Source organism: Pinus tabuliformis, chromosome 2_2 (genome assembly GCF_031772625.1).
Source record: "Pinus tabuliformis cultivar Carrire ecotype Pingquan chromosome 2_2, CPIR1, whole genome shotgun sequence".
NCBI classification, from domain to species: domain Eukaryota; kingdom Viridiplantae; phylum Streptophyta; class Pinopsida; order Pinales; family Pinaceae; genus Pinus; species Pinus tabuliformis.
Window position 1 is genome coordinate 1138907790 of NC_142300.1, and position 72089 is coordinate 1138979878.

Below are 72089 nucleotides of genomic sequence, written 5' to 3' on the forward strand. Positions count from 1 at the left end.
TCCTATGAGGAAATGCCAGGAATTGATCCCGCAATTTTTGTTCATGAGATCAAGACTTACCCGGATGCTAAACCCGTCCGGCAACGTTTGCGCCAGATTCACCCAAGAAAAGTTGCTGCAATTAAAGCAGAAGTTGAAAAATTACTCAAAGCAGGTTTCATTTATCCGATCCCGTTAACGGATTGGGTATCGAATATTGTTCCGGTTAACAAAAATCAGGGAACAATAAGATTATGCATCGATTATAGGGACATTAATCGAGCCTGTCCAAAGGACAATTACCCAACTCCCTATATCGAACAAATTATTGATGATTGTGCTGGCAGCGAAATATTCTCCTTTATGGATGGTTTTCCGGATACAATCAAATCAAAAAACAGCTTTCATTTGTCCATGGGGGACATTTGCTTATTGCAAGTTACCTTTTGGACTCAAGAATTGTAGAAATTTTGAATAATTTAACACATATTCAACAGAGATTATCCCGATCATGTACTATTGCGGAATACATACACAATACATAAGCTCCTCTACATTGATCATCAATATAGCAACATCAATAACAATAAAACATCAAGAGCATTCACACATTAACATAGTATGTAACTCGGGGAAAGCATCTCGCTAAAAACCCCAACTATCTGTATATTAATGATTGAGACCATGTAACATTACAAAGTACAATGCTTATCACAAGCAATCTAGTACCAGATTCACCTGTTACACACAATACAACTCAGATCTGATCTCCAAATCTATTCCACTGCTTGCCTACCTCCGTTGCTCAATACCTGCTCAAGAACTGATGAGAATGGCTTACCAAACTCGTATTTCACCTGCAAATAGTCACTCACACTATGTTGGACGTGAGCACAAGCTACAATACTGGGCAAATACATGAGAAAACTCATTGGCATATTCAATCCCTTGATTGTGCAAGATCTGATGCACAACTATAGTCACAACTGATAGCAATCTGATTCTCTAACACCTGTCCCTGCTGAACTGAACATGCAACTGAGTTAACTGATGTATTCATTAGTTGTATTATGAGTTAATAACTTGTGAATTAATTAATAACTAATTCACCCAACTCATCTCTAGTCTATTTGCCAGTTAGACTAAATACAACCAGTTTAACAAAGCTAAACTGAACACAACTCCATCAACTGCACCTCCAGTCCACTAAACTCAACTCACTTGAGTTCTAACTGAAGTCATGCATGCAACAACTCAACTGACTCATAAGAAAAGTGTACTTCCTTCTGACAGCTGCATGGGCCACATCCGTAGCTAAAACTGAAGTGCTCCAAGAGAATAAGATCAAGTTTATAGTCCAAATATTATTATGAGACAATAATATTTGACTTTTCTATTTTTTACAGCCAGTCTAAAAATAGACTTTGATCACTCACACTGTGATCACTCACTTTGATCAAAAATAGAAGTCCATCTATTTTTTCCCAACTTGACCAATCATCCATAAACCGCAACCTGCAATCCATAGACATGATCCATATGTCTAAAAATAGACATAGTCTAAAAATAGACTTGCGCCATAATTTGCCTGCGGGCCCACTTAGTGAAGGCGACTCTTTTCACTAATCTCCATCATCTTGTTGCAATATCAACAAGAATGCCGACGCAACTTTTCAAAGGGCCATGTCTTATGCGTTTCATGACATCAAGCACATTGTGCAACCGTATCTCGATGACTTGCTTGCTCATTCATTACATCGAGTTGATCACCTCATCCATTTACGAGCAATATTTATGAGGTGTAGGCATTACCGAATTTGGTTGAATCCACACAAATGTGTTTTCTATATAGAAACGGGTCGATTGCTGGGGTTTGTAGTTCGAAAGCCGGCATTCGCGTCAATCCCTTGAAGGTCGAAGCTATTGTCAAATTTCCTCCTCCTTCGAGTCTTTGCCAACTCCAAAGTTTGCAAGGGAAAGCAAACTTTTTATGACGATTCATTCCTAACTACGCCGAGGTTACAAAGGGTTTCACCCGGTTGTTGAAACAGAATACTCCATTCTATTGGGATGAGATAGCTCAGAAATCTTTTGATGCACTTAAACACGTGTTGACCCATGCACCATTATTGCATCCTCCCAACTACAACCAGGATTACTTCTTGTATCTCGCCGCCTCTCATTCCACTTGGAATGGTCTTAGTTCAGGAAGATGAATTTAGAAATGAACATGTGATATATTACCTTAGTCGAACTTTAAATCCCACTGAGCTAAAATACTCACATGTGGAGAAATTGGCATTGGCAGCTGTTCAAGCTGTCCAACGTTTTCGTCTCTACATTTTACTACGTAAAACTACAGTAATTTCGGATTGCAACCCTATGATCTACATTTTGACCAAGCAATTGCTAGGGGGCAAGTACTCTAAATGGATTGTTATCCTGCAGGAGTTCGACTTGGAATTTGAGAAATCTAAGTCTAAGAAATCTTTAGTCTTTGCGGAGTTAATGTGTGATTTCCCGCGTGCTGACATGGAAACTATGGTGGAGGAGCCCATTGTGGACGAATCCTTGTTTCTAATCAATACTTTAGATCCGTGGTATGGAGATATCATCGTTTATCTCTAGACCCAATCCTTTCAGCCAGAAATTTCAAGGTCAGAACGTCAGAAAATACATTTCCAGTCCCAACAATTCAGGATTATTGGAGATACTCTTTATCGCCGTGGGGCAGACTCTATTTTTCAACGTTGTTTAACTCACGAGGAAGCTGAAAGGGTTCTAAATGATTGTCACTCTGGAGCATGTGGCAGTCATATGTCTGGGTATGCCACAGCCCAAAATATATTGCGCGCTAGCTACTTCTGGCCGTCTTTATTTAAAGATTGTATCATTGCGGTCCGAAAATGCCACAACTGCCAAATATTTGATCGAAAGATGCGCGTTCCACCTGCTCCTCTCCACCCTATAATTGCCGTTGGTCCTTTTGCCAAATGGGGTATCGATTTTATTACATGTAACCCTCACTCGGTCGGGGGCATGCGTATATCATCCTTGCGGTAGATTATTTTACCAAGTGGGCTGAGGCGATGCCTACATTTGAGGCAGACAGCAAGACAGCTGCAATTTTTGTGTTCAATCATATAATTGCTAGGTTTGGTGTCCCGCAAGAGATAATCACTGATCATGGGCGTCATTTTCGAAACGTTATGATGACCAAACTTATAGGCCAGCTTGGTTTACGTCACGATAGTTCAACCCCTTATTTTCCACAAGCTAATGGTCTGGTTGAATCCATCAACAAAGTTTTAGTCATCATGATCCGCCGAATCATTGGGATTCATCGATCGAATTGGCATAACATGCTATTTTCAGCGCTTTGGGCATACCAAACTTCAGTAAAAACATCAACAGGGTTCACTCCTTTACAACTAGTCTATGGTTTGGAAGCTGTGTTACCCATTGAATGCGAAATCCCGTCATTGCAAATGGCCATCGAGTTACTTCCAGCCACTTCCGAAGAGGAAAAGCGTTTTTTATACTTGGCTCAATTAGATGAGAATCGACATGACGCCCTCGAAATTTTTCGGAAGGAGATATAGTCTTAGTTTACGATCAAGCTAATGATAAATTAGGCGCTGGAAAATTCGTTCCTATGTGGCATGGTCCCTATGTTGTCAAGTGAAAGTTAGCAAAAGGGTCCTATGAATTGGTAGACTTTGACGGGGACTCTTTGGGTAAACCCAGAAATGGTCTTTACTTAAAGAGGTATTATGCTTAAAGAATGGGTATGGAGAATTTTAGTTAGGATAGTTTTTCTTTCTAGCTGGTGTGTTTTAGTTTAAACAGTTTGCTTAGCTTAGAGAGTGTTTTTTCGTCATTATTCCTGCTTATCTTGGTGTTACTCTTGATATTGCAGATGTAGATGCCTCTCCAAACATACATTGGTTTCGTTGATGGTGCTTGTCGTAATACACGGAACATTTCTTCCGCAGCTTGGGTTATCTATTCACCCTCTAACGAGTTAGTATCTATACATGGGGTGAGCCTCGGTCAAACAACGAACAACATTGCCGAGTATAGTGCAGTGATTGAGTTATTATCTGAATCTATTTCATTTTGGATTCGGAGTTTGATAGTGAGGTTAGATTCTGAACTTGTTGTATTACAGCTTAATAGAGTGTATGCCATTAGAAATCCAGTCTTATTAAGATTATTTTTGAGAGTGCGTCTCTTGGAACATGAATTTGATTATATTGAGTATCAACATATTCCAAGATCTTTAAATACATTAGCAGATGCAATTGCTTCTCGAATGTTAAATAGACATTTGCAAGAATCATACATGTAAATTTAAAACCATTCCATAACATGATTTACAAGATAAGCCGGTAATAATGATATATATATAGAGGAGTGTGCCAAAAAATTACATCGTCCTCGATCATAGGTTGAAAAACACCTTATGATCGACAAAAAATGATAAGTACAAAAAACAAAAATGTCATATGTGCCCACAATAGGCGATCATCCTATCACTAGTGATGATCTCGATAAGAAATCACTGCACAAGCCACCTTACAAAGGAACCTCCTAAAAGGTCCTGGGACTCCATTCACAAAGCGTTGAAGTCGAAGAGGAATGTCATCTATAGTAGTCTCCGGCATATCTCCTGTCAAGCGCTCAAGATGACCCTCCAACTCGGCCAAAACCTCTATTGATTCATCTTGTGGGGCTGGCCTGGCCGTAACTAGTTGTTTCCTCTCGTAAGGCCGGAGAGCGGCTGGTCGTTGTGGACCCATATCTGCATTTGAAAATTTTGCTATCAGTTTTGGGATGATGAAGAATAAAAAAAAAAAATAGGAAAAATATTGAAAATTATTTTACCTGAGTCATCCCACTGCTCTCCTGGTGGAAGAGCCATGTCTGGGTCACCACGGAAATCTACCCCAGCGTAAGGGAAGTCCTGAATAGAAAAGACCTGGTTTTCCAACCATTGGAAATACTCAGGTTTGAATCGAGCAATCTCTGTCCTCTCGTCCGGGTGACGAGCCATAACTGCAACCCATCGCATCAGTCTAGGCTCTCGAGGAAGCCCAACTCCAATAGTAAGGTGCTGCGGGATCAACATGGGAACCCTCTCCAGGCCAAAACTCACAACCAAAGCCCCATAACCAAAGGTCTTTAGTTGTCCGTTCTTGGCCCTGGTCAGTTGGCCTTTCAGATTGGCCAACACAGCACCGCACCAGTTGAAGATGGTGCCTCGAAAGCAATCAACTGCCATACGCATCTGGGATCCGGTGGCAATATGTAATGCGGCAGCTCCGCAAATTCTGGTGACAGTAAACACAATCACCATGAGTTCAGGACGGGATATGGTTTTTATGTCTATCCCTTTGTCTCTAGCCTGGCTGTTGCAGAACTCTAGTCGGAGGCTATCGACAGACTGGCCACCTGGCCTAACCCCAAACAGAGTCAAGTCTTTGCCTCTCTTAGGCAAACCAGTCAAGAAATATATGTCCTCCAGCTCGATTTCGAGCTGGTGGCCACCAATGAAGAAGCATTGGTCCTGTATGCTCCATCTGTCAACCAGCCACTGTAAGAAATCCACCTGAGCCCTCATGCCAGGAATGGCCCAGAATTTGTACAAATCGCACGCCCTCAAAGCATCAAGTGAAGGTTGATGGTTCCATGTGGCAACATCCACGTCCTCATGTGCTCGTTCATGCCAATCTAGTATGATGTACTCTCTGCATCAAGCATAAAGACAAATTAAAATGTTAAAAATTATTTTGTTTGGTCCATTTTTGAGAATTTTTGGGTTAAAAACCCTTGCGCCGGGGACCGCACCCTCCGGGTTAGACACAGTGCGTGGGACCGCACCTTGTCTACGTGGAAGGTATGGACCCCTGGCTTTTTCCCAATGGAGAAAAAGTCGGGGTCCGCAGGCCAGCAGTGGTAAACCTGCGGGCCCCCGCGCACAGATTTTAAGCCTAAAAACCCTCCAAAAATAAAATTAAAGACTAAAACAAGAAATGAAACGGTTAAAAATGAAGAATAGGATGATGTGGATTACCTAGAGAAGACGGCGTTCGATTCTGACGATTGGATTTTCTGCAATCTTCACAGGAAGTTTTCTGAACAAAAGCACTATTTTCTCACCCAAAACTCAAACGGTAAAAATGAATTGACAAAGTCCCTTTTTATAAGTTTTTTGAGTAAATAAATTGCAAATTTGTTTATGTTTCACTTTGAAAAGGTATTTTTGTGACATTTTTATCCATTTCAAACAGGTATGAGTAATGTTTGCGTTTTGTTCAGGATAACGGATTATTCAGGCAAAATCTATGATTTTCAACGAAAAAACATTTAGAGTCACCTTTAAGCTCTTTTCTGACTCCTAAAACATGAAAAGATGGCCGAGTTTTTCTTTTAAACTCGTTAAAATAGAATTAAAAGACGGTCCACTTACATCTCTTTTCTGACTGTAAAAACATGAAAAGATTGCCGGATTTTTGACGTTTCAAATTCGATATTGGTTATAAAACGACGTGTCGTTGATCGCTTTTTTACTTTTTCGGATCAAGGGCACTAATGACGAAAATTACTCCTTGATCGTAAAGATCAAGCGGTTCTCTCAAGCATTATTTTATACTTTTTCGGGCTTGGGAGATGCAAATTTACGAAAAAGGTCAACCCTGGAGTCTTCTTAAGTTTTTCAGACTCTCTAAAATTGAAAAACACCGAGTTTCTCCTATACTAGACTCGTTAAAATTTCACAGTAAAGGACTTGTTCAATTACAAACAGGAACGAACCACTCCTTCTTAGGGTTCGAATTTAAACTAAGTTGGACTCATCCAAAGGATGAGCTTATAATCAAGCAAATGTTATCCTCCTCAAGCTTGTCAAAAATAAAGAGGTACTTGCCAGAAATGGTGGGGGAAAAGAGAGAAAAATGAGCTGTTTGTCATACTTTGTAACCACTCTTGAACACGACACTTTTATTCACCTGGGTTGGGAAATCCTTTGCCTAACAGTTGATCAAACCACATTGAAAGTCTTCAGCCGGTTTCTGGGTATTAACTTTGGGTCAATTCTCACCAATCCATCTGTTGTGTCGTCATGTGTTCAAGAAATCACTGCCAATAAGCCATTCATCTGAAAAATATCTGTCCTCCATCTTGACCATCCCTGAGTCAGTCCTTGCAACTAAAATTCTTCGACTTGATATATGATTTCGTGTTGTAGGCTTGCATACGACAGATCGCTTTCTATCAACTTCAACTCATTATCTAGGAAGATGATCTAGAAATCGTCAGTACCTTGAGATCTACATGCCCCAATGGCAGGTTTCTCACCTTTGACGATAGGATGGATCATTGACCTTTGATCAAAGGATTCCGTGACATGTTCGACATCAACACATTTATTCGCACCTCATGGATTGTACTGGGTACTTTGAGAGCCATTGACATCACTGGTGGTTTCTCTCGCACTTGTTAACAATTTACATCATTGATTGGTAATCAAGTGGTTTCTACCATGTTCGACATCAACACATTCATTCACATGGATAGAATCGTACTATTTCGGGAAGTAGAAATAAAGACCCTGGATCTAGTTTCCACAATCCACGCTGCAAGGAATTTTGTATTCATTATATAATGGACTATTCATAAACAGATGGTTGCGTCCATACCGTGTCCACATAAGTCTATACTTGTGATGTTTTAAAAGATCATTCATGTATCAGAACAGTAGTTAGTTTTCTAGTCAGTTTTGATCTGAGCATGGGAATGCCTACCTCAGCGATGATATGATCTCATATATGTATCTTGCATTGAGTGTTTTTTACAGGTTCCGACCGAGCTCTCCACAAGATGATCCTCGAAATGATAAAGTACTTCACTCTTCCTAAATGATAAATGAAATCCTCATCTACTACAGACTTCGCACTTTAGGGGTCAATCTGTTACACAAAAATATCGTCACCATGATTATTTGTGGTCAGTATGGGTCCATAATCACTTGTACTGTCCTCCTAAGAAAGTCTCAGACATCAGCTCTTCAAGTCAAGTTTTGAAAATGAGAGAAAGACATTGAAAATCAATGAAACTCTGGTTCCGCACTTTCTCTCATTGTTACCTGCGGTCCCGCACTTTCTATTTACAAAAGCTGCGGACCTGCCCGCTCTGTCCCTAAAGGTGTGGGTGCGGACCCCTGTGAAAGTCAAAAGGCGCAAGTTTTATCTTAAAAAACTCACTTTGGGTTAATTCTAGAGGATTCTAGAAGGAATTTTGATGTGGATTTGCCACTCTTAGGTGGTTCATGCATCCCAAAAGAGAAGGAGCTAATCCCTTGATGAGATGAGTTATCCCTTTGAAGGAGGGCTTTATCCCTTTGAAGGAGGACCTAGTAACTTCCCTCCATTGCACTATAAATTGAGGCATTGGGGTGAGGACTAGGGAGGTTAGAAGCTGAACATTTTGAGGGTAAATGTTGGTGAAATTAGGACTTCTTAGTTGAGCTTGAGAGGAGAGATCACATACCTCTTGGTTCCATTGGGAAGTGAGTGAAGCTTGTCAAAGTAGAGGAGACTTCTTGTTGGACCCTGGGAGGAGCTTGTACAACGTCAAGGCACAAGTTGTAAAGTTCTTCTTCTTTTGAATTAATACAATCAAACTCATTTTTCTCAACAAGTATCTCATGTTATTTGTTTCATGAACCCCTTGACTTTCGTGTTAAATATGTTTTATGATATCGGCTTTTCAGGTGCTATTTAATTTGTTTGCCTTGTTTGTGTTTGCAGATTCGCGACAAAGGATCTCATTTGGATCGAAGGAGCGAGGGCAAACACAAACTTGCGTTGGACCAAAGGTAGGCCCTAAAAACACTTGTTTTCCTTTATTTATTAAAGCATATTTAGAGAAAGATAGTGTCTGATTGGTTTGCTTGTCATTAGGTCTTCTTTAGATTCTAGGAAGTTCTATCTTGTCCACAAGATCGACTTATTCCGTGTGACAAATAGATTCAATATCGAGCTCCTACAAAGAGAAAAAAAAGACATGTAGTCTTTTTAAAAATTTGCATAAGTTTTGCTTGAAAAAGTAAATTGAAGTGATTCAAAGGGCATAGTGAATCATAATTATCAGTAACTTATGCCCCTAAGAGAGAAAATGGAAACACCTTGTAAGTAACCTGAAATATCTACTATGACTCATGAAGTAGGGGAAGAAATTAAACATGATATATCAAAATTATGAGACCAAGTGCAACAAAATTCACTCTCACAAAACGTAACAGAAGCTAAGATGGATGGTTTGAAGAATTTCATGGAAGCTAATATGGATGGTCTAGAAGAAAGAGTGAAAGGAAACATTGAATATTTGAAGGAAGACGCAGAAGGTTTGAAGGGAGGTTTCGCACAGTTGCTACAAGAAATGCTTCCTAATGGAAAAAAGGTAATAAAGGAAACTTATGATGAGAAAAAAAGAAATGTTAATCATGATTTCATAAACTCTATCATGTGATTAAAGAACCACCACATTCCAAAGATCGATATGAGGGGAATTGTTATGGCAAGAATCCCGTAACATCCATACTATAGATGGAGCAATATTTCGATATCCATAATGTGCAAAACACACAAAAGGTACGCATTGCAACTTTATATTTGGAACCCAATCAGTTTGTATGTTATTGATTCCTTTTCTCTCGTAAATAAATTTTCACTTGGTCAATTTTTATGGAGGAAAATAGCACATTATTAGGATACAAAGAGAAACATCTTCTTTAGCCAATTGATAAATCTCAAACAAAAGGGTTCAATGGTGGAGCACACTGAGGACTTCCACAAATTGAATATAAGGGTAAATGATATTCCAAAAGAGCATAGGATTGATGTATTCATAGGGACTTTAAAGGATAACATCCAACATGAGATTTGTCTTTGGGAACTTGATTCATTAGAGAAGGCATTCAGGTTGGCAAGAAAAATTATGGCAATAAGAAATCACACTAGTCACAACTATAAAGATGGAAGTGTTGTTGCTCCTAGCTGTCCACAACCTAAAAGGTTGACACCACAACAATTGAAAGAAAAAAGAGCAAAAGGGCTTTGTTACCATTGTGATAGAAAATACAATAAAGGTCATAAGTGTGTTGAGAAGAAATTATTTTACATCGATTGTGAAGAGGAGGAAGAAAAGAAACAAGAAACGTCAAAAGAAGAAGATATACACCAAGAACCAACTCCAGAGAAAGAAGAAATGAATCTGGCCATATCTTGTAATACATTGGTAGGAATTACCACTCATACTCTCAAAATATATGGACATATCAAGAAGAAAAAGTTGATAGTGTTGATTAATTTGGATAGTACCCATAATTTTATTCATTGTAAAATAGCCAAGGAATTGAATTTATTCCTATATCCAACACCAGATGTCAAGTAATGGTTTCTAATGGAGGAATGATCAATTTCTCTGGAAAGTGCCATAATATCAAGCTATCCATGGGAGAATATGTCTTGAATAGTCCAATTCTTTCCATTCCAATGGGTGGTGCTGATGTTGTACTAGGAGTCCAATTGTTATAGTCTTTTGGGATGATAACTTTCAATTTTCAAGATATTTTCAAGAATTTTTTTTTGGGAAGGAAAGGAAGTTGAATTAAGGGGTATCGCAGGGAAACTAGGAAAGGTAATCATCTCTAATGGCATGAAAAATATTCCAAAGAAAGAAAAATGGGGTGTAATGTCACAATCATGTTCACTAGATGTTCAAACAACGAAATCATCTATTTCTCTAGATCTCCAAAAAGTCTTGGACAATCATTCTAAGCTTAAAAAAGTGGAATATCACATTGAGCATCAACAACAAGTTCTCCAACTCTTAAATGATAGCCTCACTTTGGCGCAAAATCAAATGAAACAATAGGAAGATCAACATCACAACGAAACAAGTTTTGATGTAGGTGACTGGGTATTTTTACGAATACAACCATACAAAGAAATGTCCCTCAAGCAAGCTAAGAAGGATAATAAATTATCACCAAAGTACTATGGTCCTTACAAGGTGTTGCAAAATATTGGTTCTATGGCATACAAATTGGAGCTTCCTGCGTCTTCCCGAGTGCACCCTATTCTCCATGTTTCATGCTTAAAGAAGGTTATAGGTGACAAGCTCCTAGTTCAAACAATATTGCCAGAACTTGATGAGGAAGGAAAAATCATACTGGAACCTGAAGTAATCATGGAAAAAAGAACCTAACAACTACGAAATCGATCAATTTCAGAGTATCTCATCAAGTGGAAGAACTTACCCGCTGAAGATTCCACATGGGAGGACGAGCATTTTATACAGAAGCATCAAGAACTCTCAAGTGTTGAGGACAACACTTGTTTGGAGGAGAGGGGTATGTTCAGTCTCTATACTACTAGTGTAGCCCCTTATTGTTATTAGTGCAACCCCCTTATTGTATTGATGTGCCCATATAGTCCCCATATAGTTAATATTGTGCCCCATAGAAGCCCACTATTGTTATTGTTGTTCCCTTACAATATTATTGTTATGTAGGCTTTGATTATATAGTGACCCCTTAGATTACTATATATAGAAAGGAGGTCTTGTCATTTGTATCATCCAAGAATTGTTCATTTGTGTAATGTAAAGGAGGTTTTCCCCTCAAAGAAGCTAACTATGAAGTTGTTGATCTATCTCTTCTTCTATTTTGTGCATTGGTTTCATAACATCAACAATCTTGAAAGGACCATACCTTATTGGTGTCGTATTTTTACCTTCTCCTTTAAGCATGTCTTTGCTAATGTAAAGCCATACTTCATCTCCAACTTGGAAATTGTGATCAACGCGATGCTTATCATGCCTTGTCTTGTACTTGGCTTGGATCTTTTCCAACTATTCTTGAACCATTTGATGCACCAATTGAACTTGTTAATGAATTGATTGGCCTTATCAATGTCACCATGACCATCAATAGAAACATCCTTCCCAAAGAGAAAATCTAAAGGAGATTTCGGTAAGTAACCAAAACATGATTCAAATGGAGATGTTTGAGTCAATGAATTCTTTGCCTAGTTAAAATCATGTTCAATGTAGTGTAAATGTTCATCCCAAAGCTTGGGATGTTTGCTGCAATAACCACGAAGAAGATGTACTACCGTTATTTTCACCACTTCTATCTGACCATTGGTTTGTGGATGGAATGTTGTGCTATTTCTCAACTTGGTGTTCATGACTGCCCATAAGCTTGACCAAAATTTCTTGACAAATCGAGAATCTTGATTAGAAATAATGGATTTGGGCAATCCAAAATGTACCCATACATGTTGAAAGAACATTTGTGTAGTTTGTTTAGTTGTAACCTGCTTCTTGCAAGGCATCAAAATACACATCTTGCTTAAACAATCCACCACAACATAAAGATAATCATGATTTCTTTTAGACATAGGTAGTCCTCCTACAAAGTCCATATAAACACTTTTCCAAGGACGAGAAGGAACTGGAAGTGGAGTATACAATCCTAACTTTCTATTTCTAGGCTTATTTGTAGCACATAAAGAACATCCTCTTACATATCGCAATACACTTTTATTCATTCTAGGCCAATAACAATACCTTTGTAATTCTACCACCATCTTTCCTACATTGAAATGGCCAACAATAAGAGAAGTATGTGCCTCCCTTATGATGTTGAATCTTTCACCCTATGGAATGCATAGCTTTCCAAGATGATACAAAAGTTTATCATGAACATGATAATCCAATTCCTCTACTTTATTTCCTTGACACAAAGTTGCATATACATATTTAGAGTCTTTATCAAAAGCATATTGTTCAATATAGCTCTCATGCATGATAGAATCATGTTTAAGAATAACTGAAGCACTAACAATTGTTCTAGAAAGCATGGCAGCAACCTTGTTATAGATACCTTTCTTATACATTATGACCAAGTGGAATTTCTACAAGAAACCCATCCATCTAAAGTTCCTTGCTTATTGTAGCTTAGTTTGTGATTGTAAGTATTTGAATGGTTGATGATCAATGTGAATGATAATTTTATTTCCCATTAAATAGTTTTTCCACTTTTTCACACTTTTCACCAATGCATATAGTTTATTTTCATAAGTAGTATAGTTAACTACTACACCATTAAAAGTTTCATAATGGAAACATATGGGCTTACCATGTTGCATCAAGACCGCTCCCATGGCATAGTCACTTGCATTTGTTTGTATCTCAAATGGTTGTCTCAAATCAAGAAGTGCAAGAACTGGAGTTGTATTGATTCTCTCCTTAAATTCATCAAAAGATTTTTGTTTCTTTCGTCCCCATTGAAAAGCCTGCTTAATGCTTGTCAATGCATGTAATGGAGTTGCAATTGAAGAAAAGTTAGAAATAAACTTTCTCCATTATGGGTCTCCTGCCAAAAAGATTTTCACCTCAATTACATTAATGGGCTTAGGGAAATCAACAATGACTTTGACCTTTGGGGGATATATCTTTAATTCACCCCCTCCAACAATATTTCCCAAATAAACTAATGAGGTCTTTCCAAACTCACATTTAGACATATTTAAAAACAAATTCTCTTTTTTCAAGAGATCTAAGACTTGTTTCACATGCATGACATTCTCTTCATGAGACTTGATGAATATCAATATGTCATCTAAGTAGACAATTATAAAATCATCAATAAAAGACCTTAAGACATCATTCATAACTCGCATGAATGTTGCATGAGAATTACAAAACCCAAATGGCATAACCAACCATTCAAACAAACCTTGTTTTGTTTTGAAGGTTGTCTTCCATGTGTCTCCTTCGACAATCCTAATCTAATGATAACCATTTTTCAAGTCCAACTTAGTGAAATAAACAACATATTTCAATTCATCAAGCAAATCATCAATTCGAGGAAGAGGGTGGAAATTCTTTACTGTTATCTTGTTCAAGGCTCCAAAATCTACAAACACACGCTATGTACCATCTTTCTTTGGTACTAACACAATTGGTGAACCACATGGTGATGTGCTTGGTTTGATGACCCCTTTGTCACACAAATCTTGTATTTGTTTTTTAATCTCTACATTCTCCATAACTGATATCCTGTACATGTCAATATTTGGAAGAGGACAATCTTCCTGCGATTGGATCTCATGTGTGGATACCTCTTTTAGGAGGCAATCCTTTAGGATCCTGAAACATCTCATCATATGTGTTAACAACATCATACGAATCAAATTTTAACTTTGCATCACATCCTTGGAAAGCTTCATTTTCAACATTCTCTTTAGGTTTGATCATCAAGAGTACAAAGTTCTTACTAGAATTAACTAACCTCTTCATTTGTCTGGCATTTACAAGTGGCAAATTCAACTTCTTGTTATGTGCTCTAACAATGTACTCAACTCCATTTTTAAATAAGTGATATTTTTTCTCATGTAGATGAAATATGGCTCTCCTATCATATAGATATGGGCTTCCCAAAACAATACCACAAATATCAAGTGGAATGACATCAAGTTCTACCTCATCTATAAATTTTGCAGTGATGGAAAATATTAATTTACATCTTTTTGTCACATGCAATTTTGCATTGTCACATATCCAACCTAAAGGATATCATTTAGGATGAGGAGTTATTTCCAAATTCAATTTCTTGACAATGTCTTCAGAAATGAGGTTTGCTTGTGAACCACTATCGAATAGTGTGTCTATCTTGGTATGTTGTGAAATGACTCTAATGTGGAAAAGCTCTATTCTTTCCTTTTCATGTTAAGTTTCATTAGGGTTATTACTTGAAGAACTAGTACTTGCAATATATTCCTTACCTTTGAATCCCATGGTTGTGATCTTTGTTTCATCCCCAGAGTCAGATCCTAAATCATGTTGTGTAGTTGCAACAGTCTTTTGTTTCCCTTTGTTGTTAAAATTTTTGGGTCTCATTTAAGGATGAATTTTCCAACAATGGTCTTCATCATGTCCTTTTAAACAATGTTTACACGTGATATTTTCTCCCTCTTTATTGACTGAGGCATTTTCCTTTGTCACCATTATTGAATGGCTTTTTGTTGCCCTCTTGAGGAACATTCTTCCCCCTTGCTTCTAAATGAGTTTCATGTACACAAACTTCATATATTTTCGTAGGGTTAACCATGAGAATTATGTGTATAAAATAACTATGCAATCCTCCAATGTATTTGAGCGAGGTATCTTGTGACGACAAATCTATACCCAAAATCAAAGCCCTTTTTATAAATTCTTGAGTATAAGATTGCACATTTTTCCCCTTAGCTTGTATAAAGTTTTGCAAATCCATAATAGCTTTCTACATGTATGCTAATGGATAAATTTTCCTTCTTATTGTAACAAAAAAATCATTCCAAAAGGATAAAACCTTACCATGTTTCTTCATGTCCTCTTGAGTCTTGGCTTGCGACGAAACTATTGATGCAACTTCCAATCTAAGAGACGTCGGTTTAATCTTGGTTTCATAATCTATGATTCTTTGTATCCTGCAATACACTTCAATCTGATGAATCTAATTGTCTAATATTTTTGCATTTACCTCTCCATTATAGATAGGCAATTCAAACTTAATATCAAGCTTAAGCAAAGGAGTTTTACCATGACCCCTTGGGGAATTTGGAGGTGTTTTTGAAAGGGTAGTAACAGTGGAAGAAGATGAGGTTGAAGATGAAGATGAGGATGATGATAGAGGTGAAGGTGGTGGTTTATCATCATTCCCTCCATTCCCTTTTGGAGGCTTGTCTCATTTTCCTCGGTGATATTTTGAGCTCTCTTCATGCAGTCTGGATTCCTCTCCTCATATAGAACCTTAACCATCTTCGACATCTCAAAGAATGTTTTTTTCTGTAAATCTTCTCATCTTCAGACATCCCTTTAGGACCCTCTTCATGTGCCATGACTATTGAATCTTGAGGTGTGTTTATTCTCCTTGAAAACATTTGAGATCTTGGCTCCACAAGTTCTCATTCTCCTCTTTTGAGCTTTAACCTTATAAGCATCAGAAAAACACTTGCAAACAAATCAAATATTCATAATAACCTATTCTATGATACCAAAATGATCTGAATGTAATACTTGAAGGATTTGTGGTGCAATTTGCAAGTAAAATGATTATAGTTTCTAAACACTTATTTCAATTTCATTAACACATTAACATGCTTTAAAAACTCAGTTTTGAAGAAAATAAAGAATACATCAGTACCATAACATCAATCACAAAACAGGAAATGATAAAGGAGTTCACCCCTCCTGGGAAACATCTCCTGGGCTAGCTTCCAATGTTGGGCATCTTCCATTATGATAAAAAATATGTGTTTACATTAAGTTACAGTTCTCAAAATGCTAAAACAATGTCTCCAATGGCTCCAAAATAGTTGAAAACTCCCATTTTGGTTCTTTCTGCACCTCATTTGCCCAAAACTAAGAAATTTATGCTTGTTTCCTCATTTTCCTAAATTCTACAGCTAACCATCCTCCAATTCAGCCTCAACCTGGCTTGAGCGCCACAAACGCATAACTGACACACTAAACCTGGTACAATTCCCACTCGACAGATGAATTTTTAGGATTGTTAAGGACATCATTAAGCCCCTAGTTTCAAAAATTTAGGCCACATGGGGGCCACGTGCCTAGGGGTTAGCTCTAACTGCCTGCCCCTATCGGTCGAGCCCCCAACCACTTGACATGCAGCCTTATCGTTCCATGGAACTTGGTTTTAGCACTAAATTTATGCACTTCTACTGTGGCCATATGGGATCCCATATGGCTTGGGGTTGGCCCCCTTTTCATCTGCCCACGGTTCTGATGTATGAGTTGAGGTGGGTGTCGTCACCATGGGGTTGGGGCTAAGCTCTAGTCCACAGTCTTGCCCTTGGTCCTCTTGGGTGCGATGATCAGGGCTAGGGCTTAGTCCCGGACCTACCTCCAACCATGCAAACATTGTAATTTAAATATAATTCGCATATGTCAGATAACAAGTGGCATGGAGGTGGCACGACGGTGAAGCTATTAGTTGCTTGGCACTTAGTCTCACATTCAACTCCTGAGGGTGTTATTCGACCTCCAAACAAATTTTGGTCGGCCATGAGGAGGCCACATGGCAGCCATTGGTTGGCCATGTGGCACTCCGTCATTGGGCCACCACAACAACGTTCAACCAATAAACTAAACCAAGTCAACCAATCACCTGTTGCCAAGTGTCGACCAACAATTGGCCAATGAAGAACCTAATCACCTACCAAGTCATGGTCCAGTCAACGTACGGACTACTAACTAAGCATCCCTGCAACCTAAATTTCAATTTGTTTAGTTTTTTCCCAAAATGAACAGAATGTGATTTTGGGAGCATCTGATGTTGGATTTGAGTGAAACGAGTTGCATTGGATTCAAGTTGCTGAGATATATCCAATTGTACATGTTTCGATCTCTATCGCACACTTTCAATTTTTGGAATTTTTTTCATCCCTTGGATCAAGCTTATAAATTACTGACCATCAATGATGCAAACACCATTAGAGATAAGTAAGATAGCTAATATTCCAATGTTGTCATTCAATTTGTGCACAAAAAAGTTTCGTGTGAAAGTTTTAATATCATCCAAATGACTCAGCTAAAAGAGAGTCTATTGTCCATGTAGCACCATTGAATACCTTAAACTCAATAACTCATGTTCCTACACTAATACAGGCAGTGATACATTCCTCTAGGGTATCATGCTTTTGACTATATGTGTGCTTTCTATAACTTCATGGTGATATCTTTACAATCGTTTTCACATAGGTGATTGGCATGGGATGAAGATGTCATGTCAACTGTCGATGCACTTTAGGGGGGGGCTCTCTTGGTGCTATGGTGAGAAAAATGCAGACTTCGTTGCCACATTTTTCAATCTTCCCTATGATTCGAACCTCCGTCAACTGAGATACTTTTCTGTGACAATATTAATCTCTGTGTGCTCGGCACAATAGAGCTCCACCACTACGGCATCAAGTTGATTGGTATCATAAGATGGAGCAGTGCATCCTTTCAGTTACCTCACAAAACTCCTTTCATCTCCTACAATAAGAGTTCTCTCAAACTTCCCTAGGCATATCAATTATGCAGAGTGAAATACTTAATCTCTGTGCCCTTGGCACAATAGAGCTCCAATCATGATTTTTTTCAGTGAAATAAATTATAAATTATATACTATTGCATAAAATATGACATACAACCCGTGTGATCGATGTTCTTTTCAAATAATGAATATTTTTTATGGTAAATAAGGTAACATGATAGGACCAACTCCCCATGTTAAAATAAGAATCAACAAAAGTGAAACACACTGTGTAGTTTGATAATTACATAATTTTCTTCAAACGCATCAAAGGATGCTCTATTTTGTATCAATCATGTTAATGCAAACTTGATTCAAAATTTTCAAGATCTAAAGATGTTCTGCTGGTAGTTGAACAACTCAAGCAACATGGTGTTATTCTTCAACAGAAGAGAATTATTTCGATATCCAAAATATTTTTTACTTCCAATCTTAGTAAAACGAGTAGAACACATTGAAGCTATCAATATGTGAACCAAAGTGTTTATATCAAATATTTTTATGGATAAAGACACTTCCTCTATTTCATCAATCATGTCCTCGTTGTCTGAGTTACCTATGCTACTCCAAACATTATGGCTCAAAAGCCTAATCCATTGTTGTCAGTACTTACACATTGGATGTTGTCATGGTGGGTGCATGTTCAAAAAAAAATAACGCTCTCCAACCCATGTTAAGAAATTTATGGTAGAGAAATAAATTATTACTGAGATTTACTAATATCTACAAAGAGGAATAATAAAATAACCGACAACAATACACATAATATTTATCCAAGAAAACCCCAAATCCGGGGAAAAACCCAACCCAATAATATCCCATTAGCATTGGCCAATACGGTGAAGTGAACCTTCACCACTCACCTCCAGGCCTACATTAAAATGAAGTATTCACAGCCTTTTATAGGCTCCATTACATGCAATACCACGGACCATAATACCATGGATACACTATACCATGTGCTCAAAACCACTACTATATAACCAGGTCAATCTTGACTCAAACCCAGAGTCAATTTTACCTAACAATTCCCCCCTAAATTTGACTTGGGGTTCGTTGACTAAACCAACCAAAACCTGCTAAGTGAGGCAATCTCGCTCACTCTAGCCCTTACCCCCTTCAAATTTTTTACCTGCGATTTGTTAACCCAAAATCCTCCTATTAATTAGGTCTAACCCAGACTTTACCAATAATTACCCATGTGTACACATGCCTTACCAAGTCTTACAAAATTATGCCCATTTACATGCAAATTAAAAAATTTCACTCCATTATAATATTTTTTTTTTATTACCCTTTTTGTTGTCTTTGTACATATGACATCAATGTCCATATTAAAATAACACATCTACCAAATTACATGGGTCACTAGCTGTTGTAACCACCAATTATCTAGGCACTCTTTTAAGATACATGGTTCATCAATTATTTAATCCACGTGCACATATCCTCCTCATCCACTGAATCTCTCATGACCCAATAGTGTGCAGGTTTGCTTCACAATCTATGGCTTTTGATCCATATCTGCAAGAAAAACTCAATTATCTCTCTATATACGAGGCCAATACAAACCCTTGGCAACAAAAAATGCATTTCTGAAGCCAACTTAGCTCTGATACCAATTGTTAAGAAATTTACCGCAGAGAGATAAATTATTACTAAGATTTACCGAGATTTACATAGAGGAATAATAAAATAACCAACAACAATACACATAATAATTATCCAGGAAAAACACAGCCCAATAATATCTCATTAGCATTGGCCAAAACCCTGGCCAATCCGGCCAGGTGAACCTTCACCACTCACCTCTAGACCTACATTAAAATGAAGTATTCAAAACGTTTTATAGGCTCCATTACATGTAATACTATGAACCATAATACCATGGGTACACTATACCATGTGCTCAAAACCACTACTATTTAACCAGGTCAACCTTGACTCAATCTCGAAGTCAATTTTACCTAAGAATGCATTTTCCAACACTGATAATATTGCCACGCTGATAACACATGCCTACATTGATAATGCTTCCACATTGCAATATAGTCATATCATCACTGTGTATTAACCATGGTTGCAAGGAATTCATTGTAGGAATGCTTTAATGTTGGAGCCAGCACATCGTGGTGAAGTGTGACCTATACTGCATCAAACTAATGTGTTAAAACAATGAAGGACCCAATAATTATAACACATTCAGAATAATGTATATATTTAGGTCTGACCAGATTTAAAAAATAAACCAGTCAATATCTATTGGAAATAATACTGAGAGGAGGGGGGTTGAATCAGTATTATCATGTCAATTATTTTTCATTGCACAATTAGATTTGTATACGCTACTTCAGTTAGTAAATACTGTGCATGTACACAACTTCAAGAAACAAGCGTATATGAGCAGATTTTTAATTTAAATTATTCTTCAGATGTTGATCATTAATCTGTGCATTAAACCATATGAATAGTAACCAGGAACAGTAAAACAGAACAGGCAATCACACATAAGAACACAAGATATAAGGTGGAAACCCAATGTGAGTGAAAACCACCTACTACAATTCGTCTCTATCTTCTTTCAATTAGAAACTTATTTTTACAATGTTTCTGTACTGGTGCAGTCTTATAGCAGTACGCAGGCTGCTACCTACAGAAGGCTACAACCTTCTCTCGTTCTCCAGCTTCTTTTGGAAGGGAGCTATGACCCCCTTAGCTCTTATACTAGCTGAGGTACTAGTACGTAGGTGCAGACCTACAGAAGGTTACAACCTTCTCTTTTCTTCTAGGGGCCTCGTTTCATAAATTTTCAGACTGGATCCATGTATATCAATCAAACATCAAGTATATCTGCATTAACCAACCTCCTTTGTACAAACAAATACTGAATCAACCAATAACTTCTCAGAATGTTGTAACCAATAACCAAACACCAATCCTGAACCCAGAATACTGCAACAATAAACAAAAGCAGCTAAAACATATTTCATGAGATATACGCTACTTCAATATATGGAACTTGCGTGCATACGCTTTTGTATCAAGGCCATCCAGCGTATATGTTGTTTTAAGCTAGCGAACCAGCGTGTATACACGCCTCTGTTGCGTTGAACCTACGTACAGATCTATAAAAGATAATTTATCTTTTTACTTATTCAGACATTAGTTATACCTAGATTATCATATTTATAGATCACGTCATGCGTAAGATTTCACAAAGATACTTCTCTTTAAACCGCCTTATCTTGACCCATCAATAGAACTTATCCTTCTCCTTGCGCTCAAGTTCCTCCTTGATTCAGATCTAGTTATGCACCATAACCCAATGACAGTATTCTCGATCTTGTTCTTCATAAGATATTCAATGCTTCAGTTGATCACTTGCCAAATGATCTCCTTCCCTTTTTATAGACTTAGGCCTTACTCACACCATGGTCCAAAACCATAGAGATCCAATACTAGGGACTTAATACCTGGATTCAACACTTTGGATGCAATACCAACGATCAAAACCATAGGTTCAAATATGACAGACTAAGTACCATGGACCAACCATAATTTTTTCCACATCTACACGCTTTTCTTTGCATGAAAGTGCATGCATACATATACGCGCCTTTTGGTTGGTACACCCACATGTATATGCGATTTTGTTAAGATTAACCTGCGCATATCTCATTTTCTTTCATTCTGAGAGCCTGAACTGTGATCTGCCCTTTGAGTGAGTTGCCATCAAGGACAACACCTGTGCCATAGTGCCAAACCTGTGCCATAATGCCAACAATATCATGCTTATGCACTACATTCAAATATCCATTCTGACTAGTTCTGACAAATTTGTCCTTCTAGTATCCATTTAACCCAAATATCCTTGTCCTCATTTTACCATTGTGACCTTCATGGCTGTCATTATTGCCACCTCTGTTCCATAGTCATTTCATTTTCATGTGTTCACCATTTGAACTGATCTGTGCATTTTCTCATTCATACAGGTATGAAGTCTCTTCCTACTATGAAAATATCACTAAAGTTTCCTTCATAAATTTCATATATATTTCGACAGATTTTCGGTAAAATTGACTAAGTGTGAAAGCAAGTGTACTTGTGCATACATGACAATGTGATCACACACTTAGCAGAACTTGACAACAAAACACCTCAAACCAACAAGACAACATGTGCTCAGTGAGACTGACTTAAAGGTTAAGAGCCACAAGTGCAACAGTTGAAATATGTCTTCGAATGACTAGGACGACACTTGCGCGACAATTTTTACAACTTTGTGCGTGAGTGTGACCGATGAAAGACAAACCTTCGGAATGCAAAAACAAACTCGTAAGCATGACATAGCGATCAACATGCCAAAAGACGACCAGTGGTTGATCCAGCAAAAAGAGTGTGAAGACTCAACAAGAGCTCATGGGATGAGACTAAGTGTTTGTGACCATCAAGGGGAAAAACCAAGAAAGGCTCTGAAATTTGGATGCAGGCCAAAATTTTGGAGGCTGTTGCAACTGCTACAACAGAACCCAAGATGTTTATAAGACTTTTTCAAAAGAAAACTCAAAATCCCATAATGGCATAGTCATATCAATATTTGCTATTAATCAGTGATAATGTAATTAACAGCAATTTAACAACCAGAAATATGACGAACCAAAAGTAGAACATCCAATTGGTCAGAGAAACCATTTAGATTCTAGAATTGTAAGGCAAGAGCTGTTGGACGTAAGTACCTCAACGAGCTATGTAGCCATGTAGTATACATGTTGAATTTATTTGTTTGGGGAGTTTTTTTCGTTTATCATATTGTTTTAAATATATGAACAAAATATTATTAGTTTTTATATCCTTAAAGACATTATATAAAATAAACAAATATGTTCATGTTCAAACATGAAAAGCCTTCATCTTTTAATTTCCTATTAAGAGATAAAGAATTCATAAATTTTTGGTGGGTAGTAACCACTATTAAGTTGCATATTTACACTTTTACTTCTACATGTTAAATGTTTGAAAAAAACATAAATAAGGGAGGCAATAACTCTAGGCATGTATATTTATTTTCATCTTGTAGGTATATTTATTTCCATCTTGTCCCTATTTGTTTTTTATGCAAATACTTACTTAAATTATAGTGGTTGGGGAGTAAATTATGGTAAATAAGTTCTTTACATGTTATTTTCAAGGATTTTAATTTTAGGTGCTTTTCCTATGAAGCTTAACCATGAAAAATCATTGCACAAATATATAAAAATCATGGCTATTGCAAAAAAAATTGAAGCAACTATCTACATGGTACAAAGGCTGCAATAAGACCTTCAAAATTATGATCCAATCAGACATTTTTTTTTTCAATAATATTAAAAATAAATATATTTTTTTAAAATTAAACATTATAACTTATTTGATAAATACTAAACTAATAATAATCAACAACAAAACCAATTAAAAATCTAATAACCAATTTAGGAAATAATCACTTTATAATTATACAACCATTTTTATATCAATAAATTCTCAATAATAACTAAATAATCATTTCAATTAAATAATAATAACCCATAACCCATGAATAAACCCATGCTCAAAATATCTCATTTAGAAAATATATCGCTTATAAGTTCCCTACAATTTTTTTTGGTCTATAGGTTAATTATAAGATCTGTGCGCAATAAAGTAACCCATGATTTTTTTTTTTAAAACAGCCTTTTACGTCCTGTCATAATTATTCTATTATTAATTTTCGGAATATTTTTGTGATATATATTCTTCTCCACTTATTTTAAATTGTTCGTTTAAATCTATCAACAAAACTACAGAGGACTTGATTAAGAAAAACTGGTTTGAGTAGTGCAATTTTTTTGAACAAAGTACGGAAGACTGGTTTAAGAAAAACTTGTGTGAGATGTGAAATTTTTTGTTATGCTTATTGTATTATTGTGAATTTCATATCTTTATTTATATTAAATCTCTCTGATGCAAAAAAAATAAGAGTTACCTTTATATATATAGATAGTTATAGATATTACATCTTATTTATTTATATTAAATCTTTATGATACAAAAATTAAGAGTTACTTCTATTTTTTAGAGAGAAAAAAGCTTCAATATATTATATGAGAAATATAAGAGTCCAAAATTATCTAGATACATCCAAATTGTTCTAAAATAGTTCTGTATGTCACATAGTCTAATAAACTCCTATATTCAAAAAAAGTACCAAAATATCTAGTAGCTAAATACTATCAACTATCAAGGCTCTATGACCAGTACAGAGAAACATAATTATAGTGAGAAACATCATCTAGTGAGTCAAAATTTTCAAATCTGAGCACTAAAAATCTGGCAAAGCAAAATCTTGGATCTAAAATGTGGTTCCTTCCGAAAATATCTCGAGATACCAAAGTCCAAGAGAGGAGGTGAGACCCATTTTAGAAAGTGTATCGGCTGTAGAATTTTTGTCCCTGCTGATGTGCTCAATAGTGCTATCAACCATGCGGCTCCAATAGTAGTTGATCCTGTCTCTCCAACCGGTCAGGTGCTGCACCAAAATGAGATTTCTCCTATTTACCGAATCAACCAATATCTTCGAATCTCCAAAGATAGCAACCTGCTGTATGTCAAGGAAAATACAAAATTTTAAAAGTCCTGTGAGAGCTATGGCTTCAGCCAAATTATTGGAGCCATGACCGTCGTGCCAGAATGAAGAAAAGTGTGTAGAATCATTTATCTTGATGTGGAAACCACAGCCACATTGACCCTTCTGTGCGGCCCCATCGAAGAATGCGGACGGCTGAGAAGACTGTTCTGATAATGACCGAGCGGGAAATTTGTTCTTGTGTTTGATTTTCTTCTGAGGAAGAGATTCTAAATATACAGAGATTGAATCCAAGGTTTTAGCATATGAAATTCTTGAGCTATTGAAGACGCAATGGTTGCGCCATTTCCAAATATACCACATGGATAGAATACAAATTCTACGCCATTGAATATGCTGCTCGCTGCACCTTATAATCCACTCTTGGATCGAATCCTGCACACCAAGTATAAAACCATAAACTCTTTCTAATTCCTGCCATATATGAAAAGATTGTTTACATTTTAGAAATATATGCAAATTTGAATCCTCGTTCGATTTGCATAATGAACGTATATTTGGTCCATTCCATCCCTGCTTCATTAAATTCTCCCAGGTTAGGTTTTTGTTGTGAAATGCAAGCCAAGTAAATAGAATCATCTTCGTTGGGCAACCATCTTTCCAGAAGATTTGAGGGAAAATAGAGGAACCAAGTGATTGCTGTCCGACCAACTGATGATAAATTCCTTTAACTGATACGTCCTCCGCCTCATTCGGGATGTTCCAAGATAGGAAATCCGAATCTCTTGTTCTGAAAATACCGCCATTCTGTAGCCTCAACCTGATGCCATTCCAATGCTGCGCAATCTCATGGGGTATGTTCAATTCAACAACATCTTTCCACCGCGGGATGGGGCCTATCCATTCTGCAATCAATTTATCCCAATAAAAGAAACCTCTTCTGTGAAAATGATAAAGAAGGGGATCTGGGATATCAATTTCATCAGCTCCGCATTTGAATCGGTCACTGCCAATAAGGATTTTATTCCCCGTTTGAAAACGCCAGATTAAATTCTTCAAGCAGAGCGCCTCAATCCTCCGGAAACTAAGCCATATGGGGGATCCATATGCTGCACCGATAGTACCTCTTCGGTACCAGAAATGGAAGTTCTTCTTTGCTAGATACTTCGATCGAATCATATGACTCCACGGTCCTTCACCTTGAATAGCTCTCCAAAAAGACTTGCACAAGAGAGCTCTTCCAAAAATTCTCAAATTGGTTAAACCCCAACCCCCCATAGTCTTAGGAAGAGTAATACTAGACAGCTTAATGAGATGAAATTTACTCCTATCAGCATGACCCCCCCATATGAAATTTGCAGAAAGCCTATTCATGTTGTTGATGATACTCACCGGAAAGTGGTATAGATGCGCCCAGTATACAGAGAGTTGATTCAAAACGGATTGTACTAATATAATTCTCCCTGCCAAAGAAAGGCATCTAAACTCCCAAGCAGAGATTCTCCTATAGAATCTGTCCACAATCCAGTTCCAATCAGATCTCGAGTATCCATTTGCTTTTATCCGGAATCCCAAATACTTTATGCCACTGCTGATATGTTGGGCTTTTATACCAAATAGCTTAGATAGCCAATGAACATCTTCCTACTTGAGTTCAGAATGGTATATTATAGATTTTTCCAAGTTAACCTGAAGTCCCGTAGCCGTTTGAAATTTTTCCATAATATTATCAAAGCGCATCCAAGTGGTCCTGCAAAACATGTCGAATAATAATATATCGTCAACAAAAAGGTTATGAGTCAGTGAAATGTTCCTGCATATTTTGAGAGGCCGCCATGCTTGATCGATCACAACCTTATGGATATGTAAGCTGAGAGAGTCCATTGCCAGTATAAATAATAGAGGGGAGAGAGAACATCCTTGGCGCAGACCCCTCTCTGCACTGAAAAAAGGGGTAGGAATGCCGTTTATAATAATAGCGTATTCCACAGGATCGACACAAGCCATGATCCAGTTGATCATGTTGGTCCTCAAACCGATTCTAGCAAGTAAACACATGATATATCCCCAATCTAAACAGTCATATGCCTTCCTGAGGTCTACTTTGATTAAGACCGCCTCTCTATTCTTTGAGTGGATGGAGAATAACGCCTCCTGTGTACCAGCGACAACATCATGGATGCATCTCCCTTTAAGAAAACCATACTGTTCTTTTGATAATGATTATGATAATACTCCTTTCAGCCTCTCTGCAATGATCTTTGATACAATTTTGAAAGAAATATTACATAAAGAAATCGGCCGATAGTCCTGAAAAGTCTGTGCATCCTGCTTTTTGGGTATGAGTGCTATGTATGTGGAGCATAATTGTTTGATGATATTCCCCTTTATCCTGATCTCTTCCACCATCTTTAACAGATCATCTTTTAAATATTCATAGAAATGTATAAGAAATTCTATAGACCAGCCGTCTGGTCCAGGGCTCTTGTCCCGGCTGAAAGATTTCATGGTCGCCATCAATTCCTCCTCTGAAATAGGCTAGTATAGCTGATCGTTTTTTTCATTATCAAACATCACTGGGTAAACTTCTATACCCCACAATATATCCTGAAAACTTCTATATTCCATCCTTTGATATTGCTTTTTGAAATAAGCCACCGCTTCCTTTGATATATCTTGCTGAGAGTATAAATAGCCTCCATTACCATCACTAATTTTCCATATTGAGTTTTTGACCCTTCTAGCATTGGCGAATCTATGGAAAAACTTCGAGTTTCTATCGCCTTCTTTCATCCATATAGCCCTGCTTTTCAGGCGCCAGAAAATTTCTTCCTTCTTCAAGATTTGCAGTTTCTTTTTTTGGAGACTCTTGATGCGTTGTCTCCTTTCAAAAGTTAAAGAGTCATAATCCGTAGAATTTGCAGCATTATCTAGTTCCTTTTGGATATCTCGAAGTTCTTTTTTATTGGATTGTCTTTTCTGAAACTGCCATTCTTTAACAATTTTCTGGATTTTGATAATCTTGTTTATAAAATTCATCTGATGAGAACCAGCTCGCTTGCTGCAAACTCTCTCCACGCTTTTACAACAGTGTCACTAAAATCAGGCTCCTCTAGACATTGTCTATTGAATTTAAAGGGGATTCCTTTCCTGATTCCCATAGATTTCCATCCAAGAACTATCGGCCGGTGGTCCGATATGAAGCAATTTTCTACCGAAGAAAATGGCATGCCGAGTACATCTATCAGGGTGGCATGTAAAAGGAATCTATCTATCCGCTTTGCAATGAAAGCCTCTTCGCTCCTTCCATTGTCCCAGGTGAACAGAATTTTGGGCGGAAGTATGTCAATGAAATTCTTCATAAGAAATTCATTCCTGATCATAGCAGCGTTTGGATCCATCTTCTTACTTTTGCCCCATAATTCATCCGAGCTGAAAATAATATTAAGGTCACCTGCAATCAACAGTGAATCAATATCAAAAACTTCCGATGCAAATAGACCATCCCAAAATGCCAATCGGTTTCTGTATGGAGCATATATGTTCAGAATGTTAATGGGACATCTAAAACCTCTAACTTGCGCCGAAATACGAATGCCAGCAATGCACCTGTATGCCTTCGCACATATCCATTGAGGATCCCACAAAACAGCTAGTCCACCAGATAATCCTACGGCATCAATAGCAGAGATGTGCCATTGAGGAAGCATTTTCCGAAAATAGGATATAGTGACAGGTACAGAATGCATAGTTTCTTGGATTAAAATGATTTTAGGACTCTTAGACAAAAAAAGGTTTCTTAAGGCCAAGAACTTCAGGTCTGCTCTCAGGCCTCAAATATTAACAGATAATATAAAATTCATTTGGAAGGTAGATCGGCCTTTCCAGCTCTAAGAGGCCTGTCAACAGAGATATCAGTAATGGGAACATCCACCAGCGATAGATTCCTGATACAGCAATCAGATACAACACCCCTAGATATAGATATTGCATCCTATCTGTTGCTCCATGACTAGTATGCTCATTGCAAACCCAGAGACTAGATATACCTGAGTTTCTTTCTGAATCCCCATTGCTGGAAACACCATTGATATTTCTTTTGGTATTATAGTCAATTCGTTGATCTTCAAAATCCATTCATATTCGAAGTATTTATTACGATATATTCAATTAATGATTAGACTTTTTGTGTGTATCCAAAAAGTTGGATCTAAAGAGTTGAAGATTCGTGTAACTACAAATAGTTTGTAGGCAGAAATTGCATTGCCTGGGCACCAATCAAGTCAATTTTCAACTAATCCAATGTGTTGAGGGCTTCATACTTTCTGCACAAATTACTATTTCAAAAATCAAATAGTTGAAGATTATATGGAATGTTGACTCTTACATGAATAGACATTTTAAGTTAAAAAAGAAGCCCAGACCTGAGGCAAGAAGGATGGATTAGATTTCAGACTCTGCGTAAGGACAATGGAGTAAGTTTTGTGGAACAGATTTCTTTGAGATTTGAGAAAAGTCTAGAAGACCCATCATTGTTCAGACTACATCTCATGTTAAATGTTAGAGCCAGATACAGGAAAATTTGTGTTGGAACCAATCGAAATGTCATATAAAATATAGACAAATACATTAAAGATAAGTAACTAATAAAAGTAGAAACAGTAGCACAGGTCAATCTTCTGGGCTGTTATTATAACTTCCAATTTTTATCAGCAAAGCTTCCGATTACATGTTAGGGTTAATAAATATTATGACGGTCAGTCCCAATTATTGGACTACTCCCAAGAAAAATAAAATTTCTAAGATATATGGTAAGAAAAAAAAGATATCTAAAATATCTCATGAGAATCTAACATCTTTAAATTCCAATTTATTGTATTTACATGATTCCAACTTAGTTCACACCAATTAAATTATGTGATAATTTTCAAGATTTCTGAAGTAAGAAAATAGCTAAAGAGCCCGTGTGTAATGAGAGGCTTACTGGTGTGATAACATCAGTAGTGTGTGAACCCTCTAAAAGATTTGGTCCACGGCAGGTATATTTCTCAAAGTTGTAAGACCTGTTGTTCAGCCATACATATTGTGTGGGAGCATGGATTGTTGTAAGGTTTTAAGAGTTTGATTAGGCATAAACGTAGTGCAATGGCACATGGAGTCATTAAGTTGTAGAATGGACCACTTGAATAGGTACCAGGTGGCAGGTGCACTAGTATCCTAGCTTGAGGGGGGAATGTGAGATCTTAGGTGAGATGGTTGATGAATGATTGGGAATGATTGGGACTAGGGTAATTTCCCCCAGTCAAGTTTAAGCTGTGGATCGTTAGTTCGGTTCAAGCTGTGGATTGTTATTGTGGTTCAGGTAAACTTGACTTGATCAAGTTACCAGTGGTTTTTGGGCTTTTGGTTTGTGAGAACCCATGGTTTTGCAGAAGGTATTCATCTCTAATGTGGCCTATTTAAAGGTGGAAAGACTCCATGCCAAATTTGTCCTGGGGACAGTGAGATCGCAAGCAACTGTATCTTTAGACACCACCACTTCTCTTGGTGTTTCATGATTCTAACAACTAGCTTCGTCATGGAAAAAGAAAATATCTATTTGAACCAGTTAAATTGAAACACAAAAAAATCTGAAATACCAAAACAACCAACAACCAACAATAGTATTAGAAATACCTTATTTTAAAACAAACCACCCTTGAATTAACCTTCAAAATTATTAACAGATATCATTCAGTATTAGTTTCTCTGTATTGGAACAAACCTATCCATCCTATCACTGTCATCCTCAACAATATTGGTGGGCATTTTTAATAAAGAGTCTCAATACCCTTACTGGCCTTTTTCGAAATTTGTCAGGTGGCAATTTATCTACTCCCAGAGAGGCTCACAACCTTTCAACCTTCTAGCATGTGCAATTTTTTTAACAATACACTATATAAAACTATATGGGTGAAATTCTCAAAAACCAGTAAAATTTTGGGGCTGTTTATATGGTGTTTATACATGGATTAGAATTTTGTGAATTTTTCAAAAGTGTTGTTTTACAACTTATGTTTGTAATTTTCAGAAGTTAGGCATTGGTTATTTCCAGATCAATGCTCAAGCTAATATCACTTTCAAACCCAAAGCATTTAAATAAAAAAATCCATACTGATGCATATAACAGTCTACATATTCTGTAGCCGATCACCGAATCTGTAATAAAACAAAACCTCCCAGTTACAGTCTGGAGTTCTACCATTTATATGCTACTTGACATGAGTGGTGTAGCAAGACACAAACAATAAGTAAATAATGATAACCTTAGTTTGAATTGACAACCATGGATCATGATACCATTGCATATTTGGCTACAATATGTATTTCTTTGACAATGTTTACATCTGAAAACCATCTTGAACCCATTGCATACTTGGCTACAATATGTATTTCTTTGACAATGTTTACATCTGAAACCCATTTTCAGCTGCAACAAAACCCAAGTTCCCCAAAACATGGAACTGGAAAACACCGAGAAGATGCCTCAAACAGATCCCGAACACTTAATTTCTCCATTTTTCCTACTGCCATTTTTCAGAACTCATCCCCATGCCTACCGAATGTTGGATATTTAAGGTTCCGACCATCTTAATTCCCCCGAACATCGGTTATAATCTGTTCATTGAAGAAAAACATACAGATCTATCATTCAATCTTTGAAGTGAACAAACTTAAAAAATATACAGATCTATCATTCTTTCAGTTATTATCTGTTCGTTGAGAAAAAAATATACACTACGCAGATCTATTATTCTTGGAATGAACAAACTTGAAAGATTCTTTAAAAGACCGGCAAAGGTTGAAATGATTGAAGCACTTACCCATCAAGATCGCTCCAAGAAATGATGACTAAATGTTGCTAGTTGTCTGCTGCCCAAAAAAACATTGCGCATTGATCTTTTATCGCCAATAGTTCTTCCCAAATCTCTAACATGACTACAATTTTATAATATTTTCTATATTCCCTTCCAACATACACTTGTAGCCCAGATACTTATCGCCATATCTCTGTCTTTTCCTATGAGAAAGCATGCAATGTCCAGAATAATGGCCTTGTTTTTGACGGTTAGTATATGCTAAAGTCCTTCAGACTGCTCTTCTCAGAGAAGTGCTCCAAACACTTTGAATGATAATATGACAGTTAATCAACTGCCATTATAAATTGACCTCCCAAATTTACAAATCTTGGTAGTAGATGTGGTTTGACTTTGTAAAATACAGGAATGACACGAGCCCTTGGCTTCACCATGGAGTAAAATACTGGAATAATGGGAGCCATTGGCTTCACCATGGACTCAAGTTCATCCAAACACCAACGCGATTGAGCATAGTTCTTATAAAAAATGGCCATGTGGACTGCGGCTAATTTAATAGCCCCTTCTATTTGAGAAGGAATGTTGCGTCCCACCACCAATTTGGGCGAACTCGCTATCCACGTTCTACCAGGAGACTGTAGAGATGGGAGGGTAAAATGTTCTTGACATCAGGGCCACGACTGTTTATCAACAAACCTTAACTGGTATTAAAAGCCGAAGCTGAATAGAAAGGCCGAGGAGGAAGAAGCCGAGCAGTGTTATTCTGATAGAGGGGCGTGCCATTGATGACAGGAAAATGAGGCGCAGGCCTATGCAGGCGGACAAATGCAAAGATGTTGAAGCCGAGGGAGATAAATCCAGATAAGAATATGATGGAGGCAGACCGCCTTAAGATTCTTTATGTTTGGTCACCAGCAGACAGGTTTAAAATGTGATGTGCGTTCATGTGGGTACTCTAAGGAATTGTTATTGGCAAGTTGCAACACCACTTGCAGGGATTGGGACCATTATTCAATTTAGTTAGTGAGGTTGTGCGTAACACAGCTCACGAGTTTCATTCAACCATGTGCGAAAAGGTCCCACTTGATATTAAAAAAGGGAGTTGTCTATAATGCGATTTTTTTGAGGATTTTTCGGCGGTTTTTTTTTGTCAAAATCCAGTAGCAATTTATTGGAATCGCAAGTTTGATAACTAGTTTCTGCACAATCAAAATGTCCCAGAGGTTTTTCAGGTGCTGAATCCAAATATACAGTTAAAAAACTATTTTAAATAATACAAATCAAGATTTAACGTCAAATTTTTCCGCCGAATTCTATCACCAAAATCTCCAAAAAATCGCATTATAAACAACTCGTTACAAAAAATGGGTTTTGGTTTTTATCACAATCAACCGGGGCGGGGGAGTTATGGGAAATTTTGTTTTATAAGAGATATGAAAGTGAGTGGAAAGTTTTTATCAAAATCAAAGCCGGGAGGGGTGGGGCCGACCGGGGGTGTTAAGGGAAATTTTGTATTATAAGAGATATGAAAGTGAGTGGAAATTTTGTGGAAATTTTGTTTGGTAAGAGATCTTAATTTGGGAAAATTTTGTGTTATAAGAAATATTAAGTTGGAAAGTGTAACGGAAATTTTTGTATAAATAATAGGTGGGGAAGGTTTTGTCAAGAGAAGTTATTTGTATAAGTTTTAAATAAATTTGTAAATTTTTAAGTAAAAAAATGGGAATAGTAGAGTGAAGTGAGATGATTTAATGAATAATTATAAAAGATTTTATTTATGAATAATTTACTAAAAGAATTTTTTATTAGGTTAAGTTATAATGGATTTATGGTGGGAGTATATGGTGGAGGAAGCATGTGATATATATATATATGTGTGTGTGTGTTGTTAAATGTGTAAGTGGTTGTATATATAGAGTAGTGGTTAAGGATTTGCTATGAAAAAAATAGCTTACTTGTATAAATTTTAATTGTATTAAGGAAATAAATTAGCATATAGTGAATCAGTGGAAAGGGGATGTCAAAGTAAATTGAGATGGTTATGTTGCTTGAAGCTATGAGAGTTCTCCTTGGATGGTCCATGAATAACAAATAAAGGATCAATTGAATAGAGCCCAAAGAATTATTTATTAGGCTATGTAACAATGGATGTATGGTGGGTAGATGTGATGGAGGAGGATGTGATGTAATTGTCATTAAATGTGTAATTCGTTATAGGTCTCGAACTCAACCATCTCTGCATATTCTAGTACTTAGAGTTGAGCAAACATAGTTGCATCATTAAAGTGGCATGTTGCCAAATGGGTAAGTAGTTGTAGATGTAAGACTCAACCATCATTGTTCATTCTAGTACTTCAACTTGTGTATAGGTGGCATAGTGTCTTCACTTATGAACACCTCATTTTCACGTAAACCAATATATATGTAGTTATTAATCCATTAATGCTCCTTAAGTACATCTGTCCCCATTTAAGGCAATCGACCCAAGCATCGACCCATCCCCATCCCTCATGGATTCACATCCCATGGCATCCCTCTGCATTTTGTACTGTGAAAAGATGGTGAAATTGAATGCAAAGATACATCGATGATCGCCTAACTCCATCAACAACTCAGTTGTTTACTCCCACCTACCCTCCCGCTCAAACGTGGTTCAAGCTCGATGCTAGTGACTTTGCCGAAACACACCTCATTGTTATCCAATGCCCCTCTGCATTCAAAACCTGCAATATCCATAGAGTTCAGGAATTGACTTCTCGTTTATGCCTTTATGCCTGCAATATTGAAGGAACTTAACCGTGATATTGACGTAAGTTCTTAGGAACATTTTCCTTCGCAATGAATAGTACCCAGTGTCTGCTATAGGTAAGTGCTTTTATGTCCTCCATTAACCTCTAAGTTGTTTACTCCCACCTACTTAGTGACTAAAACATGGTTCGATCTCTCTGCAGAAGCGACTGGAAACCTGCAACAGCGTTCACTTGCTCTCCAACGATGGTAACCTGCAATAGAGTTCACTTGTAAGTCATCTTCTCTCTGTTTAAATTAGAGGTTATCGAATCATAATTTTTCTTACCTTACAATTTTTGCATGAAATCTATTTAAGAAAAGTCGTGGATGCCTGCCCGTTTCTGCTTGAAGTCCGCTTGAAATACATGGATGCTTGCTCGTTTGGAGCTTGAAATCTTGCGTTCTCGCTTTATTTTTAATGTTATAACATTTTAATGTGATTTATCAAAAAAACAAATCTCTCTACGTGATCATTTAATGCCAATTTTGTATATGTATTAGAGGAAGGTAGTAAAAAATGAGGGGTAAATTTTCTTACAAGATAGAAACAACGAATTTTTTTACCAAGGCTTCAAATCCCACTCTATTGATGACCATAATCAATTATTTCAAGGAAACCCTTTTGAAGGAAGACATTTTATACATGGTGATGATGATATTAAAATAAAGTTTTGTTTTAGTGCTCGTTCCATGATCTTTGTTTGACATTATTATAGATGCCTTAGGTAGAACATGTTGTTGCAGTAGTACCAAATTCCTTTGAAGTCATTGAGGGAAATTTGTTGCATGAAAACCATTATTTTTATTGACTGCTTTGCAAATGGATTGATTTCCTTACGATAAATGAGTTTTAGAAGAAAAAGCATGAGCGCGATATTTTATTTAATACTATGAGGGTGGATTAATAGATGGTAAGCAAATGAATTCCATGATTAGACTGGGATCAAAATAAGTTCTATATGATGGATATGTTGCTTGCAGTTCAAACTCTAGTTTCTGAGTGTTCCTTTTACCATACCATAGGTTCAATTTTTTGTGCTTCATCTTCCTAAGACAAGCTTCCAGTGCACAACATCATAAATGAAAAGGAATTTATATATTTCTTGTATGATATGACATATGCATCTCCATTCTAGCATGAAAAATAACCATGATTTTACTTGTCCTACTTATAATAGATTTTGATCCCTCTTTCGCTTTTTGATTTGATGGTATCTGTAGCACACGATTCATTATTGTGAGATTACAAGGATTTTGGGCTAGTACTACTCATATTGCTTCACCAATGGATGTATCCGTGTGATCCGCATTTAAACATGAACGCAACAAATTACAGAGATAACCATAAATACGGATGTGCAGCGGAAATAATACTTCATTTCATTATTGTAAAATACTGAAGTATGCTTACAAACAGAAATGGAAAGAAACCAGCTAGGGCGATGGTAGCTTATCTCTGAGAAGAGATGTGGCAGCTACATGCCTCTGAACTGTGTTACAATGAGGCTCGAAGGCTTATTTATTATTGAGAAACAATGGAAAACCATTAACATCCCAAAACCTAACCCTAGAATATGAAACACCAAATTGTGGGCCCCGTTTGGGTAAATTGGTACATCAATTTCCTGGGGTCGTAACTTTGGCACTCAATCTCCGTTTGATGCGTACAATAGCTCGTTAGAAAGATCTATTTGAGAACTAGAATTTTGAGAAGAGAAACATTGGTCCATGGACCCATGTGGACCCATGTTGCTCCCATATTTCCCAAAAAACATTGTTTAGGGCCTCAAAACGGCTCTGGAAGTTCAAGACCCAAAAACTGCTAAAAATAGTAAATTGTGCTACAATTACGGAAACTGAAAAACTAAAAGATACAGTCGTGGGGGTCCAAATGGGATAGGTGGGTGGCCACCAACATCCACCTGGATCATTCCTCCCCCCTTAGGAAGTAATGGTCCCCATTGCGTTGAGTTTCCCCTTGAGATGAGGAAGCTTCTGCTGCGCTGTTTTGCAATCTCCGATGTGTCCAATAATGGTGGGAAGCATGGTTGGCGACGGTCCACATTGAACACTCGGTGCAAGAGAAGGAATGGAGGAATGTTGTGCTCCAAAGCATTATTTCCCACAGCCTTGGTAATGGTGTAAGGACCATGTCGGTGTGGTCGGAGCTTCTGATGGGCTCTTGTAAGGCGTTCTTTCTGCAGATGTAACCAGACTTTATTTCCCACCTAAAGCTTGTGTGGTACCCTTATAGGTGAGGAGAAGTTGTTCCTATGTTCTTTCATGACCGTATCCCTATGTTGCTACTGCAGCGTGGATGAACCCTTCGCGAGGGTCATGGATGTGGTGACGATCTTCCCCTTACTTTGGGAGCGAACCAGACAGATGAATTTCTTAGTTTGGGAGATGAGCTTGCTACCTTTCTTAGTAGTGATCAAAGAGGTGGCGGTAGGTGGGGCTACCTCCGGTATCCTCTATAATGAATCACCCAAAGAAATAATGACAGCGCGAGGCCTTTACTCATACACAACATGTCCTCAACAAGTATGGCTGGCCTAATAGTACATCACAAACATCCAGAGGTGTAACATCACACAATACCTCGTTTGTGAAGGGCTTGATGTTGTAGGGAAGGCGGCATTGCTGGTGGAATTTGAGATCTCGTCCTTCATGAAGCCACCCGATACTGTACGGTTGCGGGTGTAGTTGGTAGGCCTAACCGCTTCACAACCTCTGCTGAAATAACGTTCTTTTGGGTACCATTATCGACAATGAATTGCAGCGGCGAACCCTTCACCCACATCTGTGAGTGGAAAAGACATTCCCCCTCCTCTGGATCTTCGGGCTCATTCTTCTAGATCTTGGCAGTGGTGACAGTGACACTGGGCTCAACATCAATGATCTACTTCCCTTTGACATTCCCCTTGACGGGTTCTGACTCAAGGTCAGAACATGCATCTGATTCTGAAGCCTTCAACTCGGCCACCAGTGACTACTTGGTCTGACACTCACTTGTGTTATGAGTGGGACTCTTGTGGAACTCACACCATTTTGTTGTGTCCTTCTTCGGTTTCGGGGTGTTGTTCTTTTCTTGCGACTTCGATGGGTTGTCTTGGGTCACCCCGCCTTGGCTTTGTCCTTTGGGTTTCGGATTTGCAGATCCAAAGTCTCACTTCTTCTGTTTGAACTTTTGCTCGATTTTGATAGCGTATCGGTACGCCGTGCTAAGCAAGGAGATGTTCAAGAACTCCATCTCTTCCTGGATGTATCTGTGTAGGCAGCCGCGGTATTTGAGTACCAAATGCAGCTCAGAGTCCTTGATACCCAACTGTGTGCGAAGGGTATGAAAAATGTTTGTGAACTTCGGCACATCTTGGTCCCTTCCCTACCGCAGTGTGGTCCATTTGATGTATTTGTCCTCATAGCTTTTGACAGGGTAGTACTGCTCCTTGACAACATCTCGAAATGAATCCCAAGTGGGTGCGGCTGAAAATAGTGAGCCCGTACTTTCATTCTTCTACTCGCAGTAGGTTTCCCACCAGTCCTTGACATGGGGGGCTGCTTTGAGAAGAGTGAAAACAATATTTTCCCGAATTGAATATTCATGAACAGAAAAATACCCATCTAGCAGATTTAACCATTTATATATGACATCTGCATCTATTTGACCCTCGAAGATGGGGAATTCAAAATTAACTTGTACCTTAAACAGTGTGGCATTTCCAGAGTAGCTGTTGGAAGCTGATGCGTTGCCTCTAGGTAGCCGCTGAAGGATCTGCGGAAAGCTATCCATCATCGCGTTCCTTTGCTGCTCGAGGGCTTCTTCGAGTAAGATTTTGATAGGATCTCCTGCCCCCTCGTCTTTCTTTTCATCCACCATGGGAGGCCGTCGGGACTTGCGAGGCTGGTCATGTAAAGGTTCGACCAGTACAAGACCTAACTCCTTATATCTTGACCTCGTTGGGGACATGCAAAGAAAAACAGAGAAAAAGCAGACCGCTCTGATTCCACTGATCCAGATTTAAAGAGGAATGCAACAAATTACAGAGATAACCATAAATACAGATATGCAGTGGAAATAATACTTCATTTCATTACTGTAAAATATTGAAATATGCTTACAAATAGAAATGGAAAGAAACCAGCTAAGGCGATGGTAGCTTATCTTCGAGAAGAGATGTGGCGGCTACATGTCTCTGAACTGTGTTACAATGAGGCTCGAAGGCCTATTTATTGTTGAGAAACAATGGAAAACCCTTAACATCCCAAAACCTAACCCTAGAAGATGAAATGCCAAATTGTGGGCCCCGTTTGGGTAAATTGGTACATCAATTTCCCGGGGTCGTAACTTTGGCACTCAATCTCTGTTTGACGCGTACAATAGCTCATTAGAAAGATCTATCCGAGAACTATAACTTTGGGAAGAGCAACATCAATCTATAGACCCATGTTGATCCCAGATTTCCCAAAAGACGTCGTTTAGGGCCTCAAAACAGCTCCGAAAGTTCAGGACCCAAAAAACTGCTAAAAATAGTAAATTGTGCTACAATTATGGAAACTGAAAGATATAGTCGTGGGGGTCCAAATGGGATAGGTGGGTGGCCACCAACATCCACCTGGATCATTGTGGTGGTAGTTCAAAAGAGCTTTTGGTTCAAAAAATTTAATGGTCTTAAGCCCTCCACTAAGGGACTGCATAAACCATTGATTCAATTTTTTTAATTAAAGTTTTAAACCCTTGATTGTGACCAATATATAAAGTTTTGAAATTTTCATCTCTCAAGAAGATATTAAGTTTTATGAATTTATCCCCCAAAAAATCCTTAATTAGAAGCATAAAGCCTAATGGATGCAAGAGTCTACCTTGGAAATTCAAAATTATAAGGAAAAAAAACCAACAAAATATGACTATCCTTGGTTGATTTCATTCTCAACTATATAATATAAAATATCCAAAAAAAAATAATAACACACTAAGAGTAAATAAACAGAGTCCCTAATATAAATCATATAAACATGGTCACCTTTTTCTATTGGTTTATGTTATCTTATTTTACTCACTACTTATTGTTAATATTAATATATTTTTTTCAAACTATATATTTATTTGTATAGTATAAATGGTTTAAAATTGAAAAAAGAGGTAATATCTAAAAGGATAAAAAATATGTAAAGTTTTGATTTTGCAAGAGCAAAAATAAATGAAGTTCAAAAGAACAAAGAAAAATAGTATTATTTTATTGTAAATAAGATATATTTTATGATTTCATATAAGGAAGAATAGTTGGACAACCATACTTTTGGAATAGAGTTATATAGTTCTTATGACCAATGTAAATTCTGACTCTTTAAGTCATTACTATTTTTGAGTAAAATTAATTATAGACAATTCTTTGAGTCTCTAGATTTTTAATAATATTTTATGATCATTTTATTATAAAATTTAGGATAGAAATGACATATTCTTATGGACTATGTAGAATAGAAGTTTGTATGTATAAATCTATATATGCACGCGCACACACACACACACACATAGATATATATGTTGTGTAGTAAAGCTAAGCTAATATTTCAAAAATATTGACATAATTTTAGTAAGCCTCACCATCTTTCCCACACTAAATTGTAAAACGCCTTTCAATGCAATGATTAAATCATACAAAGATTAGACAAAAATTATATATTTAAAATATATGACTTGTGGCCTTATTATATGTTTTTATTATAAACAAGTTATGATTATAATAAAATTATAGTTTTGTATTATAATATGATATTACTATTGCAATTGGTAATTATTTGATTTTTTGTTAATCTATATTTAAAATATACAAAATCTGTAATCAAAGAATGAGAAGTACCTAATTAATGTTATTTGGCCTTTTTATTTATGATTAGAAATATATTAAGAAATTTTGAGTTAGCCTTTCTTCATAACTTGCATTAACATTAACTAAATATTTAGGACATACAAAGTGATTTTGTTAATTTTTGTGAAATACAAATATCTAATAAGGGGCTTCTCACTCAAAACTATGGGAAAGTGTTCATTCTGGTTTATTATGTTTTAAGTATTTTAGAGTATTGGGACTTTTGAACTCATTTAGACTATGGATCTAGTGAACTCATTTAAATGAGGGCTTATTATAGAGTCAACTTTATAACTTTATAGAAGGAAATTTATTGTTAACATGTGAGGGGTTAGATTTTTTAGTTTTGAATAAAAATATTGGGAATATTTTTATGTGTCATACATATTTATGTTTAAGTTTAGAGTTCTATGGTAATTTTTTAAAGTTTTGAGAGAATGATTTAATATTATTTTTACTAAGACAAAGTCTATATTGTTTGTTAGTAATTTCAATCTATTTTATATATTTATATTTTATAAATCATTATAGAGTAAATTTGAGGGAAAATATAATTTTGGTTAGTTGGAAAATGGCTAGTTACTTGATATATCATTTGATAGCTTTTGGTTTACATTCATTGAAATTATCAAAATACTCTTTAAATATCAATGTGTCATAATCTAATCTATATATTTGAACTTGAGTCGTATTGTTGGGTGCAGGAATCAAAATTCAACAGACTCCTTCAACACTTAATTGTCAACCCGGGGGTTTCATACACTTAGAGGTGAAGCACAGGAAATGCCAGAAATGATACAAACTTTTCCTAATTCCATTCCTACTTCTTAAATCACAAATTTACAGAATTGAAAGAAAAATGATGATAAAGCAGAAATTGATACTCAAAGAAAGTTTGGTGCTGGAATAAATGAAAAGTACTTTTGCAGAAACTAAAATGGATTCTTAATTCATTGTGAACAATATTAACTACTGAAATGACCCTTTTTATCTACCTTCAGTGAGACAATGTTATAAATAAGTTATTCATTGTATCTGTCTTCTCTAAATATATTATTTCCTGCACTAAATTGTTATTCCTGTACTACAACAACGTTCCTATACCAGAACATTGTGCCTGCACTAGAATGAGTTTTATATACTCAAAGGATGTTTTGTACTTGTACTGAAGTTCTAACCTTTGTATAGGAGTTCTAAGTCTCCAGGCTAGAACACTATGATCTTGTACCGTATTTGAGGTTCCTACACCAGACAATCAATATTTCTGCACTTGTTTTCTAGATTACTTTCGAAAAATAAAAAGTGTGTTAAGTGTAATAGAGTGCAAAGAAAAAATAATTTGAAAGTAAATCCTCACAAGTAGAAAGATACTTCAACCAGACTTAGATTCTAGACAGGAAATTATTTTCAAAAGTTAAAGTAAATCTTTCTTTAAAACAAAAAACTCTTATATATAATTACAGAAATTATCTGGTTGTGTAAACAGGCTTTTTTTGAGATAGTTGTGCATATAATTTAGATCTTCTTTTTAATGTTTTAACTCAGAAGGTTCATATAATACTTAATCATGAAATTGAATCCTTTCTTTGAAAGTGTTCAGTGCAAGCACATACCTATCAGTTACTACAACCTTTGTTCCATATTCATCACAACACAATTAAATCTTAAGTGAAACCTCAGATATTAATAATGCCCTTAGTTTAGAAACAAAAATCAATCTTGCAGGAAGGAATAAAGAACTTTTGCGAAAGGAAAGGAGTAAAAGACGTGCGAAACTAAACCAATGAAATCAACTTGCAGAACCAGAAATGCACTAGTACAGGTAGTGTGCTTGTACCAATCTTGTATAAATGAAATCAAGCATTATAAAGGGAAGGTTATGGAAATTGAAATCAAATAATTCTAAGCCTGAACATCATGGATCTGTAACACAATAACTGTAAATGAAATAAAATCTATAACTTGTGAGGAAAATCAAAGTAAATAACAAATTCACACCTACACTTTAAATTAAATTAACACACCTTTAAAGAAAGGGAGAATGAGCTAGGTTGGCTGGGCCCTAGCCAACTAGCTCATTTTCTTGTTATGAAATCGAGAAACGTAGTCGGTCAAAGATTCATCACAACGCAAATGGAAAATGAAGCTGTGTACTGACGCATTCCTTTATATTACTTTTAGAAGCAAAAATACACCTTGGATCTGTGATCTAGCCCAGAGAGGCGATACTCCAAAATAATTACAATCTCTTAGCAAAATTTAACCATAGCATCGCTCCTAATTCCTATAAGAGTTTTACATAATATACAAGCCTTCAGGGCTACGGTCGTAATGAAATCATAATAGTAGCTTAACTAAGCCTTTGAGTTGTTTACAAAATACTAATCTAAGATATCTGGTCGAGGTCCTGATCTTCAATCCGTTGATTTCTATCCTGCTCTAAGCCCAACTTGAGATCAAATGATCCTTTACTAAAGATACACGTCGATTGGTGAGCTGTCATGGGAGTGCAGGAATCCGCCAGCTAGTGTAGGAATCCTACCTGCACTCGACCATTCTATCACAACGAATAATATATTTGTTTATCAAATACTTTAGGAAAGACAAATATTAGTAGCAGGGATAATTAAAGGTATAAAATCCATAAATAAGTAATTAAGTCCATGACAAGCCTTTAAATGTGAAAATACAAAGACAGTGCAAGAATGTGCATGATTTCAAAGAAAGGTACAGGAACGAATAGGTTCTTAGGTTAAAACAGAGGTTTAAGTCATGTGTCTAGAGTAGAATAGAGGTTAAAAAATAAGACACTTCAACCTACCAACATCCTCCCATCCCTATTTTATTGTGTGTCCTCACACAACCTTTACCTGCTGCTAAAAAACCAAAACAAGGGAGCCTTCTTTCAGTCAGGTATTTGTATGCTAATTCATGCTTTCATTGTCTTCCTCTTCTTGCATTGATCCTTCTTGAGTCATTTGGTCACCTTTCTGAGACGACCATAGCACTTTGATGCTCAGAATTTCCATATCTTCACTTGGCATTTTTGCTCCTTCACTTCTCCTTCCAACTCTATGTTCTTCTATTTCTGCACTATCCCTTGTTCTTTCAAAGTTTGTTTCAGTACCTCCAACCCATAGATACGTTGCTTAAGCTCTTATGACTGACTGTTTAGGTGGAGAGTGGGGTCTTCCATAACAAATTCTTCTTGTGCAGGAGTTTTCTCGACAGTTGATTCCAGAACAGTGCAGCTAGAATCATCGAGGTCGATATCACTGATCAGGAGCTTAGGACCAAGTGTCGTAAAATGGTCAAAAATTAAAATGCTCAGAACTGGTTTGAACCTGAATGACCAGATAGAGCTCGTCCTCCTGATTCCGATGCCACAAACGGTTCGAAAAAACGGTCGTCGTATGAGAAAGTTATGCTAAAAAGAAAAATTGCCCAATAACATTGAAATTTTGAATTTTTTCAAAAAATATTCAAAATAGAATATTCCATAAAATATTCTTTGGAATATTCTGTTCTGGGCAACAAATGGCAGGCTGCCATGTGGTAGGCCCGGAAGCCACCACGTGGCCAAGGTGACATCAACAGTTTAGGCGCATGTTTAAAGTTTTGGTCGAATTGTGGTTTGAATCCACGACCTCAGTGGCCGATTACTCCGCCTTACCAACGCGCTACATAGGAGGGTCGTGTTATGGAAGTGGAACAAAATTCATTTGAGTGTTAAGGTTTTGTTGGGCGGGGCCCCAAGGGGGCCAACCCCCATACATATGACTACGAGCCCATAACCGTGGGCCAGAACACTGACCGCTGGCATATAAAATGCAACCGCCACTGCATTTGTTGCGTTCACATGCGGATGCAACAGGGGTAACACAGTTATGTCACCGTTAATTAAAAGTCTTGGCGCGAACTCCAATGCAGCTAAAACCACCAACAAATTGATCACATGCATTTAACCAAAACTCCAGTTGCATTAAACCATAACCATTTTTTTGGCGGGATTCTTGGCGGATCGCCAAATTTGGGCGGTCCCGCCATAATTGGCGGAGCTAGCTGAACTTCCACTACAGTTCGTTAGAGTGATTCTAGGCCAAACTGGTAGTAGACTTCAATGAGCCATAACTTTCTCTAGGAAAGTCCTTTTTGGATGAATTGTTTTTTGATTTTGGGTCTCTTGGACCTTCTGAAGCCATTGGCACAGGTTTCACAACCATCAGAGGTCGTTTGCAGGTGTTTTTGCTTCATGGAAGTTCCAGGAGCCACTAGGGCCATATCAGTTTGGGAGCTGCATTGGGAAGTGTGTAGCCATTGAATGTGGAACGAAGGTCATTCTTGAAGGATTTCAGTGTTCTGAATCCATTTCTATAGCTCGTTTTTCCTGTTGAGGCATTCTTCTCACTGTTTAGCTTCAGGGAAGCTTTCAGGGCCAGTGATTGAGTTGTGCTGAGCTAGGTTCATCTATTTGAGGTGAAACAAAAGCCCATTTCTACTGTAAGGAACCATCTAAATCCAATGAAGGTGTTTTCAGAATAATTTGGAGACTTCTAAAGGCCAAGATATTGAAGAGAAGTTTCAGGCAGCCCAGAGCCATCCATGGGAGAAGGCCTAGATTGGGGATGCAATGCTCATTTTGAGCAAATGAACAGTCATTTGTTTATGTCAGATATGTGTTGGAGACAGTAGCAGAGGTTTCAGAGAAATTTGAAGCATTCTGAAGGAGTTTGTGCCATTAAGAAGCTCAGGGAAGCTTAGTGCACCTACTGAAGGAATCAAGTCCAAGGGAGCCTAGATCTGCCTGCACAAAGAGGACAGCCATGACAGGGATGTATATGGTTTTTCTAAACCCATAGGTCCAGTCAGTAACCTTTTGGAGTTGAGTGTGGAACTTGTAAAAGAATTGAAGCCATAATCCCAAAGAGCCAAGTCTAGTTGACTAGAGCTCATAGGAGACGTAGCCCACGAGATTGGGGTGAAATCCTTATTAAATTTGTTGTTATGTGTGAGGCTTATTTGCCGCCTTATATGTCTGATATATATGTCTAATATCAGCTGAAACAAATCAAGTTCAAACACATAAACAAAAGAAAAGACATACACCTCTTAACATGTATGTTTACTGAATTGAATACCTTGCTAAGCATTTACAAGTAGTTTCAAATTCAGATCAATCACCCTCGTCATTAACCTCCTATATTTCAATGTCATGAAGGGTTTTAGTACCCTGCACTTTAACATCCATTGGATCCTCTGTCGGGCCTTTACCTGCACTTGCACTAGGTGTCAACGTCATTTTATTTTTCTTCATTTTTCCAAGAAAAACCAACAAGGGGGTGATGTGTTCTTCATCAATATCCCCCTCGCTAATCATTGTATGAGCCACAACATCTACAAGCACTGTAAGGTTGTCTGCGACTGGTGAAGGAGGTTGGGAGTCGTCTAAATTGATTGGGGAAGTCGATTAAATGTGGGCTTCCTTCAAGGAGGCAGTCCTCTTGACTGAGCTTCAGGTCCTCCTTTTTTATGTAGGTGGGGTTTCAACAACGAGCTTTCGCTCCTCTGCCTGCAATAACTCTTCTTTGTTCTTAGTCTTGGTAAGGCGTAGGGTTAGGGTTTTAGGCTTCCCCTTCTTGCTTGAACTCTTCTTGCTAGAGGATTTCCCTGCACTTGCTTTCTATAACTCATTCAAAAATACTTCCCAGGTCATATTCTTGACCTCCAATTCCTTCTTAACTAAAATTGCAATCAACCCATGATGGTGTAACTTGCATGCGACTTGGATCGTCTTACCTCCCTGAACTCATTTTGACATTTTCTCTAAGATTCTTAGTAGAAAATAGTGGAAATTGATAAGTTTACCCGACTCAAAATGTAGCAATAGCCGGATATGGTACAAGAAGGTCAATGAGTAGCGACCCTCGCAGGTGAGGAACTTTTGTAATATGTACAACATTTCTTTCCATATTCCTTGCATGGCACTATGTGGCAGTCCTTTCTTCCAATCCACTTTTTGTTTTTTGTCGACCACCAACCGATGCCACTTTTCTTCTCGATCTTCTCCTTTTTGAATCACTATTCACCTTCTGTTGTTAATCTTGTGGATTGTGATATAGACTGTTTTGTTACTTCAAATTCTAGTGATCATACCTTGGCTCAACTCCCATCAAAGGTACGAGCAAACTCTAACGCTATGACCGAGTGAAAACCATTAAATTTTAGCAGAAATGGGAGGAACCCATATTCTTGCAACAATGGAAGATTGTTCTAGTATTCGGCCGTTTGCTCTAACTCTTTCACGAAACAGGGTTCAATTCTCATGGGTGCCATCCTCAATTCATTAAACTTTGTCTAAAACTTTTTAGAGAGATCACATGGTCAGGATTTAGGAGCTCTATCTCAAACAAACCTTGTAATAGCTGAGCTATCCGACTGCCACTATATTGGCCACCTCCTAACGGTTACGCTCCATCATTAAATCTAGACCTTAGGACAGATGCGATACAGATAGGTTATGGTACAAGCAAAGATAATCATTAGTGAAGGCAACGGTTAAGGTGCCATGATTAATATGACTGTCATGCGCAGTATGGTGTGAGGTCGGGTCGTCATTAATAGGTAACGAGATTTTTTTCAAAAAGGAAGTATGGGATAATGGGTTAAATCGTGCACATCCCATAATCACTTCATTATTTCACACAAGGTGTACATGGTACTTTAAAAAAAAAAAAATTCATAACTTGACTATCCCTGTACTCAAAAGATTTCCTTCCTATTTTAGCAGATGATAAAACAAAACTTGATCATAATAGAAAATTAGTGAATGCTATCAATCTAAAAATTGTGTAGTCATTCTGCTTACACACGATTTTCATGAAACAAGAATAAGCTTTCCAGATGTGAATTCTTGCACCACATATTCCTACACCATATTTCAAATTTTTGCACTAAAGACCATTGTTCGTGCACAAGGACATGTAGTTTTGTATTCGGGAGTGCTCAACAGTGTGAATTCCTGCACTGAATATTTCCGCACTCGAACAGTCTTGCACCGAACATTCTTGCACTGAACATTCATGCACTAAACACATATACCTGCACTAGGGATATTATGGCCAAAAAGAATTTCTGATAAAATTCATAGGCTTGATTCTGAAGGATTTGCTGAATCATAAATGAGGTTTTATTTGCCAACTTTTTTGTATCAATACATGCCTTTTGATCTGCTTCGTAAGCTTGAATTAGATTATGCAATATGATCCATGAGGGAGAAAAGAAGTGGGAAAGGGGATAAATTTTCATAATGGGAAGGAAATTATGATAGGGAATTCAAGAGTGAGACTACCAAGAGGGACATACCAAAAAAGGGATCTGGGAAAAAAAATTCAAGGGAAAAAGAGGGAAGAACAAAATTGGATAGGGACAGTTTCCATGTGAAGAAAGGGGTGGTAAACTTTATGGGATAAAAAGAAGAAAAATAGAGGGAATTTTACGAAAATGTGAATAGAAGAAGGGCAAAATTTTACTTGAAATCTACCTGAATAGTGTTGAACCAAAAAATAAATGCAGTAGGAATTGAGTGTTGCTTGAATTGAAATTTTCATGCCAGCTATCCCAAACTTGGATAAGGGCTTGGTTCCTGCACTTGAACCTGCTTATTCTTGGTGACAGTTAACACATGTAAACATCAAGAAACATTCCCATTTTATTAGAATTTGATCTTCCTTCTAGCAAGCTGGTTTTTAGGCTGATCCTTTTGCAATCATGTTAGTAAATTGATTTCTTATTTTTTGCTAATGCAAGAGTCGTTCCTTCTATTCAAAATCACCAAAAAGGATTAATTACATAAATTACAACCCCAAGGGTATGGGGCTATGATCCAAAGGCTAAACCATTGTGCCAAGGGTAAACTCCCCTGAAAAAGGTCCTACACAAAACAAAAACATTTTACTCCGTTGCAACAGAGTGAAAGAAAATAATACAGGATGAAACTAAAACCGAACCCGAAAAGAGATTAAACCCCCAACTAATCAGATTTCGGGTCTGAGAAAGGGGAATAAACAATGAATATGTGGAATAAACAATTCCTTTATGCCCGCCACTAAGCTGGACAAGCACGGATAATAACAGAGAGACATGCATAATGCATCTGGGCTGTTGATCCACATTGCAAGATCCAACAGCTGAAGAACATATCGGAAGGCCAAGAAGCCCAGAGAATACCCGCTCGATGAGGGTGGTATTCTCTCTCCTACTGAAGCCACGTGTTGCATGTTGAGTGGCATCGGGCTCTGATCGGTGAAACCACTCCCAGTGTTGCAAGCTTCCGATAAACCGTAAACCACCTTAAACCGCAAACCTGGACCCACCAACATGCATAAAGAATTTGGGTTGTTGATCGGCATCACAAGATCCAATGACTGAGGAACATATCGGAAGGAAAAGAAGCCCAGAGATTACCCTCTCAATGAGGGTGGTATTCTCTCTCCTACTGAAGCCACGTGTTACATGTTGAGTGGCATCGGGCTGAAATCAGTGAAACCACTCCCAGTGTTGAGAGCTTTCGATAAAACAGGTTTTTATGAGGAAAGCTTCGAGTCCGCTATGGAAACCAGGACCCTGGCTAGAACCCACCGAATTGCAATTTGAATCTCCACCCTGGATCCTCAGATGCTTGATCCAATGGATGAGAGGAGTCTCCCTTTGAATAAAACTAGGAGGGAATCTCGCCATCCGAGCACCCAAAAACCTGTAGACCAACCCTACTGGATCACTGTGACCAATGCCAACAATTATGTACCTATGGTGGGAATCTACTGTACTTTTTGACTGAAGGCTTTTCCTCCCCTCTTCCCATTGGTCAAAACTGAGATGATCTATATTAGGAGAAAGTTTAGCAAAAAACCACCAGCTGCCGATCAACTTCCACCCACGAACTCTGTGTCTGAGCTATTCTGGGCTTATATAACTAACAACAGCCTGCGTACCGCTTTCAAAATTACCTCTAGAGAACCACTTCATGTTAAAAGTGTATTGACTAAACCCAGCCTCTGCTACTGTTGACATTCTCTAGTCAGATATGTCTCTCGGTCCTCTTTTGCATGGTTGAGCCAGTCATTCCTTAGTCTCCCATGTGGAACATCTTGCCATCTATATGTATTGTTGCTTTTAGTACAAAGAGCCCCTTTATTGGCAAGTATGTCCACCAATTTATTGGCCATCCTTCGCACATGTGTGAAACTGAAGGTCCTCATGTACTGAAGGTGGAGATAAATTCTTTGATAAACCTAAAGCAGCCTCTGGTGTCTTGAGACCTTTACCGGAGCCGAACCACCACAAATTCTCTTGACCAAATTGATGATTAGCTCAGAATTAGCTTCAATTTTGATATTCTGAAGATTGTTATGCTTCAGGATTTCTAGACATTGTTCCAGTGCCATTAGCTCCGCCATATTGTTTGTGGCTCTTCCCAAATTGAAATGAAAAACATATTGTATGCAACCCTTTTCATCCCTTAACACACCACCATAACCAGCTATACGCGGATTTCCTTTTGAGGCCCCATCTATGTTATATTTCATAAATCCCTGAGGGGGAGGATGCCAGAAGTCTTTCTCAGTGATCGGTTGCTTTGCCATCCTATTCATACCTTGAGGAATAAGCCCCTGCATACCCAACTAAAGAAGTATCTGCATATCTGAATTTGAAGGGAGATTTTTAGGGGATGTTTGTAGTAGAGTTCCAACTGTCTCATTAAGTTTTATTTTTATTTTTGAAGATTCTATTGTTGCGCTCTGTCCAGACATTCCATATTAGGACGCTTGGAGTTAATGCCTAAGCTCTGTTTATTGTTTCATTATCAGAGAAGTTTCTTCACCAGTTGCTAAGGGTATTGGTAATACTTCCTCTATCCTTATCTGTTTGTTTGAAAATTAAGGCAATGCCATCCCAGAACGTGGAGGTAAAAATACAGGTGTTGAGGAGGTGCTCCATTGTCTCCTCTTGAGACTCACATAGCTGGCATCTAGATGGGCCCAAAACGCCTCTTTTCCAGATGTTCTCCCAAGTCAGAATTTTCTTATGATGTACCAACCACATGAACAGTTTGGTTTTCATCCATCCTTGGTTCTTCCAGAGATTCTTCCAAACCCAATCTGGTTCCGTAGAATCAAGCTCAAGGGCTAAGCATATTGCCCCATCTAAGTTGGTCTTGATCAATTGATATCAATATTTTTCTTTGATCCAAAATTGATATTAGAGCATCAGCCTTTGCTTTCAAGGGGCTATTATCCATGTATTCCATTTTCTTCTAGGTTCTCCATTTTCCTTCACTATTTGTCTGATCCCAAAAATCTTTAACCTGTTGTAACCCTTTGGTATCAGTATCATTCTTGAGATCCACAAAGTCCTCTCTTAACAGTTTAGGTTCCTGTTTCCATTTATCCTCCCAAAACCATGCCAGATCTCCCGCTCTAATTTCCCAGAAGCTATTCTTTTGAACTATGCCTCTATTCTCCCAAGCTTTATTCCAGATGTGGGAGCCTTTTATGATACCAGACATCCTTATGTGGTCCTTGGTTTGCCAATTACTTGCATATTTTTCTTTCCAAATCCGAGCCCATGGAGCATCTGAGTCTTTTATCCATCTCCACCATAATTTTGCCCCTAAAACTTTATTTAGCACTTCAGGATCATCCAGTCCAAGACCTCTGTGGTTTTTAGGTTTACAAATTGTTTCCCAAGCTACCAAGGCCCATTTTTTCCTCTCCTCCCCTTTACCCCAAAGAAAATCTCTTTGGATATTTCTACATTGTTGCATAACTCCTTTTGGAGCTGGAAGGGCTGAAAACATGAATATGGGGATTGTTTGAAGGATAGCTTTTGTAAGAACTAATCGACCCACCAGGTTCAAAGATATGATTGTCCATTTTTGAATCTTGTCCTGTAGCTTGTTGATAACTGGCTCCCAAACATTCTTGTTCAGAGGTTTGTCTATTAGCGGTACTCCTAAATATTTGGAAGGTAGCATATCTCTTTGAAAGCCTAGAATTATAGAGATATTCCGCTGAATAGCAATGTTAGTATTGAAAAAGAAAATCTTTGATTTGGAGAGGCTTACCTCTGTACCCACCGCCATAGCAAAGTCACTCAGAATTTGTTTGTAGGCTAGAGCTTCTTTGACCGTGGGGATGTCCTGTAGCATGGTATCATCTACAAATTGTTGATGGGTCAAGGCCTGCCCATTCTCAGATAGTTTAATGCCTAGATCTTACCTGCTTCTTTAGCGGACGTGATGGCTCGTCCTAGTCCTTCCATCATGAGAATGAATAGAAAGGGGGAGAGAGGATCTCCCTGCCTAAGGCCTCTTGAGGGTTTAAAGGTCTTAGATGGAGAACCATTAACTAGAATTGAAAAACTAGAGGAAGTCACTAGGGCCATTACCCATCTTACCTAGTTGTGGTCAAATCCAAAGGCTAGAAGGACCTTCCTAATATAGGTCCAATTTAACTTATCATAAGCCTTTTCTAGGTCCAGTTGCATAATCATTCCTGCCTGCCTATTACTCATCAATGAATGAACCACCTCATGCACTTGAAGGATATTATTGAGAATTTGTTTGCCTTCCACATATCCCGTTTGCTCCACAGAAACTAGAGTTGGAAGTAGGGGTTTAAGTCTGTTGGCAATTATTTTGGATAGAATCTTATACACCACGTTGCACAAAGCTATAGGTCTGAATCTATCTGGAGTCATAGCATTGTCCTGTTTGGGAATCAAGGAGATAAAGGATGTATTGAGCACCTTCAATATGGTTCTATTATTCCTGGAGTCCTCCACTACATTAATAATATCTTGCTTGACAATATTCCAGCATGCCTTAAAGAAATCTACATTGAAACCATATGGGCCTGGTGCTTTTCCATTCTATATTTCTTTGATGACTTCACTGACCTCCTCTTCCTTCACTGGCCTGTTAAGATTTTGGTTATCTTCTCTAGTTACTAGCTTAGGAATGTGCTTTGTGAAGTCCCTGATAAATTGTCATCTATCCAAGAGAGGTTCCTCTACTATGCTTTGAAAATGTTGCACCAATGCAGCTTTAATATCTTTATGGGTGTTGAGAAGTTGGCCTCTGGAGTCCTTGATTGTTGAGATCCTGTTGTGAGACTTGTTCTCCATTATAGATCTGTGGAAAAACCTTGTGTTTCTCTCCCCTTCTTTTAGCCATAGAACTCTTGATTTTTGTCTCCAAAATATTGCCTCTTGTTTACATAAGTCCTCCCAATCCTGTTGATACTTGTTGGCTTGTTCATTTCTTTCCCCATTAAAGCCATCTATGATAAGGGTTTGATTAATTTCCTGCATTTTTCTTGCAGCAACTTTTTTCGCTTCAAAAATATTAATAAACTCATTCTTATTCCAATCTTTGAACTTGAGCTTGATGTGTTTCAATCTTTTGTGTAATAGAAACATTCTCATTCCTTGGATTTGCAGATATTCTTTCCACCATTTTTCAATGTTGCTAATGAATTCTGGATGGGTGAGCTAGATATTTTCAAATCTAAAAGGTTTGTTCTTTGGGGTTCCAATGACAATAACCTCAAATTGAACCGGCCAATGGTCCGAGCCACCAAAGGGAAGAATTCTCGCTGTCATATCAAGGCCTGTGAACATAAGGTCCTCTGATATTATGAACCTATCTAACTTTGAGGCTACTTGAGACCCTCCTCCTCTTTTGTTGTTCCAGGTGAAGAGGCCATTACTAATGTCTGTGTCAACTAGCTTCATGTTGTCTATAAAATTATCAAAAGCTATAGAGTCTCTACTTATGGTTCTAGTCCCACCTTTTTTTTTCTGATAGGGATTTGATCATGTTAAAGTCCCCACTTAGTATCCATGGTATTCCTGAATGTCTATCTCTTAGATCCTCTAGAGAAGTGAGTAGCCTGAGTCTATCATCAGGTCTTTGAGGGCCATAAACGTTTGTGATTAAATAAATCTCCCTGTCTCCCACAGGTTGAATAATCACTGATAAATAATTCCTAGATGCCTCTTCATCCACTATGCCAGTCTTTTGGGGGTTCCAAAGTGTAAGAATGCCTCTTGCTATCTTTTTTTCTTTGACTTCTAGAAAATCATATCTATTGAGCCATTTGCTGTGTATTTCTCTATTTTTTTGAATTGAACATTTAGTTTCCTGGATAAAAATCATTTCAAGGGTTTCTTGTTTCATTCTGTTGTTGAGAATCCTTTGTTTCCTTTTACTTCCTAGACCTCTAATATTCCAAGACGTGAGCTTCATTAAGAATGATTTGCAAAGGAGTAGCTGGTTAGATCTTTCTTCTTACCTGAATCTATCATTAGTTTTCCACATTTAATCAAAAGCTCATTTTGCTTTTTTCTACCCCTTTTCCTTCCTAGGTTTTTGGGAGTGAGTCCTGATGTGGTTTTCATGGTTTTCACCCCTTCATTGTCCTGCCTTTCGAGGTTTCTTTTCGCTCCCGGCCCTTTAGGCCGAGTTCTCCATAAAAACAACTATTGCACTCTGTTAAACTCCTCTTGAGGAAGTGAATCCACCCCTTCCATGGTTCCCTGTTTCAAGAACCTTTCTAGATCTAGGTGTTCTCTTTCAAGAATGTCCTGCAGTTCATGATCCTCTGTTTCTACCTCACTCGGGGTCATTTCTTGGTCCATTTCCAGTTCCATATTGCTCAACATATTCCCATTTTGTTGGTTAATGTCCTGTATCTTCTCACTATTTTCTTCCTTTTCCTTCTCCCCTGGGTTTCCCTCCATGGCCTGATCTACCTTTGTTACCTCTTCCTCTTCTTCTAGCACTTTGTACAAGTTCAGACTTGCCTATTGTCCCTCTGTGTGTTTTTTTTTTGAAACATTTTACCTCCTTTTCCTCTATTTCCCACTTTATGAAAGCTCTCAGTATCTTTCCCTATTGTAAATTTACTTCTTCTCTCTATCTTGTTGAGAGGGAATTCTCTAAATAGATGCCCATGTTCATGGCATTTGCGACATCTAAAAGGAATATGTTCATAATCCACTATTTGTACCCATTCTTCATCAAAGACTTCTAGGATCACCTCGTCCGATAGAGCTCCAGAGAGATCCATCTCCACACATATATGGGTGAAGGAGGTGTACTTTCCCCTTCTGGTTGCCTCATATATTTTAACAAAACGCCATAATTTATTTCCTATTGTTGATAAAGATTCTGGTTGCCAGTAATCTAGAGGTAAGGAGTAGAGACGTACCCAAACCAGGACCGAAGTGAAGGTCTTGCGCTCTGGGACGAAATTCATCATCCAAGGACACATATAGAGGCCTGTAGATGGATAGAAGTAGGGCCTTCCTTCAAACACCCTTTCTTTATCCTCGATGTTAGTAAAGACTACAGTAAAGAAACCCTTTGACCCAAGATGTAGGTCTATATCCCCTTTAGGTCTAAAGAAACCCTTTGACCCATGAATTTACAAATGATAGCATAAGTCCTCATATGATCCCTATGTGCTTGTAGTGCAGGATCACTTAAAACCACTCTGGGTATGACCTCAGTCTTAGGCTTACATGGACCCTTTTGTTTTTTATTTTCTGCTTCATGTTTCTTGTCCTCTTCGTCTTTTTCTTTTATTTTATCTTCCTCCCTTTGATTATTTTGCTCTTGTTCATTGTTGATGTTCCCTATCTCTGCTCCTGAAAGACCTTTTTCAACCTCCAACGGTTTTTTGCCTTGGCTAGAGATTGCCTGACTGTAGGAGGGAGTGGAGCTCCCCCCTTTATTCCTCTCCATGGCGTTCAACGTCTGAATAATTTTGGTGAACCCTAGCTCTTACCAGTCATCGCTCCCCTTGTTTTCTATGCTCACATGTCTTCCAAACTTTTTTCAAATCCATTCGCCTCGGGGGTTTTGTCAGTAAATTGATTTTCATGACCACAGGAAAATATTTTTCTTTGTTGTTATTGTTTTTTTTGTCATTTTTTCTCTTTTTTCGATTTAATTTCAGGAAAAGAAAGAATCAAATTTGTAATAGGTTGGAATGGCCACCTACCACTTCACTTTCGATTGCTATTGTACTTGCTGCATAAAATCTTCCTTTGCGAGGGGCTGAAAATATACCTTAAGCCGTTGCCTGTTCACAAGGAATATTGAATCTCGCCCATCAATATTTTTGATTTCTACCACTCCATTTAAAAAAAAAATCACCACTTCATAAGGTCCCATCCAGCGTGTGTGGAATTTACCCTTAAAATGTTTAAATATGGAGTCGTAAAGGAGTACCTAATCACCTGGTTGGAATTGTTTTTGGATTCCACTTGGCCATTTGCATGCGAGTGGTACAATGTAGATTTCCTGTGCCGAATTCTGTATTCCTCCATCACACCCTGTACCAGATTAGAAATAAACGGTAATCCATTTTCAGAAACAATTTCTCTAGGCACACCAAATATAGTAAAGATTTTAGTAAATAAAAAGTCTACAACAAATTTTTAGTAGCAAAAGAAACAACTTTAGCTTCTACCCACTTTGTAACAAAATATGTACAAACCAATATATACTTTTTATTTAAAGATGTCGGGTTTAAAAGTCTCGCAAAATCAATAGACCATTTTTCAAAGGGTTCAATCATAAACTGGGGACATAAAGGCTTCTCATTGGCTTGTCCTAGATGACCCATTCGCTGACAACTATCACATCACTTGACATATTGTTCGACATCCTTAAACAAGGACAGCCAAAAATAGCCAGGTCGAAGAATTTTGTATGTAGTCCTCTTATCCATGAAATGGCCTTTGCAAGGTTCATCATGGGAAAATTTCAATATTTCAAACACTTATTCCTCTCTTACACACCTACGGATAATGATATCTAGTCCAGTGTAAAAGAGGTCTCCTTGAACCCAAGAATAGACAACACTTTTCTGTATAATATTCCACTTTTCACGAGAGGATAAGTGAGGTCGTGTTTTTCTAGTGACTAAATAGTTGGCTATGTCAGCAGACCATGGGGATTTTGTTGACACAACAAAAAGATGTTTGTGAGGGAAATTATCATCAACAGGATTACTTCACTAGGATTATTTAATCTAAAAAGATAATTTGCTACAATGTTATATTTTCTTGGTCTATCAACAATAGTAACATTAAATTCCTGCAACACAAGTAACCACCTAGTCACTCTACCACTAGTCAATTGTTTATTCATTAAATATTTTATTGCGGAATGATCAGCATGCACAAAGACTTCATATCCTGTAATATAATGTATGAATTTATTAATAGCAAAAATCACAACTAAAAACTCCTTCTCATTTACTGTATAATTCAGTTCAGCGAGCGACAAGTTCTTATGGATGAAGTAGATAACATAGGACTGCTTGTTTTTTTCATGTCCTAAAGTTGCACCAATGGCAGTATCTGAGGCATCAAAGGAAATGTGAAATGGAAGGGACCAATTTGGTCCTCTCAAAACTAGTGCATGTACTAATTTTTCCTTTAATGTCTCAAAATATTGTTGGCAAGCTGTGGACCAAGAAAACTCACTATCCTTAGCTAAAAGTTGAAAAAGGAGGGTAGCTATCCTAGAAAAGTTCTCAATGAATCTCCTATAGTAGCCCGCATGTCCCAGGAAACCTCTCACTTCCCTTTGTGTTTTGGGTGCAGGAAGACACAAAATAACTTCTATCTTAGTTGGGTCAACCTGGATACCTTTATCGGAAATGAGGTGGCCAAGAACTACTCCTGCCTTGCACATTAATCTACACCTTTTATCGCTCAAGGCAAGATGAGCTTCTTGGCAACAAAAAAGTACTTTTTCTAGATTTTTGAGGGCTTCCTGAAATGAATCACCAAACACAGAAAAGTCATCCATATAGATTTCCACACACTCAAGGTCAGCAAAAATGGCCAAAACTTCCCTCTGAAAGGTAGCTGAGGCATTACATAGCCCAAAGGGAAGTACTCGATAAGAAAATCCCCCCCATGGGCACGTAAAGGTGGTTTTGTCTTGATCCTCAGGTGCGATCAGTATTTGGTTGTAACTGCTAAATCCATCTAAAAAAGTAAAGTATTTTTTACTGGAAAGGGTATCAAGCAACTGAGCGATGAAAGGAAGGGGAAAGTAATTTTTGAGAGTGGCTTTATTCAGCTCTCTATAATCAATGCAAATGAACCATCTCACATCCTTCTTTGGGACCAACACCAATGGAGAGACCCACTAACTATCATAAATAGGATAAATAAATCAACATCTAAGAGTTTTTGTAATTCTTCCTTCACAACATCTCTTAGAGCTAGGTTCATATGCCTTTGGGGTTGTCAGATGGGTAGGTATCCTTCCTAAATATAAATGTGGTGAGTACAGGTTTCAGGAGGGCTTCCTTTCATGTCTTCATAGCCCCATGCAAAGGAATCAAGATGGTCTTGCAACAAACTAACAAGTTTCTCTTGTTGAGAGGAATCTAGGTCTAAAATGATATGTAAAGATTTTCTTGGACGAATTTCAACAAGAGTGGTTTCGGGTTCGAGAGTGAAAAGAGGTGTTGCTAGAGACGATGGTGAGGAAGGTTGGGGATCATGACTTTCCTGAAAATCCAGACTAAAGATCTGACACAATGATTCAAAATTTGGCATAGTGTCTAGATTATTTAGAAAGTCTCGTATCTCACCCTCCTGAGTTGACTCAGTATGATGATGTATCATAGAGACTGTCTGAGTCTCCTCATCACTATTGTAATCTAGCCATAAGGTATCTCGAATCTCCTAGATAGACCTAGCAAGTGTATATAATGTGACTTTCTTTCTAGAGTCCCCATGAGAAATGTACATGTCACCATAATGGCATCCTTGTAAGCATCGACTGTAGCAAGCCATGGTTGTCCCAAGACCAAGGGATATCATCCCACAGGATTCTTTAGCTGAAGCATAATGAAGTCTGTGGGATATTCCCAAGAGTCTATCGAAACAACCACTTCGTCCAACACACCTTCCATCTTGATCCTAGATATGTCTGCCAATTCAAGCACAGTGGGAGTAGGACAAATATGGACCAACCCAAGTTGATCCATGGTTTTCTTGGTCATAACATTAATGGCTACCCATAGGTCTATAAGCACATTAGAGATAAGGACATCACCTATTTGAACAAAGGCAATAGGTTTTCCAGGGTCGGTGTATTTTTCCATTTGCACACACCCTATCATCAACTCTGCTGCTCTTCCAACAAATTGAATAGTTTTGGGTTCTACTCTTTTCCTTCTTGGCTTCTTGAGACAGAGTTCCCTAATGATTTTGGTATAGATGGGTTTCTATTTGATATCTTGGAGCAAAGGGACCTTTATAAAAAGATTCCTAAGATCAGAATCTAGACTAGACTTGGGAATGAGGTGATTCTTCTCCATAACTAGCCTCTCTAGATAGGGAGGTTGGTTTGAAGAAGATGGCAAAGGCTCAGAAGGTATGGGGATAGGCTGAATGGTGACATTTTTCCTAGAATGGCTAGGAGTTTCCTCCTCGCCTTTCTCTTCAATAATCACCATGGGATGTTTTTGTTTTTTTGATGTTACTACCTTCCCCAATCTTAGTTGGAGGTCATTGACCCCAACTAGCATGGACTGATAACTGGGTGGAAGAAGCGAGTTCATGGAATGGATCATTTGTACCGCTTTGTTATTGGGATTTGGTATGGGTTGAGTAGGCAGTTGAGGTGGTTCAAAAGGTGGAGGTAAAGGTAATGGTGGCATAGGCTAACTTAATTGTGGAAATGATGATTGTGGCATTGGGTAAGGTGCATATGTAGGAGGATATGATTTCATAGGTGCAGGATAGGAATGATGTGAATGTTTTTGCCCTCTCCAACCTTGTTTCCAAGATTGGGAGGGTTGTCCATACTAATAGTGGTTCCCATGTTTCCAATTTTGAGAGTTATTAGTCTTAGGATAGGAATATGGATGTGCATTATAACTAAAAAAATGTGGCGGAAGTTCAAGAGCCATACCTGCACTTACCTCAGGCCAATTTCTCCATACTCCCATAACATGAAATGACTCGGGTTCAGGCTACCTTCCCTCGAATACTACTTTCAATCCAAGTATGGAGGGGCATTTTTGGGTGGCATGGTTCTCTACACAAATTACACATTTATTAGTTCCTTTAATATCATCAGGACATTTTTTCAAAGGATGCTTTTTCCTACATTTTGGACAAAAATAGACAATGAATCTTGTTCTTTTTCAAGTTTTTGCTGAAATTTCAAAGAGTCTATTTGTTTTCTAACAGTATTCATTATTTCAATTTTCATATTGTCCATTTTATTCTCCAAACCAATAATCATAGCATCAGTAGATCCAAGTTTGTTATTTCTACTTTAGATTCCTTTGTCGGATCTAGATTGGTTCCTTGAGAATTTCTTGCACAGGTCACAAATTTGATCAAAAGGTTTTTGAGCAATATCCCCTTGTCCTAACAAATTTAAATTATTCCTAGCATCATCAACAAGCCCACGTAAGAACAAGGTTCTAATGGTACTTAGATCAAATTTGTGCTTCGACCTTTGGAGGATATACAAAAATCTTTCCAAATAGTCCTCCAAGGTCTCATCATCACCCTGTACAATGGTGAAGATCTTGTCTTGCATCTCTCTAGTTTTACAATATTCCTGATATTTTAACAAAAGGTACTCTCTTCATGTTTTCCTAGGAAGTTATAGTGTTTCCTCCTTGTCCCATAAACTAGCGTAGTGTTGCGTCCTTGAGAGTTGCAGGAAACAACTTTAACTTCTGAGCATCTGATGAGTAATCGTAGCTTCTAGATAAGATATCAAACTCAAATAGAAAAGAATCCGAATCCTCATGTACCTTACCATGGAAATGAGGAAGAGACGATGGAGGAATATTCTTCATTTGCACGACTATATCGGGATCCATGATTGGAAATCCAAAGGTGGAATTTTCCTCATTTACCTAATTTTCGCCAGTTCCCTCAGCATGATCTTCATGTTCTGCCATTTTAGTTCCTCCATATAAACCACTCTCAATAGGCTGAGAAGGCCAACTATGGGTCAAATCAGTTTGAAGTCCAACAATCTCCTTCTTCCCCTTAGTTGGTTGTGTCACACGAGAACTACTATTTCTAGAATCCAAGTGGATAGTTCCTGCGTGGTAGGTTTGCATTTTTTTGGACTTTTACCTGCAAGAGAAGGCCCAATATGAGAAAAAATTTCAGATTTATCAATGATTCCTCAGCCCTTATTGGGCTTTGGAACCCTACCCTTTTTAGGCATTCATCTCAAAAAATGACAAAATAAAAACTCAACAAAATGCTGTAATTAAAATAAGAAATCAACAGTCATAAAATCCTTGAAACACTAGAAGCTCACTGTAGAAAAAATAATAGCAGACTTACCCCTATTGCTGGAAAAAAATTGGAAATTTCTTACCAATTTCAAATTGCCTCCCCGACAACGGTGCCAAAATGTTTCATAAACTTAGAGGCAAAGCACAGGAAATGCCATAAATGATACAAACTTTTCCTAATTCTATTCCTACTTCTTAAATCACAAATTTACAAAATCGAAAGAAAAATAATGATCAAGAGGAAATTGATACTCAAAGAAAGTCTGGTACTGGAGTAAATGAAAAGTACTTTTGCAAAAACTAAAATGGATTCTTAATTCATTGTGAACAATATTAACTAATCAAATGCCCCTTTATATTTACCTTCAGTGAGACAGTGTGGTAAATAAGTTATTCAGTGTATCTGTCTTCTTTAAAGATATTCTTTCCTGCACTAAACTGTTATTCCTGTACTACAACAACTTTCTGTACCAAAACGTTGTCCCTACACTGGAATGAGGCTTAAATACCAGAAGAGTGTTTTGTACTTGTACTGAAGTTCTTACCTTCATGTAGGAGTTATAATTCTTTGGGCTAGAACACTCTGTGATTCGAAATTGACCTAAGACAATTAATAAGGTATTATAGACTCATGTGCATGGATGGGTCTATGTTATTTTATGCAACAGATCGATAAGATTGCGAAATACACAAACACTGAAGCAGTTAAAGAAAACAAAACAGGAAAACATATAAACATAACAAGTTTAATAAGGAGTTCACCCAATACTCCTGGGCTACGTCTCATGGTCCCACCTTCAGTGGTGGCCTCTCTATTATGTTTTCAAAGCAAAGTTTTTACAACAATGAGCTCAATTGGAGTCTCACTCAAGAGATATAAATTAGCAAGACCGCAGTTGGATTCCCCAAGTCTCTAGAGTACACAGACTCTCCTTACTGACTTTTGACCTCTACTGGTCACAATGGTATGAGTCCAATCTGAGACTTAATACATGACAGGCACATACAGAGGAGTTCGCTTGAACCTCTCAAGCCCTTTCTGGAGTACACCAAATCTCTGACTTTGTCTCAATGCTGCCTTTGCTTCTGCAGGTCAGCTCTACTTCTTCTCTCTGTTCTCTGCTCTTAGCTTTCTTAACTCGCTTACTACTTTCTCTCTCAGTTCGTGGCTTTAAAGCCAATCTGCTTTCTGATTGTTCATTTCCGCTTCTCGTCTTTCTAGTTTCCTTGCCTCTGTATGTTTGAATTCCCCTGTTATGCGCAATCATCACTGTATAATGCCTCATAGGGAGGTGGCCACCTATTTCATAATGAATTGAGTGTCAGTTCTCTTGGACATATTTGAAACGACCATTTATTTCGTTAACTCCAAGAATGCCTGCGAAACACGACCTTCTGCAAATGCATCGTCCACGTCGGACTTCAAATCCTATACAACTTTGTCTACTTACCTCGTCAGGTCCGGTCACCCATCGGAACGCATCTCCGCCATTGATCTGGGGGCCCCAGATCCTATGGTCATCGTCCATATTGGGCGGGTAAGTAACATGATGTTTACCCCTCCGATGTAAATGGTTTTCTCTCTCTTCCGTCAGATGTGTGGCATCGAGCGGGACTCGATTGAAACCGCTTACCACTCGAAGCCCTTCCGATATTATACCAGTTTTTGTGGGACCTCGCTTCTAGTGGAATTGGAATGATACTTTTATGCAATTTACAATTATTTCGGGTCCTGGAGCTCGGGGCTTTTCCTTCTTTGAGGGGTTTAAGATATCAGAAACTACCCTCGTTTCTTGAATTGAATCCTAGTTTTGCTAATTTGTGGCAGTGAAAGTTACCATGGGCCAACGGTCTGTGCGCTTGACCGAGGGTCCTCGTTGCTCTGCGCTGATCACAAATTGCAACTGTTACGAGGTTATCTTTGATAAGATTGATCTTTATAAGACTTTGAAACTTTGGCATGAATTTTACAGAGTTCGTGAAAACTTAGAGAGTGTTCGAGGATCCAATTTGGATCACGACCTTCCCACTAAAAAAGATTTTGGACCACCAAAAGTTTGTTTTTAAGCATCAGTCAAGTGAGGGTACAGATTCCTCGCCTACCCAATTTCTATCCATTTTGCACTGCTTGGTTTTGAACCTTTGAGTCCAATCCTGAGGTACTCAACATCACCTCTGCGCGTAGTTCTCACCTTCCTGTCCAGAACTGTATCTTCCTACAATTCATTGAGATATTCAGGTAACAGATCATCAATAGAAGGTAATTGACTCTGCTCTTCGGGATCTTCAGTCAATGAAGGTTCAAATAGTTTCAAGATTTCTGCATTAGCTACCGAATATATTTGCATGTAAGCTGACAAATCAAGGCGAAAAGCATTCTCACCAATTTTCTCAAGTATCTTGAAAGGTCCATACCTTATTCGCTTCAGCTTCTTACCTTCACCTTGCATTCTGTCTTTGCTGATATACAACCAGACTTGATCATCAACTTGGAAGCTATGCTCAATCCGATGCTTATCATGCCTTGCCTTGTACTTGGCTTGGCTCTTTTCCAACTGTTCTTGTACTGCCTGGTTAATCTCTTGGATTTGTTCAATGAACTTGGTTGCCTTGTCCACATCACTGTGTCCATCAACTGTTATGTCTATACCAAAGAAAAAATCCAAGGGAGACCTTGGTGTGAAACCAAAACAGGTCTCAAAAGGAGATCTTTGTGTAGAAGAATGTTTAGCATGGTTGTAAGCGTGCTGCACATAACATAAATGTTCATCCCAAAGCTTGGGATGCTTGTTGCAATAGAATCAGAGAAACTGGATCACTATCCTGTTGACGAATTCTGTTTGGCCATTTGTTTGTGGATGAAAGGTTGTGATCTTCTTTAGTCTGGTGTCCATCAATTCCCACAGACTTGACCAAAATTTCCCAACAAATCGGGAATCTCGACCAGATACAATGGAAGTGGTTAATCCAAAATGAACCCATACATACTGAAAGAACAACTTTGTTATTTGTTCAACTGTAATCTGTTTGTTACAAGGTATTAAAATACACATTTTTCTGAACCTATCCACAATAACATATAAATAGTCATGACCTTTTCTATATTTAGGCAGTCCCCCAACAAAGGCCATGGAAACACTTTCCCAAGGATGAGAAGGAACTGGTTGTGGAGTGTACAAGCCTAGTTTTCTATTACTAGGCTTGCTTTTAGCACACATGGTACACCTGCTTACATATCTAGAAATGGTTTCATGCATTTTTGGCCAATAGAAAAATATTTGCAGCTGTGCAACTGTTTTACTTACACCAAAATGACTTGATATTAGGGAAGTATGTGCCTCCCTAATTATCTTTACTCTTTTAGTTTTAGGAATGCATAACTTTCCAAAATGATACAAGAGTTGGTCCTTAACATGATAATCCAATTATTTTACTTGTTTGTCGTGACTTAAAGTTGCATATACATCTTTAAAGTCTATATCTTGAGCATATTGTTCAATGTAGCTTTCATGCAATACTGAGTTATGCTTGAGAATAATAGATGAATTTATGATTGGTCTAGACAACATATCTGCAACTTTATTGTGTATGCCCTTTTTGTATCTGATGACAAGATGAAACTATTGTAGAAAACCTATCCACCTATAGTGTCTTGATTGCTGCAACTTAGTTTGTGAGTGTAAATATTGAAGTGGTTGATGATCAGTATGTATAACTATCTCTTTTCCCATTAGATAATGTTTCCACTTTTTCACACTCTGTACTAATGCATATAATTCCTTATCATATGTGGGATAATTAACTACTGCAGAATTAAATGTCTCAAAATGATAACATATGGGTTTACTGTGCTGCATCAACACTACTCCCATGGGATAATCACTGGCATCAGTTTCAATCTCAAATGGTCTTTGAAGATCATGAAATGCTAGTACTGGTGCTATACTAATCTTTTCTTTTAAGGTGTCAAAGTCTTTCTGCTATTTGCATCCCCACTAAAACACCTTATTCAATCCTGTTAAAGCATGTAAGGGAGCTGCAATCAAGGAAAAGTTAGCAATAAACTTTCTCCAATACTGTGCTGCTCCTAGGAAGCTTCTAACTTTTGTAGCAGATTTGGGTTTAGGCCAGTTTACAATGACTGCAACCTTAGAGGGATCTACCTTCAATTCACCACCCCCTACAATATTCCCCAAATAATTCAAAGATGTTTTTCCAAATTCACATTTTGAGAGCTTACATAGAGATTCTCTCTTTTCAAAACATCTAGAGTCTGTTTTACATGCTTCAAATGTTCTTCCCATGTTTTACTAAATATAAGAATTTCATCTAAATATACAATGACAAACTCATCAATAAAAGGCCTGAGTACATCATTCATTACTCTCATGAAAGTAGCAGGAGCATTAGTTAAGCCAAAAGGCATAACTAACCACTCATACAATCCCTGCTTTGTTTTGAAAGCAGTCTTTCATGCATCTTGCTCTGCAACTTTGACCTGATGGTAGCCACTATGCAAGTCCAACTTGGAAACGTAAATAGCTTCTTTCAACTGATCTAATAGATCATCTATGCAAGGAAGGGGATAATGATTTTTGATCGTTATCTTATTCAGTTCCCGGTAATCAATGCACATTCTCCATGAGCCATCTTTCTTTCTCACCAAGACAATTGGAGACCCACATGGTGATGTGCTAGGTCTTATGAACCCTTTCTTGAGTAGCTCCTCTACCTACTTCTTGATTTCTGCATTCTTTAAAGCAGACAACCTGTACATTCTAATGTTAGACAATGGAGAATCTTGCTGCAAATTAATATCATGTACTATTTCCTTTTGGGGTGGCAGACTTTTAGGTTCCTGAAATAGTATATCATATTTTGAAACAATTTTTTCTAAATTAGCTTGCTGTTTAGCATTATAGCCCTCAAATATATTGGTTTTATCAGGTTTCTTTTCCTTTACAACCATCAGTAAAAATTGTTTGCATGAATTTAAAAATATTTTCATCGGCCCTAAGTTTATGAGAGTATAATTATTCTTGAGTTTGTGAGCTCTTACAATATATTTGATTCCATCTTTAACGAGTTGATACTTGTTTCAGCTCTATAGAAAATGGCTTTCCTATCATACAAGTAAGGACTTCCTAAAACAATTCCACATATATCCAAAGGAACTATATCTAACTCAACCTCATCTACAAATGCCGACCCAAAAGAAAACCTAAGTTTACTTTGTCTAGTCACTTGTAGCTTTGCTTTATAACATAACCAACCTAATGGATTGGCTTCTTGTGAGGTGTGGTTAGTAATCCCAGCTTCTTTACAATTGCTTCAGAAATTAAATTTACTTGTGAGCCACTATCAAACAAAGTATCAATCTTTTGATGCTTGGAAATAACTCGAATATGAAAAAGCTCATGTCCTTTCCTCTCATTTTCTTCATTATCAATAGATTGTGCAGAATTACCAGTAGATGCTTCAGAATTTTTACCTTTTATACCTGTGGCTGCAATTGTTGTTTCATCCCTTGAGTCTGACCCCAAATATTTTTGAATAGTTGCATCAATTTTCTTCTTTTTGCCATTGACTTCTTGGGTCTGAGCTCCAGATGCAGAATCCAACAGTGTTCATCATCATGCCCATCCTTCTTGCAGTGAGTGCATGAAGGCTTGGTATTTTGTACAACATTTGTCTTCCTCTCTTTCCATTTCTTCTTTCTCTTTTCCTTGTTTTTTCTTGCAGTGGGTTTTGATGATCCCCCAACTTCTGGGTTCACATTCTTGCCTCTAGCCTCTAGATGTGTAGCCTAAACAGATACCTCATCTATGCTAGTAGGATTAAACATGAGAATGGTATGTCTCAAATAACTATGTAGACCACCTATATACTTCAATAGAGTTTAAGGTGAGTCTAAGGAAATTCTTAGAATCAAAGCTCTTTTTCTAAATTCTTGGGTGTAACTTTGTACACTTTTCCATTTCAATTGGCGAAGAGTTTTCCAACTCATCATAGCTTGCTACGTATAAGCTAGTGGATAGAATTGTTTTTTAATTGCGGAAATAAATTCACTCCAGACAGAAAGGATTTTACCATGTCAGCTTGTGCCCTGCCTTCCCACCATACCAAGGCAATGCCTCCCAGGCATAGACTGGCTAGCTGAATCTTACTTTTGTCTGAATCAATGCTCTGCACCCTGCAATACACATCAATCTGTCTAATCCAATTATCCATCTTCTCTGCATTCAACTCTCCATCATATATCGGCAAATCAAAGTTAACATCGAATTTAATCAAAGATGTTTTCTTTTTATTTTCAGGGCTATTAGGAGGTGTGGGAAGCTTTTCTTCTTTCCCTTTTCCTTTAGAATGGTCATGGAGGAGAGATTCTTCTGCTCCTTTATCTTGTTTGGAGTTTGATGAATCTTCAACTCTACCTTTCTTAAATTCCCTATGCATTTCCTCCACCATGGCTCTCACGGTCATGAAACTATCCATGAACTGGGAGTCTGATTCTAAGGGACTTTCTTCTGCCACTTTCCTCTTAGGGTAGACTCTTTCAATTTCTGGGTTAGCTTCAACCAATTCTCCTTCTCCTAATTTGAGCTTTGTCCTAGTTAGCATTCAAAAAAAAAATCCAGCACAAACTTGTCTAAACTTAGCAACTTAGAGCTCTGATACCTCTTGATCCAAAATTGACCTAAGACAATTAATAAGGTATTACAGACTCATGTGCATGGATGGGTCTATGTTATTTTATGCAACAGATCGATAAGATTGTGAAATACACAGACACTGAAGTAGTTAAAGAAAACACAATAGGTCATGGAGGAGAGATTCTTCTGCTCCTTTATCTTGTTTGGAGTTTGATGAATCTTCATCTCTACCTTTCTTAAATTCCCTATACATTTCCTCCACCATGGCTCTCACGGTCACGAAACTATCCATGAACTGGGAGTCTGATTCCAAGGGACTTTCTTCTACCACTTTCCTCTTGGGGTAGACTCTTCCAATTTTTGGGTTAGCTTCAACCAATTCTCCTTCTCCTAATTTTAGCTTTGTCCTAGTTGGCATTCAAAAAAAAAATCCAACACAAACTCGTCTAACCTTAGCAACCTAGAGCTCTGATACCACTTGATTCAAAATTGACCTAAGACAATTAATAAGGTATTACAGACTCAAGTGCATGGATGGGTCTATGTTATTTTATGCGACAGATCGATAAGATTGTGAAATACACAAACACTAAAGCAGTTAAAGAAAACATAATAGGCAAGCATATAAGCACAACAAGTTTAATAAGGAGTTCACCCAATACTCTTGGGCTACGTCTCCTGGTCCTGCCTTCAGTGATGGCATCTCTATTATGTTTTCAAAGCAGAGTTTTTACAACAGTGAGCTCAATTTGAGTCTCACTCAACAGATATAAATCAACAAACCGTACTTGGATTCCTCAAGTCTCTAGAGTACACAGACTCTCCTTACTGACTCTTGACGTCTACTGGTCAGAATGGTATGAGTCCAATCTAAGACTCAATACATGACAGGAATATACAAAGGAATTCACTTGAACCTCTCAAGCCCTTTCTAGAGTACACCAACTCTTTGACTCTCTATGACTCTGTCTCGATGCTTCCTTTACTTCTGCAAGTCAGCTCGACTTCTTCTCTCTGTTCTCTTCTCGTAGCTTTCTTAACTTGCTTACTACTTTCTCTGTTAGTTCGTGGCTTTAAAGCCAATCTGCTTTCTGACTGTTCATTTCCGCTTCCATTCTTTCTAATTTCCTTACCTCTGTTCATTTGAATTCCCTTGTTTTGCATAATCATCATTGTATAATGCCTCATAGGGAGGTGACCACCTATTTCATAACGAACTGAGTGTCAGCTCTCTTGGACATATTAGAAACGACTGTTTATTCCTTTAACTCCAAGAATGCTCGTGAAAAACGACCTTTCGCCAACGCATCGTCCACGTCGGACTTCAAATCCTATACAACTCTGTCTTTTTACCTAGTCAGGTCTGGTCACCCATCGGAACGCATCTCTGCCGTTGATCTGGGGCCCCAGATCCTACAGTCATCGTCCATATCGGGCGGGTAAGTAACATGATGTTTACCTGTCCGATGTGAACGATTTTATCTCTCTTCCCCCAGACGCGTGGCACCCATTGTGTGGCATCGGGCGGGACTCGGTTGAAACTACTTACCGCTTGAAGCCCTTCTGATATTCTGCCAGTTTTTGTGGGACCCCACTTATGACAGAATCATAATGATACTTTTACGCAATTTGCAATTATTTCGAGTCCGGGCGCTCGGGGATTTTCCTTCTTTGAGGGGTTCACCCTACGATATGCGATTAGTGACTTGTCGCTAATCGCATATTAGAAACTACCCCCGTTTCTTGAATTGACTCCTCGTTTTACTAATTTGTGGCAGTGCGTGTTATAGACATTTTTGTGCCTTACAGCTCTAAGCATGAAATGTCCATAAACCAAGGGATCCTAAGTCCCTAAAAGTGTTGTTCCGGCCCCTAAAGGAACAAGGTCAACAAATTACAGCTTCTCCCAGAAGTTCTCCACCAGAAAATGCTCAGAATCAGTCAAATCAGGATCATTTCAGCTGCTCCACTGGCTAGCTGCGTTGCATAGCACCCAAATACACTAGCTAGGTGCATTGCAACGCACCTAAATGCACTATCAGGGTGCATTGAGCAGGAAATGACAAATGGTAGTGCCATTCCGCGAGGTGGAAAGACAATGGAAGCTTCCAAAATCTTCTCCAATGACACTTGCCTCACCGAGTTCGACCAAGGATGAGTAAGAGGCTCTCAGTCTCCAAGTGGAAGCAAGAACTGACAAAGAGAAGACACTAGTCAAATCATAAGCTGACTCATACTCCTTGCATACATCTATATATGGATCCCTCATCCCAGAGATCCAGGGGGTTGGAATTTTGTACATTGTGAAGAATTGCAGTTGGTTTTGAGATAGATATCAGAGTATTGGGTGATTTATGCTTTGTTGGAGGTGAAGAGGGGCTTCTTTACTGGGAGGTTGATGCTGGATCAGGAATCATCGGTTGTAACTCCTCCTGGATCTTCTTGTTATATCAATAAAACTATTTGAGTTTCTCCTACATGCTTGTGTATCATTGATGTTTGTTACATTTGTATGTTTAGCTTAAATTTGATCCTAAGCTTTTTATGAATATAAACCCATGTCTTTGTATAGTTTCCTTCTTCTGTGATCTTGCAGGTATTTTTTGAAGCTGGGCAAGTAAGGGAGCAGGTAGCGGGAAGCTGTCAAAGAGGAGAGAGATTGGATCAAAGGACTAGCGCAAGACACAGGTTGGTTCATCCTATTCCTCTTTGTTTATAGTTCCTAAAGAAGAATACAAAAGTAGTTTTCTCTGTTTGTTTCTAAGGTCACTGTCACACCTTAGTGGGATAGGGTCGTTCTGAATAGACACTTTTCCCGGTAACAAAATGGCGACTCCACTGGGGACGATTGTCTAGTTAGTTTGTTTGTGTTTCTCTTATTGTTTGTTTCATAAACTTAGAAGTAGCAATCGAACTGCATTTTCCATTAACAAATGCAAAGTAGACATCTGCTACTTCAATCCATTCACTGGATCTGTTTATGATTTGAACAGCTGATTCACAAATGATCTAATTGCCCTTTGTGATAGCTCTTAGACCTTCTTTAAATCTACCCTCTGATTGTGCATTACTGATTGCTTTTACTCGGCCAAAAACCATAGATTAAACTGCAAATCGTGAACCAGAACCCGGATAGAATTCTCGTTTCTGTCCTAGCACAGGCTTTGTGAAGAGGTTCTGCATTTCAACGCACTTCCCGAGAGGGCTAATGTGCTGCAATGCATTTTCTCTGTGTAACAGGTGCGCTGATCAGCCTAGCCTTGTGCAGCTGAGGTTATTTGCTTCATTTTTTCAGTTTTGTCTCTAATTTTTGCAGCCTGTGATCAGTGTATGTGTCTGTTTAAAAACCCCTTTTCCTTGCCATAATTCCGCCTCCTTTGTACAAAAGAAGCTGTAGATGTTTTTATGTGTTTGTTGCGTCATTTACAGTTTTCCATTGCAAAAGTAGAATAGTCATACTGTCGTCCTTTGATTTAGATCTGTCGCAAGTGTCGATTTTGATCATAGGAGAAAGTTTATTTGCTGTTGACAGTCGATTATGCTTTACTTTTGCCTTTGGTTTGAATTTGTGACTTTCTAGTGTCGAAACGAGTATTTATTTCAAAATCATAAAGTGTCGTAATCATCTCTACCTTTTGATTTCGAAAAGAAGCTTGTTTGTGTTTGTCACTTGAAAGCAAATTCAGATTTGTACATCAACTTTCTTTTTAGGCATCAATATTAAGAAAGTGAAAAGAAAATACATGCACATGTGCATTTGCATATTGGCAGTCTGTTTGGCTTGATTTAGGAAAGTGCATTTACAGTGTGCTCTTTGCTCTTTGTGAAAAGATTGTGTCTTTCTTTTCCCCTTGTAGCTAGGATTTTCTTTGCTGAAAAGAGATAAAAGTTTGCTTATCATCTTTAGATTGCATTTTAGGAATTACATCTACATCTCGTGGTGAACCCAAAAGGCAAACTTCATAAGAAAGATCAACTTAAAATAAATTCAATGAACTTAACAATGCTTTGGAACTTAACGCACAACATTTAGAGGTCTAGGCTAGAGACGTATTCCGACGTCGTAAAGCCTGGTAACTGTTGTCCTCACTGATGGTTGGGTGATTCCTCCACTTTGAGACGATAGGTGCTAGTACGGACTTGTGCTCCCACGTACCGTCGAGTATATATTGGGAGACCCCTATAGGCTTAAATCCTTTATCCATAGGAAGCCGTGTCAGCCGCCCTACTGATCGCAATGCACCGAACACAGCATTCAGGAAGATTGACTGTCGTACCGTAAAAAGTATTCCGCAGTTTTGCGATTGGTTTGGTACTCCCTCTACCTAGATCTCCAGAGCAGTCCCTTTCATTCCTTTTCAGACTCCTTAACGGAAAAGGTCCATCTGAGCACTTGTCACTTCAGGTTCATTAAAAATTGAAGGAGACTAGAGTCATCTTTTGTTTTTTCTCGACTCTTAAAAACTGAAAAAAACAAGTTGTGTCAAAAGCGTCTAAAATTCATTTAATTCGGAAACATACTTCCCCTTTTTATTTTAGTTGATCGAGTAATCCGCAATCGTGGAAGAAAGTCAATTGAAACCCCGTCGTTCGCGGAGGCTTACGAGTCAACTGTCTTTGTCTCCAGAATCGAAACCAGTACGGACAAAGCGAACTCGTTTAACCGGTTCCAAATCTCCTATTAAAGTTAGAACAAGTGTTCCAACAAAATCAGAGACTCCGGTTACTCCAAACATTTCTGGAATCCCTGCCTCTACAGAAGAAGTTCAACAACCACAGAGTGACAGTGATACTGATCCTAGTCTCAGAGTAAACACTTGTG

General features: G+C 37.9%; 1 long non-coding RNA gene across 1 annotated transcript; it reads right to left on the bottom strand.

The window, feature by feature from the left end:
• Window positions 1-31015: 31015 nt before the first annotated feature.
• Window positions 31016-32479, bottom strand: LOC149197410 (uncharacterized). Its single transcript, XR_016254198.1, has 2 exons — window positions 31592-32479; window positions 31016-31385 (listed from the first exon to the last, which is right to left on the bottom strand). It is a non-coding gene; the product is annotated as an uncharacterized LOC149197410 (long non-coding RNA).
• Window positions 32480-72089: the final 39610 nt, after the last annotated feature.